Raw genomic sequence first — 72,089 nt, forward strand, 5'->3', positions numbered from 1 at the left:
CTAAAAAAACGCCAGTCACTATCTGAATGACTAAACAAATACCTGCTAACGAACCGAACCCCCACCAATAACTAAGATTGCTCGGGGTTGGATAATCTATCAAATGCTGGTTAAGTGTGGAGTATATAGGTTGTTTAAGAAGAGAGAATCGTTGGTTCCTTATAGTCATTTCTCTTTTCTATCGTTACAACTCCTCTTCCCCCTTATTTACCCCCTTGCCTTGATGGAAATTGGCTTCGCTGTGCCCTAGATAATCAAAAAGCTGCATGAGAAGATTCATCCCATTTTGGCGAGAGGGAGGCAGCGAATCACCTGGGCTACGGATTTGTCGGTTAGTTGATTCTCGAAATAAGGTCATTCGGAAAAAAAACTGCCGCTTTCTCTGCCGGTTTCTTAAGGCTTCAAACGAACGACTAGTCATTAAGAAACCCATGAAATCCAAGTCTATTTTTGACCTTTCATGAAGAAGTTTTTCCTGCGCGCAAACTACCTAGCCCTTTTCAAAAGAACGTCGATTTCCATCTCAACAAAGAAAGAACTCAAAATAAATGAAAGCAATATTGTTGTCATATTACTCTTTTTTCCTTGTGGAGCTTTGGAAAGGAGAGAATTTGAATAAAGTAACTCTCGGAAACTCTTATTGGACGAGAGAGAGTCAATATGATATTGGCGTGGGTTCTACCAACTAAACGAAGAAGTTTTTGATTGGATAAACAGCGTATAATGATAGACGCTTCTTCGGCACACATGGAGACATACCTCCCGTAGCTGACCCCTGAATTCAAGGATACTGCCGGCTTTGTTACTAACTGATAGAAACCCCTTAATACAACGTTCGTTTTTCATAAATGTCATAAGGTAGGTAGACCCGGTCTTGCGCTCGTCTGGTTAAGTGGCACATTGTGCTAAGTGCTCGAACCGTTGGCTGATCTCAGCTGTATCGCCTCATACAAATTAGTTAAGCGAGAAAACAAACGGCTACATAGGAGCTCTATGGTGGACCACCAGCAGGAAGATCGAATGGCTTAGCGCATCCTGCGCCTACTGGACCTGACTTCGTAGGATACTCTGATAGACTAGTCGAATGGCAATGGCCTAGTGGTTGTATCTGCTTGCCGATTCCTATTAAGAATACGAGAGTGACAAATGAGATGGAGATCTTGGCTATCATCAAACCATCCTCCCTCCGCTTATCTCTTTCCTTTCTATATGATAAGTCTACTCGCGCCTCAAGGGCCGGTCATTTACGCTCTCCACTGCATGAACAGCATTCCCAACTAGATCTGTACGGCTTCCGTTGTCTCCTTTTCGATTCCCGACTCTAGCTCACAGGTATCCATAAGAGCGACCAGCCCTGAATGCTTAAACCTATCAATCCTCTCCTAAATTTCTTTCTTTTTGTCGTTGGGCAAGGAGCAATCCATTCAGCACTTTCCGATGGGGACCAAAAGCCACTGGGCTACCAAGAAGTCGGATTCAGTTCATTCCCGTTTTCAAGATCCGGTTCAGTGTTTGGGGATGGCTTGGTCCAAGCCCACATCCATAGTAGATGGACTTGAGCAGGCAAGTATGCCACCTACTGATATGATTGATTATGACAATTATGATATGGACTGGACGGTTGTGCAACCGATTGTACTGACTCGCTTACCCCCGAGAACACCTAAGACATGGGGGTTATTTACGCGAATAAGCCTAGCAAGGACCAAGATCTCGATCTAGCCTAGTTGGGGCTTTAGAGTCACATGACACAGTACCAAGAACGGGAGAACCAGTAACAATTGATACGGATTTCCAACCAACGGATCTTCTTACCTTTGGACCGGACCCTTTAGCTGTTTCCTACTCGGTCTACAGCTTGGTTTGAAATGAGGGAGCCATACCATGTGGTTGAAGCAGAGTACCGTTTTGCAGTGGATAGGGCACTATCTCTATTCGTAGCAGCATTGCGTATTGCTCTCACTAGGAAAGGGGGACATAACCCCTACTATAGAGCAGGAATGGAAGGGAATGAGCTCGGCTGCTTCTCCCCCACACTTCTTTATTTCTCCGTGCCCCTATTTAGTTAGTACTTTCGAGTTAAGAGCGAGAAAACGAACTATTTCATTTAATAAAAAAAGTGCAACGGCTGTAGGGTGAAAAGGCCATGAGGATGGCTACGGCTTTGAAGCTCCTTTATCTACCATAGATAGAATGGAAGAGTTTTTTCTCACTGCACTGATCCACCAAGGCTAGGGATATCCAATGGGATGGAGCTATTTCCCTTGGCACCTTATAGTCCTCAGACGATGAACAGAGCACTAGATGCCCTAATCTACTCCTATGCTAAGTGTCTTTGTTTGGTTTGATTTCTTGTGAAAGCGGCTAGCCCCATCACTAAAGCATGCCTGTTCCATATGAAAGGTGATGTAGGTAGGGCTGGTAGGGGAAGTAAGAAATAGGTGAGACTCGTTAATGAAACTAGCCTTCAGCCTTAGATTTCTAAGTTCTGTTTCCACCATTACTAGTGTTTCCTTGCTTTTCATAATAGAAAAAGATCAACTAAACCAGTGATTGTCGTAGAGATTGGCAGGACTGGGTATTATTCTGGGCGATGAAATGGATGGAATTTCTTGAAACATAACTCACTTCACTTATAATCGAATTTGGAAAAGGGAGACTAGCTGCTGCAATAAATCAAGAAGAAAGCAGGCGCAAAAGAGAAGCTCAATGAGAGAGATTCTAGACCGGTCATGGTCAGGGCTGATCGATCGCTCCTTAAAAGGGAGTTAACCGCTTCGAACCATACATGAAACTTATCTCATAGAGTGAGCTAGCCCCAGATAGCGAAGGATAGCTATTGACTTATTGGGAAACCCGCCTCCAATACATGCTTATCCCAGACCCCCTATTCCTTCATTTTAGGTTTTCATGGCCGATTCAATAACATAGTTCGCACACCTCTTTTCAATTCTCTAGAGATAGTTGTCATTTATCTCTTCTTCCGGGTCCCTCCTATTTGGTTGGAAGTTTCCTGCTCCAGTTGGGAAAGCAAGTGATTGATTAGTTCCATTGGTCTATTGGCTTCAGCTTCCAGTCTACCTCATTTCTATCAAAATGATCTGGTGTCTATGTCCATGCCTGAGGTTGGTAAACCCTATATCTATTGCAAACGAGCTATTCGGAAGGGACAGCTTGTAATCCACGACTTACTACTACGAGGATTCTGGCGGAGTGCTTTTCACATATAGATAGGTCGGGACGAAGAAGCTCCGTAGTCAACTAATAGATAGAAAATCACAGTAACCTTTTTCCAACAGTTTCACCATGATAAGAACAACCTTGTCATACATGATAATTATGGGCTTTCTTCCTCCTTCTTTATAGTCTGCAGTTCAATCTGCCAAGTCCGATTCATCTTTTTCCAATACTGCGAGCCAAAGGCACGCTGCTATTTAGTCACAGTCACATGCTCACCCTTGACTCTATAAATAAAACCAGTAGCTTGGGCTAGCGAGTATAGTTCCCTGGCGCTGGGCCCTCAATAAAGTCCATCGTGGCCATATCCCATGGTTTCTCTTTCTTAATGCTGACCCCAATGTTGATCGACCGTGCTTATTATGATATTTTATTCAATTCATACCACTCAAAGCCCAGGCCATTGGCTGCGCCGCTTTCTGCAACTCGTAGTCACAAAACCTTATTAATCTAAGTGATTTCTTGTCAACGGATCGCTATCGCTTACAAGAACGGATGCAGAAATGGGACACCTGAAGGTGAAACAAGAGACTCATACCCATGGTCATCTGATTGATCTACTCGGCTTCGGTACTGAAATGAAAAGGCCAAAGGCCAAACAAAAGACGTTTCGTCTGCTCCAGACGAGGTAAGAGCGAATGATCTTTTTTGTGATTTCCATCATAAGAAGATCGACTTGTAGAAGTCTAAAAATGGGGAGCAAAGGAAGAGGTAGGCTGAGCTGACTCTTGTTCAATATCATTCTCATGATGTGTGGTGCAAAGAGAAGATTCTTGTGGAAATCCCTTCTTTCTAGCTTGATCAATTTCTGTAAGAATGAAGCTAGTGACATTAAACTTCTGGCTCTTCATTATGAAGTCAACTACATGCCAAGACCCTTTATTCCAAGTAGATTGCATCTGCATTCCCTTTTGAATCAATAAGGTATTGACTGGTTGTTTTCACCTTTCGAACGAAGGCCACTACTCTTTGGAAACGGTCCACGAGTCGAATCAGTAAGATTTCATCAAGAAGATTTATCACCACAGTGGCGTGCTATTTCATTGTTTTGTTATCTAGCCGGGCTAGAGAAGAGCTATCGCCATCATCAAACAAAGAAGCCAAGGACTGGTCAAAAGAGAGGAGGGACCACATTCTCGAATCCACTCATGGAAAATGCCCCACCTCTATCAAATTGGTATTCATCTCGAAGGAAAATAAGAGAGTTTTGTTTTGCCACAATGAGTAAACAACAAGTTTGATTTTGAAAAAGCCCATTCCTTTTTTGGGATAGTTTGCCAAGGAAAGTCGTACGAAGGCAAAGCGGACAACGGGAAAAGGTACCTTTAAACCTCGTTTCAGTACCAATATTCCCGCCTTCAAGGGCATATGAAGGAGCTCCTATTGCTTAAGAAAGTACAGTAGAAATAAAGTCTTTGGGTAGATGAGGTCACTGATTAGCCCGGTGAGCTGCTCTGTCCCCTCTACCGGGATGGGATGGTTTATGCGCTTGTCCCGATGAAGCTTAGGATCCGATAGAAACACGGGGTCAACTAAGGAAAAAAAATGGGAACCTTTGCATGACGCGCCTTCCTCAGGATGTGCGCTCTCTTTTCAGGATTGAGAATGACGACACAGCCTGGAGGTCTTTCGTCTACTTCTTCTGTCCAGGCCTGTTTGTATTCCCACCATACCTTTCCGCATCGTCCTTCTCTATTGGGGGCTCCCAACACCTCAGCCACACATCTTTTTCGTTCGCTCCCCATTTTATTCTCTAAGGAACCCTCTCCTTAATGAGTGTAGATTGATGGAGATGGCTTTTGTACCGGTCAATCTTTATATCCTTTCTGGCATAGTTTTGTAAAAGATCGGCAGGTGATCCGTCCTTTCTCCTCTGCCGTGGTTCATGCATTCTTCCTTTTTGGAAAGCGGATAGGGATCGGGTGAATTAGAGAATAGACAGACGTCCATTGGCATTTCAGCCTTTCTTCTCCTTTCAGGGCCTATCCGAAAGAGAATCCAGTACCTCTTGGTCCTAAATATCAGAATAGGACGCGCAACAACGGAACAACAAGAGCAAGACCGCTCCAAACTAAATCACAGTAGAAGTTATGGCCACTCAGGCTGGACCAAAACAGCAAGCGGAAGGTCTCTGAAAGTCCTACATTAGCACCAAGCCATCCCCCAAGGGAGGGTATAACGGAGTGTGGTAAAATCCAGTTGCTAACGCTCCCGGCTGTGGGTTCTTCACAATTAGCAGGCTTCTATTCTAGTACAGAGATCACCACTTGTTATGCCAGGGTCTCCTTTTTCGAGTTGGTTACTGTCTTGTTGAGCAACATTTTCCCGACAATCTCCGCTTATTAGGGTGGCCTCTAATAGGTCGGGAGAGTACTAAAAATCTGGCTCATACGCCTCGCAAGATTGAACATCTGCGAAAGTCGTCTCGAAGCTCTGACTCTCGAGAGAAAATCTGGCTCATACGCCTCGCAAGATTGAACATCTGCGAAAGTCGTCTCGAAGCTCTGACTCTCGAGAGAAAGTCTTGCCTACCAGTGACTTATTTTACGGAATAAGAATGCCTACTGTACTAGCTTCTTTCTTGACTCCATTAACTCAGTTTACAGAAAGGAATCCGTCCAGTCCAGTAAGAAGGAATAGAGAAGAAGAAAGTCACTCATCAACTCCTACTTTGGTTATTGAGACTTGCCCGCGTATCTGACCTATGTGTACCTATTCCCTAGCCTAAGTAGCTTACCCACTGTCCTAATAACTGTCTGTCAATCCGGCAGCTTGCCCTACTGCCTATCGACGCTACTGTCCTAAGTCTCCTACTCATATACCCAAGGTCAAAGACTTTGCAGGGCAACAAACTGATTTCGGAATTGCTTAACTGCTGAGAGCTAATATCGGGGAGTAGTAAGCCAGCCCACCACAAGATGAATGAGTGCTCCTCTCCTATGCCGACTTACTAGCCAGGTTGAGCCTTTGAGCCATAAGAGGAGGGAGAATCTGGTTGATTTTCCAGGGAATGATTATATGGATTTCAAGGAGGATATTGTTACCTTCATCAGATTGATTGATAACTGGTCGTCGATTGACAACTACTGCTTTTTCCAGTGAGAAAGGAAGGAGGAAGGGGATCTCAACAAGCCATGGATATATAGCCTACAGCCGAGTCCACAAAGAAGACGGTTTCAAAGCTCGAAGAGCATATTTGTGAGGCTGATCCCTAAGTGCAGAGTTTCATGTGACGAACAACGAAACTCCATTTCTTCAAACACAACCCTGTGCCACCGACAAACGTTTGACTTTGACTGTGTTTTTTTTGGGCTATGAAGATTCTACTTATACGCAATGATGGAACATTTTGAAAATATGTTCAACGGGGTCTTAAGAAAGGCAAATTTCAGGCCTGTAGTTTTTAAGATCATCTCGCTAATCGAAAGATGAAGGATAGCAAACACTAGATGGCTAGTGGCCTTATGCAAACAAAGAAGAGGGATGCCTAACCAATTGATCCTAAAAGATCTTATTTGAGATAGGTCAGATTGGACTTAGTGGCCAACGTTAGGGATGGTAGAGTCAATATGGGATGTGGAATTCCAGGAAACGTTCTTATCCGCGCTCACTGATAATGTGAACCTGGTCCTTAGTTTCCTCCAACTGATTCCTGTTTTTTTGAGCCTTTTTCAGTAAGTCCTTAATAGCGAAAAATGCTTTGACTCTAAGGGTTACCTTGGTACCTTTATTCGGATATGCTTCTTTTCGGACAGGAGGGGCAGATTGACATTCAGGCAATGGCACATGGATTCTATTGAGAAGGGCTGGCTGCTCTCGACGACGGGGTGGGGGAATGAGATGCTGGGAGATGGGAGTTATTGGTGGATTGAGAGGGGAGCAGATGCGTGGGCTAGTTCAATCTTTTTGCTCCTGCCTTCCTAGCCTTATGGATAGGAGTCCTCTGGCCTAGTCCTGAAACTCTTCCCGCAGCCTTCCTTGCCCTTATTGCCGGGCATACCTCGGAAGGCATACCCTGGAACCAATTCATTCATCTGCCCTCTTCGCGATAAAGCTTTGCCTTACTTTGCTTGCTGGCTCTAAGCCCACCTCCTTTACTACACTACACCCTCTCACCGCCCCTATTCAGCCCGAAAGGCTTCTAACTTCCCCGAAACCTTACTTATTCAGGGCAAGATTCGGAACTTAGGGTCACTGCCTTTCATCCGCCTTTCTCTCATATGCTTAGAACCTATCCATAGAAATGGAATTCAAAACTTCGGAATAGTTTCGAGGAGAGCCGAGAGGACACGTTCAAGGAGTAGTGTAAAGTAGCAGACAGAGGGGCGCTCCCGCTTAGGCATTAGGCATTAGGCACGAGAAAGGACATCGTTCTCAGCCGTCCCTTCCTTCCCGGAAAAAGGCTCTCTTGCATCTTTTGCTTCCCCACCCGGCCTCTATTCTAGATTCACCGTCTTCGGATGCATCAGTTTATTATGCTTATGCCTAATCTTAATACTGGCTAGTTACTTCAATTACCTTACCCCACCGCCCCTCCTTTTAAGGAGGTTTCAGAGCACCCAGTCACAGCTCGTCACAAGAAAGGATTGATGGTCGAGTCCCCGTGCATGAAGTCAGTGGATTCGAGTGAACTGACCGTACTACAAATCGACATACTTGAGGAAGCTTCTTACTAAACCAAAGAAAGGGCAGCTCCAGTTGTGTTGTCGATTCCCTTCTCCCGAGAGCTTTCACACTCTGGGATGGGAGTCCCTTCCAAGACTTGACCAAAAGCTCCCCACAATTTCTTGATTTGAAGCAGTTCGGAGGCCTTCTTCTAGTTACGATTCGCCCTCGTCTGTCACTATAGATGTTCTAGCTTTAGTCTTTAGTGTCATTTTGAGTTATGCATTTGGAATGCTCCCCTTCCAAGCAAACTAAACTAACCTTGCTAAGTGCTAGCCAGGTGAAAGTGCTTTTCGCTAGTAGTTTTGGTGTTCTCTTCCCTTTAATCCAATTGAATCAATCGATCAGAAGAACAAGAACAAGAAGGCACTGTACTTTTAATAGGCCCTACTTCCGAGACCTCTATCTCTATTTATTTTCATTCTTCCCTTTGGTCAGATACTAGAATATAGTATTTTTATTGGACATCCTCCTCACTATTGAAATTAGGGAAAACCGGATCAGTAAACTATTGCATCTAAGGGAACAGAGCAGCAGATCCCGGGATAAGAAAGATACAGAAATATGGAACTTCACTGCCTTACTTGGAAAGCTAAGCAGGTTATTGACCCACTAATCTTACCTTCCCTCAAACCTTCCACTGAAAAGAGCAGATCCCAGAAAAAAGGATAGCGAATGATCGATTCACCATTGATAGCATTAACCCTAAAAGGAGGGATGAAGCACATGCCACCACATCCACTAAAGAGAAGGAAAAGAGAAAAGAGAGGCGCCAGGTCCAAGAAGGTATGGAAAAGGCATTAGAGGTTTGATTCGCTCAAGGTTTTGAACAACAAGTCAGGTAAACCACCAGTTAATACCAACCACGGTTGACTTGATTTTCGATAGATTGAAATGCTTTCAAATTCAGCATGGTTGTGAGATTAATCGTACCCACCCGGCTAGGTCACCTGCGAGACTCGCTAATATACTACTTTCTTTCAGGCAATGAAAAAAATATGGTTTCTAGTACCTCACTAACCACTGCTCGCGAGAAGCATGGGGGGAGTCTAGAAGCACGGCGGGAGTCTAGATAGAAGGGTTTTCAATAATGGTGGTTCGTTGCCTCACCGTAATAAGTGCCTTAGTACTTTCGAGTCTAAGGGGCGTGAGTTAGAGGCACAATATTCTTTCTATACAGTCAACTAGCAGCCCTAGCTAATTGAGCATCAATCACTATTTCTCTAAGTCATAACTAGTACCTCCCTTGTGGCGAAACCAATGGTTCACTTGATTTCTAAAGAACAGCTTTCGTCGTACGGCAGGGCCCAGGATATATATGCCCTTCTCTTCATTGCTTTCCTGAAATGCGTAAGTAATCACCTTCGAAATGGTACCAAAAGGCCGGCTCAAATCGTCTATTACAGCCTGGTGGAACCTATTCTTCGACTACATCTTCCTTCGACTAGCGTGCTTAGAGAAAATACAACGGTACCTATATAGCTCGCTGTTGAAATTGTAGTTTAGGTGGACTGTATGTCTTTACATCTTCTCTGGCCGATCGGGGTCTCCAAAGTAAGCAAAAAAAGGAGTATTGACAGCCATCTTATGTTGTTTGTCGGGATTCATTCTAACCAGAGTGAGCTCACGGACCACCTTCGAACGAAAGTGAACTCTCTTCCTCCGATCTCTATAATGGGTCTAGTAACTGCTTTAGCTGCTCGTCTCACAATTAAGTTGGTGGGTGCTTGGTCCATCTTCTTATTCCAAAGCTCCGAGATGAATTCAATCTTATCTTACTGGGGCTCTCCCCTTCGGTTTGAAGAAGACCGCGCATGCTTATTCTCAAACTGGTACACACTTTGGTATTCTACCCTGCATCAAAGAATAGGCCTCAACACTTTGAGTGTGAAATCCAGCTACTCTGCTATCGCCTCCTGCACGAACAGCTTTCGAGTAAGAAAGTTCAAATGCATTTTTACACCTATTGAAGGAATTGAATGGAATAGAAAAAAAAGAGTGGTATGGAGACTTGATATTGTACCAATACTTTAAAGTAGTACAGAGGATACTTCATATTGTACCAATACACATTCAAATCACTATCACCAATTTCTTACAGGATTCAGACTTTAATCAATAAAAGCGCGTACTATTTATTACCACCAGGAATGGAAAATGAGTACTATGTGGATCTGGTGCGACTACGGAAAATGGAGCACCTAACAACGCATCTTCACAGACCAAGAACTACGAGATCACCCCTTTCATTCTGGGGTGACGGAGGGATCGTACCATTCGAGCCTTTTTTTCATGCTTTTCCCGGCGGTCTGGAGAAAGCAGCAATCAATAGGACTTTCCTAATCCTCCCTTCCTTTCAGGAAGAACGTGAAATTCTTTTTCCTTAAATGGGAGCAGAGCAGGTTTGAAAAAGGATCTTAGAGTGTCTAGGGTTGGGCCAGGAGGGTCTCTTAACGCCTTCCTTTTTCTGCCCATCGGAGTTATTTCCCAAGGACTTGCCATGGTAAGAGGGAGAAGGGGGAAGAAGCACACTTGAAGAGCGCAGTACAACGGGGAGTTGTATGCTGCGTTCGGGAAGGATGAATCGCTCCCGAAAAGGAGTCTATTGATTCTCTCCCAATTGGTTGGATCGTAGGGGCGATGATTTACTTCACGGGCGAGGTCTCTGGTTCAAGTCCAGGATGGCCCAGCTGCGCCAGGGAAAAGAATAGAAGAAGCATCTGACTCTTTCATGCATACTCCACTTGGCTCGGGGGGGATATAGCTCAGTTGGTAGAGCTCCGCTCTTGCAATTGGGTCATTGCGATTACGGGTTGGCTGTCTAATTGTCCAGGCGGTAATGATAGTATCTTGTACCTGAACCGGTGGCTCACTTTTTCTAAGTAATGGGGAAGAGGACTGAAACATGCCACTGAAAGACTCTACTGAGACAAAAAGATGGGCTGTCAAAAAGGTAGAGGAGAGATACTTGAGTTAGCTCACACCTTGCTTTTGCGCATAGGATCGAAGAGATCCTAGAATTTCATGGAAAGAGCAGCGGCTCTCTGAAAGACCTCATTGATCTGAAATTGGATTTGGAAGACGCCTCTAAAAGAGAGGAGATTCTACTTCCATATTTTTCCTCCAAAAAAGAGGCAAAGTCCTAGCGTGATACAAAAAGAAATAATGGGCAAGGGCGGGGAATGATAGGTTCATAGATGTGGAGTAATCGGTTCTTCATTTGAAGAGTTAGTTGGCTGGCCTACCGGCCCGCAGATGTAGAGAGGTTGCCCCCACCATCCTCTTGAACTGCGAAATCAAAGCGATTCCTGTTGATGGAAGAAAGGCTAATTTCGTTTGATCCGATCCGCCTATGCCAGTTCGAGTCTGGCGAGTCGCTATCATCTGTTGCCCTAACTTTTTCTATTAGCTCATCTTGTCCGTAGTGATATTTTGGAGAAGGAGCAATTACCGGAGTGAGAAAGGTAGAAAGAAGCAATCACGAAAGCTAGTGCTAGTTGTGGCTTTTTGTACTAATCTAGTTTGTTCGGTAGCTCGCATCAGCAGCTTTAAAAGGAATAGAAAACGAGGCTTTTTCCACCACACCAGGGGCGGGCATTACGCTCAAGCAGGGGAAGTCAATTTGACTGCTGCTCGAGAACCTGTTTGAACAAGAAGAAGTAGCATGGCTCCAGCGGGGCAGAGCCAATTGGCTACGACATGGTGACCGAAATACAAATTTTTTCCACCACTTTGCAATTGCAAGAAAAAAGAGGAATCTGATCAAGTACTTGATGAGCGATACTGGAGATCGAATAGAAGGTAATGACTTACTCGATGCACATATTTAGGGCTATTTCTCTCATCTGTTTAATACGCAATTCTCTTCGATAAGAAGGGTTCTCTTGTGTTCCAGGGTTGATTAAGCGTCTGGTGGAACAGGGATACATTGTGTGAGGCCAAATTGCCTGACGAATTGATGAATATGGCTCAATATAGACTGGTCCAGGTATACCGGTCAGTCTTGAGCCACCAGGATAGCCTTCCACATATCCTGTTCCTCCCTTGAGTGGTAACTCTTTTCTAACCTTAGAATCCTGAACCAATTTGCTCCAAAGACTCTGTCATTGAAAGGAGTCCATAGGTTGATAAAATAGGTTTTCATGAAAACCACACGTAGATAGAAAAGGTAAGAGTTACACGTGCCAGAAGCGAGGAATACCGCTCGGAAGCCCGATTGAACCTGTCCTCATTCACTGCTATGTCCATATATTGGATGCCAAGCTTGAAAGGGTAATGGTCCGAGAGGATGGGGCCGTAGTCTTCTATTACGCACGCTACACAGACGATATGGTCTTCGGCTTACCGAGAGGGGATAAGTCCACGCGAGTCACCCAGGGTCTCAAAAAGGTCTTAGCTAGAGTCCTTAGGGAGCTCCTACAGGGCTTCACTTCTACTGAAATTTCCAGAAAACAACCAGGGAGGCTACAAATTATCGGCTTGCCCCTGTCTCTGAAAAGTGAAGGTCAGCTCCACGTGGGTATTCCATCCAAACGATGGGAGAAGAGGATGACACTTGTTCGTATTGAAAACCGGAGACGAAGGGAAAGAGGTTTGATTGGAACATGTTCTACAAGAACTCCTGTGTAGAACACGCCCGTATCTATTCTATGGGCTGGCTTCAGGCCAACCCTACTGTTGAAGTAGAAAGCATCATATTCCGGTTTTTCCAACACTTGATCAGGAACCGGGCGCAGAAATTCCTTGAAGAGAAGGGGATGCCTACAACCAATGCCTAAATAAAGGCATATGTCGAAAAGTGCAACTACTAATAGATTCAGTAAAGGAAGGCCCGGAATGGGCTGAGCTACTGCCCGAAATAGAAGAGGACGACTAGAGTAGAGGAGCCTAATTCCAATCCAAACAATTGACGAGGGAGTCTAATTATTTTTCCGTTCTTGATTGTTTCAATTGCACTTTCTTCATTGGAGGGTTGCTTGGAAAGTGCGATAGTTACGGCGCTTGGAGTATACGGATTGAATTCTTCCTTCTTCTATAGGTCTTTCTGGGCGGCGAGGCGGAAAAAAGGTGTAGAGAGGGAGAAGGTACATAAAAAAACAATTTCTAAGGTAGAAAAGAGGCATCCACCAGTCATTGAGAACAGCTAATCCCGGAATTAGTAGGCCGGTATGCGAAGAGAATTCGGTATTGAATCCGCGAGGCCAGGTGAAGAAAAGTCCAATATGGGTGGATTACCTTTTTCTGAAGGATAAGTCTCTGGGACTGACTGAACTGAATGTATAGCGTCAAGATAAGAAGCACGGTAGTCGAAGATGTACCTTGTGGGGTGGGGTACGAGTAGACCAGACCAATGATGAAAAGCATAGATACGAGCATGGCCTCCCTGTCTCAAAAGCAGGCCGCCAAGGGTGCTCGCATGAAGCATTTCTCACTCATAAATAAGTAGTTATCACAAATTTAGAAACATGCTCTGATTTCTCTTATCGAATTTCATTCATATTTTCCAGTATTCGGAGTTGCTTGGGAAAAGGTCTAGTCAGGGTCGGTTCTGTTCGGAGTTTCGGGTTGATCAGAAAAAAACACCCTAATTAAGACTTTTGTATAGTTTGTGTCAACCTGAGTTTGGTTAAGTGCCCGCCCGCCTAGATAGATACATAAGTGTCAGTTTGAATGAAGTCAAGTGTAAACCGTGTCAACAACGAGAAATTGAAGTGTAAATCTGGATGGTTTGAAGTGGAAACCTTAACATACAAAAGTGTCTACCTCATTAGAAAAGAAAGTATCTACCGGCGATATATTCATTCGAGTATCAACCGGCGTCAACCAGTTGTCAAACTCCAAATATTTCGTTCGTAGGGGCATGAAGAAGTTGCTAAACCGGTTGTAAAGTGGCTCTGATAAAAACCATCATTGCTTTATTTTTTACTTTTCATCTAGTAACGTGCATGAATGGATATGGTGGGTAAGATTTGAAAACGTTTGACATCAACCGGGCTCTACTTTGCTTTTACTTTACTTCACTTGGCAGGTCATTGTTGTCGATATTGAGGTGAGGACTCTCTCTTTATTCTCGTTTTATTTATCACTAAATGATCTAACAAACGCATGATTTGATTACTAAATATTGAGTCATTGAACGAATATTCGAGTAAATTCACCTTTTTCTATGAAAGCAAGGATTGGGCTGGGTTGCTTATTCGTCATCACGGAGCAACCCGGTACCTTTTCTTATCGAGCGACTGAGACGAGAGCTTTCAATTATGCCGTTTTGGTCAAATCCCAGGGCTCTTTATGATTTGATTAAATACTTCTATGTTGTATGATAATAGAAAGTCAAGATCTCACTCGCTTTTTCTGCTTTTCTCGGCTGTTGCCTTTTTCCACATCGATTGCTATAGGAGTTCCATCCTCAACCTATGTATGCTCAAAGAACTGGATCACGGAAATCTCAGCCCTTCGCCCCAAGGCTACAAAAACGTTTCTACTCCCTTTCCCTTCCCAACGTCATATCTTTCTTCGACAAGAAGGAAAGATCACTCTCTATCTAAATGATAGAACCACTGGCACGGTACCTTTCACATTGGTAAGTCAAATCCTGGTGAAGACATCACGAGCAATGACACGACGACATCATCTCCACTTCGTAGCCCATCGGTCTTCATTCATTGAAGCCAGGGCATTGACTGACTTTCAGCGATCGCTATAAGAAAGACATAAAAAAAGTTCTCCTAAACCTGTTCCTTTCCGTTACTACTACTTGGAATTGGAAGTCTAGGAGCAGGACTAACCTTTTTCTTTCGTTTAAATAAAGTCGAGATGTAGCTTTCTCTATCTCAATAAATTATTCCACCTCCATTCATTGGAGAACAAAGCGTTATCTGATTAGATCCTTGCTTCAAACTCAACCGAATCAAGTTTCAAAAATAGATGTGGAAGAGGCAAAGGGAAGAGCGGGGTTGCCGAATTGTTTCTCAGAGCTGGACGAAACATCTATCTCTATTTACAATACCCCCAAGAAAACTTTGTCGAAAAAGGTTGTCATCGTAATAGGGATTGCACCTCAACATGGCAGCCCTCCATTCTGCCAATTGTGTGTGACTTGTACTCTTCTAGGCTTCCTCTTTGCCTCAAGTGATTAAACTCATCAACTACACCAACCACATTTCTTACCTCAAACCTCTCTACAATCTCTTGAATTCACTCTTGCCAAGATACTTGTCCCCTATTCACTAAGAAACTGTTGTACCAGCTTTCAGCTCTCCCCCTAAGGTGCATAGCCGAAAGTTCTACCTTGTACCAATCCGTAACTTGGTACACCAAAAAGTAATGTTCACACTTTTGTATCCAAGACCTGGCCCCTTCAAATATTGGAAAATAAACTCTAGGAGGTTGATGTATCTGCTGCCCATATTGATATTGATTTTGCGGCCTTTGTTCTTGCAGGTATTGGTACGGGTCATGCTGTTGAGTTGGAAGCGGTTGGTTAAGGTAAGTATATATTGGCACTTCTGGTTTCATGGAATTTCCAGCATAGGGCAAAAGTATTGGTTGGGAAAATTGGATATTTGGTATTGAATTGGGTCTTGGTTGTAGTGGTGGAGGTGCAGGATTAGGTCTAATATTATCATGTTTTGAGCTGTGAGGAAGGCCATAGGTGGCTGGAAACAAGTGTTCGTGCCAAGGTTTTGAGGGGGATAGAGAGGGTTATTTTTGTGATTGGGTCTTTTAGTTGCTTTGCTACTAGAGGTCTAGGTGGTCAGGGGTTTAAAGGTCTGGAATAGGTGTGAGTGGTGGTCGTATTCAGTACCAATGGTACGGTAATTGGAGGTTCAGGCGGTTCAGGCCTAGGATAAGAGCTAGAGGCTTGTTGAGGGGTAGCCATGGTTTCAGCTTCACTGGCAACAGCTGGTAGGGACATTTGTTGTGGTGTTCTAGGAAAATGAACCATATTGCCCCTAGTTGTGTTAATCGAGCTATGCTCTTCTTCAACGCTCCGCGCCTTCAAAAAAGTAGTTTTGTTGCTTGCGCTTTAATTTAGGAGTTTCAACTTAACTAGCATATGTGCATTTGGGTTGTTGGCATATGTCGGCTACATACTGGATGCTTTTCCATCATTGTTCGACTTGCACAGAAACAATGGGTCCCTTCTGGTTTCTTTTTCTCCCTCCAAGTTTGTTCTTCACTGTAATGTGTGTCAACTCAACAAGAGTGAGCACACCCTTCCTGCTGGTCTTCTTCAACCTTTGTCTGTTCCATTACAACCTGGGTCTTCTATTTCAATGGATTTTCTTGAGGCACTCCCCAAGTTTTATGGTTATAGCTCAATACTTGTGGTCGTGGACCGTTTCACTGGCTCATTTCATTCCTCTATCTCACCCTTTTAGCTGTATACCCTATCTTGTATCCAGTAGTAAGTCTACTCTTCTTACCCCCTCTCCTCTACCTTTTGTGGCCCATCTATTAGCTTTTTGACCATCTTTGAGTCATAGCGAGACGGCTCTATCTCTTTTCACAAGTACAGCCGTAAGTACAGTTGCGGGCGTCAACGATCAGCAGTACTGAGCTACGGAAAGTCTATCGAATTATAGCTACGGAAAGTCTATTGAAAGGACTTAATCAAAGGCTACTACAGCTATAACTGACCCGCCTATGGAATCTATTGGCTCGGCTGAACCGACATGAAATGAAAGAGAGGAAGGCGGAAGCTATTGGCAAATAGAGGGGGGATGTTCTCCGTGTCTTTTAGCCCTCACTAGATGACAACTTGCTTACTTTTCACTTCTTCTTAAGCTTGGCAGACTAGTTCCTGACTGACTTAATAGTGCGATGAGCTTACTTGCTCTAGTTCTATCCTCAGGATTTACTTACCTGAGTACCTAGCACCGAGGATCGATGTAATTTACTTTCAAAAAGATGCTGTTGATGCTAACACGCATATAAATAGATGTTCCCCACTGCTTGCTCCTCTTACCCGAATGGGGTTATATGCCTTAGTGAAACTCAGGGTAAAGTGGCAGAGGTATGACCTCGGGAAGAAAGAAAGATCGGGCGGGGAAAACGGGGTTCGAACCCGCGACTTCTGGCGTGACAGACCAGCACTCTAACCAACTGAGCTATTTCCCCCTTTCGTAACTACTGTCGATTCAACAGTCACCTACCGGTTACCTTTGTAACTATACCAAAGTAGCTGTACAACAGAATGCCCTTCGCCTTTAGTACTTTTCTTATATATATATTATGTTATATACTAAATGTGTCAAAGCAATAGAACTTACTGAAAAAAAACAAGCCCATCTTTCTCAAAAAGGAAGAGAGGGTGCGCCCCCCCAGAGAGAACCCCATTCTTTCAAGAAAGTTCTAATTAATTATGTAGAAAAAGAAATAAGGAAAATAGGAGTAAGCGAGTAGGGTCAACAAGATTCTAAACGAATACCACAAGTGACGGAACCGACGATGATGAAGAGATAAGGGGCGAAGGATATTTTTTCTATTATTCCAATTCTTATTTATTGATTATCTAATTTATTTAGATCCATATTCATTTGCATTTGCAAATACAAACTCTCTTTCATTTTCTTTTTACTTTTGCGCTAAGGATAAGGGATCTGAGAAAAAAAGAGCTGGCTTGGCTGGTACATCAAGCATATGACATATTGCTTGTTCGGTGTGGTACACATATCTGTCAATGTCAATCAAGTAAGAAAATGCATTCCCACTGTCTGAGGAAAAGGTGAAGAATTGCAATTTATTGAGCTTGTAAGGCCCGTTGAAGTCCCCGAGAAAGGGTATAAATAGGGCTATAAGTAGGCCGTTTGCTATTGCAATAAGGGCTGCTCGCCTTTCCTTTTGACGGCTTGGCTTCCTATCGCTCCTATGTAGTGGTCGGCCTTAAAAGGAGTCTTCCTACCATACCATCATGCATGCCTATGTTATAGTGTGTTAAGCTTCGCCAGAAGCAAGCAAGATGATGAAGCGAAGCTTCGTAGACAAGGCTCGTTCCGTGCTTGACTTACGAGCTCGTGTAGTAAGGCCTCACCCTACTTCAATAAGGGCTTATGCACTCCACTCGTAAACGAGCGTTAGAGCTTTTTGAGCGAGCGAGCGAAGCCTTCCTGGAGCTTCCCCCTTCCCTCACCCGAGAATTGCATTTCCGCTTCAGCTTCCCCGGTTTAGTTGGTTTGGAGGATTAATTGATTGGATACCCAATTCGCATAATCTTTCAAAGTCACTGCTTCTACGACGATAGGCGTAAAGGCATGATTAGTTCCACGAATCTCACTGCACTGACCATAGTAAACTCCTTCTCGTTGTACCGAGATGGAGGTAAGATTTGAACGACCAGGTACAACATCACATTTGACACCTGAGGAAGGTACAACCCAACTATGAGGTACATCAGCGGGTGTTACAATCATACGTAGATGAGTTTTGGCTGGTACAACCACTCTATTGTCAACTTCTAATAAACGTGATTGACCCAATTCTGGATCATCTTCTAGAATCGTATAACTGTCAAAAGTGAGTGACTGTTCATCGGAACTGTTATAGTCCGAATATTCATAAGGTTGGGTCGACGCCCGCCTCCCCCCAAACTTGACTTGCAAGTTTCCCCGCAAAAAGCTCTCCACGCCTAATCTTATTTATAAAGAGCACTATTCTTCTTTAGTTAGGTAGTTCTCCCCCCTCTATGAGACCGTAAGACCCCGGTGGAATCGAAGGCCCGCTTACTAATAGGTAAGAGGGGACCCTTTCTCGCCCAGCCCTACCTACATCAGTGAAGCTGGAACCGAGGAAGACAATGTTCAACACACATGAGACAAAATGAAGGTATGGGACGGCCAGTTCACCACGGAAAGGGATGCTAGTCGGCTTTGGCGAAGTTGTAGGCCCCAATAGATCAGATCTCAAGAGTGATTCCTCACCTATCCTGCCAGGGGCCAAGTCGAAGGCTCGAGTATAGATTCCCTATGCTCATGTGAACAGCCGGCCCGTATATCTAAAAGGATCCATAAAAAAGACCGGAAAGTATGTCGAAAAAAAACTCGTTCATGAGACCTCGAATTCCCACGTTCCAGCCTGCATTATGCCAGCAGGTCCCACCCCCAATTTCTTGAGTCACCCTTATCTAAAAAAAAGGACGGAGTCTATCTAGATCATAGGATCACTATATTCAGAGGTCAATTCTCTTTCTTTGACCGCCCACCGTTCACGACATCCCTTGCTTCTCGCAAGAACGGCTCCTCGGTGGAGGAGTAGAAGCGCTGGTCCCCTTCGGTCAAGTGCTTGTGCGTGCTCTTACCTACCGTAGGACCTCCGTCCCCGAAGCGAAGAAGGAGGAGCAGGAACAACAGGTTGTCCTCTCTTGGCCCAGTAGTTCTGCAACTACTACCGTGGTTGTTGCCAACGGGGATCCCCCATTCCGAAAGGTAACGGGACCAGCCCTTAGGTCCAAAGTTGTATGCCACTGCTGTGGTGCCGATAGATTCACTACTGAAGCCCCGTTATCGGACATTGCAGGCTTAGCATCTATTTTTCGTATATCGCTCCACCACACCGAGAAGAGGTATGTGTACCTCCAGCAATAACAAGAATGGAACCATAGGCTCCTATGCTGGGAGCATTTCGGGGTATAGGTCTAACCACCTCAACTCCCCGTTTCTGGCATGCTATAGTTCTTTTAGTCTCTCAACGACGGGAATGGGAGATGACCGGTAAGCCAGATGCTTCGCGAACCACCGGTACATTTCGTTGCACTTAAATCACCCTCGTTAAGAGGCGCACTCCGATACCATTGATGTCCAATAGCTTTGATAGTAATGGCTGGATCTACTAATACCCCGTCCATTGAGTATAACAGAGCAAACGATGGTATAGCAATGAACAAAAGAATGACACTTGGAAATATGGCGAATAATTTCGATAGTAGTTCCATGAACAATCCTTTGTGGGATTGGATTAGTTTGCTCGTTGAAATGCCATAAAGCACGAACCAACATCCGTGATACGAAAACCAAAATAAGAATGAGGAAGAAAAAGATATCGTGATGTAAGTCAATGATTCCTTGCATCATAGGTGTTGCTGTGTCTTGAGATCCTAATTGCCATGGTTCCGCAGCATCACAAAGAGCGATTGTGAGGAATCGACATGATAATGAACGAAGAATCATTGGAATTTCCCATCTTTTTCAGCTCTGCTCCCGAAAAGAGAAAGGAAAGGAGACTGATCTTGACGTCGGCGTTGGTTTTTCCAACGAAACATTCTTTCATGAACTTTAATGACAAAATGCTAGTTGCCTCGTAACGCATACACTGGAGGTCCCATCGACGAAGACTACTTACTATATGCGTTTTCTGAAGAGCAACAACGGAAAAAAATAGGTGAACTTGGATACCATACTATTAAAGAGAAAGATACAGACTAACAAGAAATCAAGGACCTCGTGAGTACTACTTAGTCGGCCTCATCAATTAGTCATGCCAATGAGATATCAAGCCCTCGATTCCAACGGGGCTACGGACAAGAAAGGTCCTTTCGAGATTCTATTTCCCCTTGGGTCTATCAAGCTGAACAGTTCGTGGGGATATAAGAAGATCACACTTAGACAACTGTCTACACTACCTCTTTAATGATCCGGATTCCATGACGCATAATTCATCTGTCCATATATATTCCTAATTTCATATTCATCACCATTTCAAATCGGGCAAGGAGAAGTCGTCGTGTTGGTTCTAGGATGGAATGATCTTTTGATCCAAAGATGCCGGTGCTAAAACCTCTTGTGTCTCTTTTAATAGGACCGCGAAGGCAAGAGCATTGAGGAAGCAAGGATTCTCCCATAACTAATTAATGCGGGAAAAAAACAAGATTTCACTGAAAAAAGGTGCCTAACCCCGGGATTTTTCGATACTTTTCTTGAAATTGACTGGATTTGGAAGAAAATGCACTCAACCTAACAAATCATGATCAATTCAAGTGGTTAGTTTAAGGGGGTACATGGGGCTGACGCCGAAGGAGATAGGAATGAAGTAGGGCGGGCAGCTACCCAGAGATTGGAATGCCCTATCGACAGGGAATGCTGGTACCACCTATGGTGCTTGATAGTCTTCAATCCAGACGGTCTCGAGAGTACCTTGACCCATAGCATAGGGCTTGATGTGGCTTTGGGGCTTCCCAAAAGGTAATAGAATAGGTAGTTCAGGCACCATCATCAATATGTTGCTGCTATTGAATCCGGTTTTGAATCAAGCAGCAAGAGTCCGACCTCAGGGTCCACCATAGAAAGGCATTCCTCAGTCCCAGAATAGCATGCATACGGGAGCCATATTCCAATCATGTGAGCAGACTTCTTCGATAAGCAAGCAGCTGTTCGCGTAGGCCCGGATACAGAGGAAAGGGAGGGGAAGGTATAGAAATCTATCAAAAGAGCACCTTAACGGCGATGCCTGGAAGGAGTCCCTCTTATTTCAGTATATAGGACTTCTTGTCTGCGGGACCTAACTAACTACCCGATCGATGGAAAATAAGGGCAAGTCAATACCAGATCGCACTCAACAAAGTAAAACGGGATGAATTCAATCGCCAAGACCTGCCACTGGCTGATTCCATAAGCACAGAAAGAAGGGTTTACGAATAAAAAAAAAGCTGCTCATTAGGGTCTCTTTTCATATCCGGCTATGTGAAAACCCACGTACTCTTCTCTGAAATAGCCTACCTACCTTTTGCTTTTTCAGATAAGTAAATAAGCGGACCTCCTTTCCGGAGATCAAGTTTCTACTGGACTAACCACGGGTCTTGATCACAAAGTTCTAAGGTCAATTCTCTAATGAGAACAGACTCTGTCCACAAGGGCCATCAAGCCAACTATATGGAAGGACCCAGTCCCACATTCCCGCTCGTGTTCCGTTTTCCTTGTGGTTCCCGTAGTCGAAACAGCTTAAAGAAGGTCAGGTTTGGAACTCGTGAGGGATGTTTCGTTGCATGTGGATCTTCCGCGCCTACTTTGTCCTAAATTTGGTCACCCATGCACTTTTCTAGTTAGGGCTCGACTGGGTCCTTTGATAATATAGGTAAGTCGGGCTTCTTTTTAAGCAATATCATGACTAGAATCTTGAGAGGATGACTACGTCCTTGAAGCTACAAAGTCCAACGAATGTTGAATCGACGCATGACGAAAACAAGGAAAAAGAAAAGGTGACTTCCGTTGACCAAGGAAATCGAAATGTATGTGCCGGTAGAACAAAGATACCATTAGGTGATAAATTGATGCTGTCTGCACGCACAGATTCAGGAGATGACAATTTTAGCTTCAATATGAGATGCCAATGATGCATTCAAAAAGGAATGAGTGCTGCCCGAGTCGACCAAGAAAAGAGGGTAACATCCAAATTATGGACTACTGAGCAAGCTAACTGAATGGAACGGAGTGCAGGAGATTTCTGATTAGCTTCAGCGGAGAGGACCCTTAGATCCGAAGCAGAGTCATCATGGTCCTGTAACATAGAATAGCCTGCAACAGTACTCCGCGATAATTCCGCCATTTCCTGAACAACATGGAGTTGAACAGTAGCTTTACACTGACAATCCTTCGCCCAGCGCTCACCACAACCAATCCAGAGAACCTTCGCGCGCCGATAAGCCTTCAGTCTATCATAAGAAGAATACTTGAAACTTACACTTAGACACTTGAGTAACCAATCAAATCGTACATCTTGTGGCATGCTCACCAATATTGACGTAAAGTGAGGTGATCAGGGTTGATGCTGTGATGCGAAGGGAAGGGGCCACTCAATTCAATTCAATGTCGTAATCCGACCTGGCTTCTCCTGTCCGCACTTGGGACAGATTGATACTCGTTTTTTGCTGGATTTGAACTTGCTTAAAAAGAAAGGACTCAGCTTCCGTAAAAGTGATCGATGGAGAAGCTCAAAAGTCTCAATCCACCACTAGCTATCATTCAAGTTTGCACTTTTCGAGCTCATCCTTACCTTTGCGCTTTAGCTGCTTGTTCCCACTAACCCATTTCATTTTCTTAGCTGGATCCTTCATAAAGTATCTCTTATCGCTTGTCCAGAGCCTGGATGTCAACCTTAGCCAGAGCCTGTATCTCATCAGTCTCCATCTGAGCCTCAATCGTGAACTGAAGATGATGCGCGGTCAGCGAGGAATGAATTCGAAAACCCGTACTTGGAGCATTATTGCACTTGGGATAAAGTAGATGTCGAAACAGCTTCTTCTTCAAGTTCGCTATCATGAGGGATGTCTATGATAATATGCTCACTTCATATGAGTTAGTTCATTCCATGAGGTCGAGGAAAGGTTGAAACCATTTTAGAGCTAGGCGGGGTCTCTCAGATGCAGACTAACCCATTTCGACGTGAAGCATCGCATCGGCTTGTGATCCTAAATCTAGTGATTGATTATTGACTTGTCAAGGGCAGGTTGGTGTCTTAATGTGGAGGAATTCCGTACCTAAGATAAGAAGTTTCATTTCATGCCTACCGTAGTCCCTATTTTATTGGGCATAGTCCCCCTTACCTACTCCCGAGAGTAGAAAATCAACATTTATGTCGTTCTTAATAAGAAAGAGATGCTCGGGTAGCAAAGTTGCCTACCATTAGGTATTGTTTGAGCCCGTAACTTCCATTAGGAGAGGCATCCTCGCTCAGTTTCAACTGGTGGTTACTTAAGTTTCTTTTCTCTGCCGGATTGCGTTTCAAATTCAGACTTGTCTTTGTTAAACAATGCTTTCGGGTTGCCTAGACCAGAGAATTCAAGAAATAGAGACGCGCATTGCCTAATTGGTAGTTTATTTCCCACCATAGCTTTACTCAAGTGGAAATCCTTTGAATCGAACAAAAAGTTCGTAACCGCTAGGTTGCATCGTCCCCTTCAACCAGAATCATCTAGATTACAGATTTCATAACTGCATTTTGCAAGAAGAGAGTGCCTCCCATTCTCTGGAGTAACGATAATAATAACACTCCACGTCGCCTTCAGGCTTGGATCCATGCCTTGCATCTTCTTCTTTCTCAGAAAAGAACTCAGATCGTTCAGATTCTTTGCCAGGAGAGTCCCCGGCTTTCGAGCCCTACTCGTGGGAGTTGCTTTATCCATCATTGCTATTGGCATCTTGGCGTTAAACAATTCATTTATATAAACACTTTTGACATAGCAGAATCCTTCTCAGGTTGATTTGTGTGCCACTCGTCATCAGACAGTGAAACGTCCGGTCTAGCCCTTAGCTGAGGGATCTTCACTCCAGTCCTGCCATCCATATCCGTGCCCACCCGAACCATGGGAAAGAAAGTTTGTCAGAAATTACTTGTACTTGAGGGCAATGATAAAGTGAAGAAAATTATAGAAACAATGAAATGAAGCTATGGCTCGAACTATTGGAGAAGCCACCATAGAATATATCCATGAGCTTCTCAAGCACTTCTTCTTCCAATTACTTTGTGACGATTTCAAGGAAAAGTGAATGATTTCAATCAAGAAAAGAATCATATGCTCGATCCGTCGTAACAAGAGGGATAAGAAAGTCTCAACTCCAACCGCGGGAGCATTTACTATTTGGAAGTGTGCGAACGTAGCTGGTGGATCGGGGAAACAGGAAATCCTTGTGGTAATGCCGTGGGAATAGGAGTTGTTAGAGCGAGGTATTGCAATGAAACAGATTGTTCAATAGATTTCTTCATTGCTAAGGGTAAATGGCATTTTCATGGTCAAAATTCCAGAGAGGAGTTCCGAGCTTCAAGGATGCCGGATCGCACCATTCATAAGAGAAACCCTTGGGTGCCCGATGAGGCACAAAACAGATAACCAGACTGTGCCCTGGGCAAGGAAATAACCATGGCAAGCCACGAAAGGAATGAATAAGCTCCCTCCGGGCTCTCCCTTCGGAGTTTCACGCCAGTGGAACTCACAAAAGCAGCGCAGCTAATGAATCAATGAATCCGTGGGCAAATCGTTGTGTCCATACATTTGATGTGCCTTTTGAAAGTCACATTTGTTTTCAACAATCGGAAATGGGAATATTCCATTCCATGGCATAGTTCTCAATGTTAGTAAACGGAGTGCGTTATCAACTCAATAATAAATCTCCCCTACACCGTAACCAGATTACATTCATTCAAGTTGGCAATCCCCTGATCTTTGCTTCCGGTGTGCGATCCGAATTGACATATAATGACCGTAGTTAGCAGGCAATGGCCAAGGTCAGTGCATCTCGAACTAGTGGGTCACTATATCTAAACTATCTAATACAACTATGGAATGCGCTTTGAATTGCACTTCTGCTCGTAACCACTACGAACCGGAAAGGAAGGAAGCAGCTTTAGAGGAGGGATGCCGTCAAACAAAGGATTTTTTATATGCTAAAGATACCGGTTCAATATGTCATTTCCGAAACCGAGGACCACACCGCTGGGAGGACAACTCAAGCACCAAAGACAAAGGTATCGCTCGTAAAAGTGATTTTCATCGTAGTACTCGCTCTAGCGTTAGGTTCAATGCAGCGTGTAAATACCTCTAGCCCTAGGGAAGGGGGCGTGCCGTTCCCAATGGTGGAATTGCTTCTTGTCTGCTTTGCCGAGGAGAGCGCTCGCTACCCGATCCCCCTAAGCTAATGTAGTTCCCAGGTTGCCTACTAGATACCGTTTACGGCTATATCTGTGTAGGAAGCCGAGGAAAGAGATAATTGATAGTTGCCAAAACCACGTAAAAGAAATGAGATTGAACATATTTCAATTCAACAAATTCTGATTGTTTCATTATCAAATGCAAGGGATGTGGGACCAGGTTCTATTATTGGAGTTAAGCGGTGTAGGAGCCGTGCCGTTCCTGTGTATTAGCTCGTTGTTAGCAGCCCCGAAGGGCGTAAAGGGGGTAAAAGATTTCTCGGAAGCAGCTCTTCGCCTGTGGGAACTTGCTCTTTTCTTTTGTTTTAAAATGCAACCTATGCTGAAACAACCGAATAAAAACCAAAAAGTAAAGAGGTGGATCCATTGATCCTTTTCTCGATTGAATGCGCTTTCTATCTATCTATACCGGTACCAGGAAAAGCAGAATAAGCAGTTGAGCACCAAGAAATTCCTGTTTCAAGTAAGTACGAAGGGGCAAGAGAGACTGTCATAATATTACTATGGGAGACGGATCCTGTTAAGTCAGTACGAATGTGATACGAAAAATCCTCTTCCATTCTTTCCGGCTGGGCAACATGACTGATGGGAATGTTCGCTACTGCTTCGGCGTCCATCTCATACATATGTTCTCTGACCACCTCCATATTCCACGGCCTGGTTGCAGCATGGATAAGATCCGACACAAACATAGGTGGATCATTGGACCGCGGGCACAGGGGCGTCATAACATCTTGTTTCTCAAGAGTACATAGCAATCGGTCCTTCTTGGAGTTCAACAAAATGAACAGTAGCTAAATTGGAACTAAGGTGACCGATCATCCACCGATGGGTAGAAATATGAATGTTGACTAGGGTCCCCTGTGCTCATTTGATTCCGAGTCGGCAGCATATCAAGCTCCTAGCCCCGCCTTAACAACCCTCATAGTGTTATGTCCCCCGATCGATAGCTTAATACATTTCAGTATTTGGCTTGCTTTCTTCATTTTCCTTGCGTAGGTAGAAACCTTTCTGGGTGTGTCAGCACACCAAATTATATGACTATATTCAATATGCCCTGATGTCCATAGTACCGTACTCAGACGACCCTACCCTTCCAGAATAGTAGGATTACATTCATCGTTCCAGCTGTAAACACAGTTTCTAGTTTGACTGAATGAGAGTCATGCAATAGGCATCAGTAGGGAGTGCGAAAGCAAAAGCTAAGTGATCGGACTAACACAGAGTGCATTTCTCCCAGGTAAGCTTATGTTCCTGATATCTGATACCTATGTTTGCTCCTTATTTTATTAATAATTGATCCAATTTATACGAAAAATACGTAGGTTGAAGAAGTTATCAAGAAAAATGATTGGGATCTTTCAATATGCTATTCTTGATATCATGTTTTTTATTCTTGATCCTATCAAGTATGGATTCTAGATTGTTAGTTGGAGCATCCTGACCATTCTAGTTTATTGTGATATGATCCCGAGGGACTCTTCAAATACATGTAGGGAGTCACACAGGTCTCCGGCATATCAAATTGTATCTGGATTTGAGTCAGAGCATTTCCTCTGATTCCTAGCTCAGAAATCTTTGCTTTATTTACTAAAGATTGGAGCACACAAGCGCACACGCAGTAATCTGATTGAGAAAATGGATAGTTGCTGCCATCGATATTAAAGAGTCTGTCTAGTGCCAAAAAGGTCCTTCCAAGGCTTGAGCTATCAAATTCATGTGATACACACTTTGCTCTCTGCGGATCACACTCAGCTTACTACAACTAAGGGTAGGATTGGTTGCACAACGCATGCTATCCATTTGTTATTGGTGATAGGAAGATGGCTCAATCATTGAACTAGCATTGAACAACCTACTTCAGAAAAAACTTAGAGTTAACCATCTAGTGCGAAAGTGCTAGTTTCCCCCTCCCAGAGGTGAGAAGGGAGATATGAGCGTGGCGGTATCTTTTCCTCTTTTGATAGAAGCCCACATGCCCACTCTTCTATCCCACCTATCCACATGGGGTATCAGTGGCCTCGTGATCTCCATGAACAGAGATCACTACACAAAAACAACTATATGAAAAACTTGCTTGCTTCTTCGAATCTCGAAATAACAGAACATATAGAAAGTGTTTCTGTGATTTTTCCATTCTCTTCGGGGAACCTATAGAAAGATTATCAGATGGCTTTCATTCCCTTCAGGGGGGGTGTTCCTTCAGAGCAGTCCATATCATTAGATGAACTCCCTGATGAATCAGTTGATGAATCATCAGTTAGCTCATCATAATCCGTGTCGAGATCCGATGAATCAGTTGATGAATCATCAGATGAACTCCCTGATGAATCAGTTGATGAATCATCAGATGAACTCCCTGATGAATCAGTTGATGAATCATCACTCTCCACCACATTTTCATGATCTGGAAAAGGGGGCTGCCCCTGCCATAATTCTGAAGCTCCCGGGGGGGAGAACGTTTAAATCAAATGGAAGAACAAGGGCGAGTAAATGATGGAGACTAAAAAAACGATTTAAGGTGGCATTGTCCACGGAGAAACCACCCCAAAGCCAAGTCACTATGGTATCTCCTACTACTGGTATGGTGCTAGCTAAGCTTGTAATTACTGTTGCTCCCCAAAAGCTCATCTGACCCCAAGGTGGTACGTATCCTATAAAAGCTGTCACAATCATTAATAGGAATATTCCTATTCTGCCGAGTATTCCATTCATTTTCATCATAATACTATGCTTCCTTGCCCGTGTGGAACATGTGTGAGCATTATGTTTTTCCAACAAGTGATCCGACTGGAAGAAGTGTTATATCGGGACTTCGAGATCAAATAGAGAATCTGTCTCTCCATTCCTCGTGAGCCACTTATTTCTCCGAAATCAGAGATCAGAGTGATTTTCCTCCTTTTTCCCAAATAGTCGACGGTCTTACACCATTGGGATACTTCGGATAAACTGGAGTACATATATGAGAGACCGGTGCTAAAACCTTTTCTCGAGATATCTTCCAGATTCTTAGGGTCCTTGCTCTGGATCTCGCCCCCCCAGCGCGAAAGCAGTTGGTTCCGTAGTTTGAGAATTCTACTAATTCCAAGTATTCCATTATTATTATTAAATAAGAGAATATAAAAAGTAAAGAGGAGAAGACATAACCAGAAAAATTGTGAGAAATAAGTTAATTTATCAAGTTGAGGCATTTCGATTTGGATTTCAAATAAGAAAGAAAAGACTCCGAACCGTACTTTTGCTATTTTATATCTATACAAAAAGAGATTGACTTTCCAAAATGGAATCTTTGCCATTTCTGATGTGAATGAGGGAGGTTGTCTGCCCGGGTAGGGGTGAACGGAACCCTCCCAAGTCATCACTCAAGAAAGCACCACAGTCACACGAGAAAGAGTTTGGACTATGACGAAGACGAGCAAGCCTTTGTTGGGGAGTGATCGGGGAAGAGTCGAGTACAAGAGGAAGGTGGAAGGAAGAAAGCGCCAGAAGCGCCAGGTGCGAAGATAGACCATCAAAGAACTCCACAGCAGAGCAAAAAAGAGAAAGGCAAGGCTCGCAAAGAACAAAGGCTCAACCATCAGATCCAACACAAAGCCCTCAAGATATTTAGAGGCTTGGACTACTCTCTCTAGTAAAAGAAAGGAAGCACAATGGGTGTTGCTCTATTTCTTATTAGTGAGGTATTCTTCTGCATTTCAGTATTATGGGCATTCTTCCATTCTAGTCTGGCACCAACAGTCAAACTAGGAGCTCAACGGCCACCTGTTACTACGAACTTGTTTTCATCTGGCAGATAAGCTTTTGAGAAGAGACCACTTTGATAACGAGCTTTCGGGTTGCCGTATTGATACCGCCCTTCGGGGGAACAGGAGAATAGCATGCACGGGAGAAGGATTTAGGGAAAGGTACCCACCTTTTAACGGGAGAAAGGTTGCTTATGTGAAAACTTCCCTTGTGGTTTAAAGTTCAAATAGATCAGGTGCCTATGTTGTTGATACACCGAAAGATACTAACGCTATGCTCCAATGCGGGATGAGGGCCAACGATTGTGATGAGTGGGGACCTTAGAGCTGAAAACCTACATACAGTGACCCTTATGGGCAGCGCCCTGGGCTGGCTATGTACGAGACATCAAACCGTCTCCCGGGTCCAAAGTTTCCATTTCCAGGCCTGATAGTCTTCAACTGAAAAAAGTAGGGCGGAGAACTAGTAAGAATTGTGCCTGCCATTCAATTCGTGACGTGGATGATCCGCCGACGGAATCGATTAGGTGAAACGGCTCTGCAAAGTTTGTTTGTTCATAAAGGCTGCATGCAGCCATGCAATTCGTACTGCATGGCGATATTACTCTACCACTCTATAAATGGTATATAGATATCTTCACTTCATCACAAAGAAATTGAGTACTAGCACGCATTGCTATGGATGCTGCAACCGCAAACAGGCTTTCTGCAATTGCTACCGAAACGGAGCAACTGCAAAATGAGATTGAAGGGCACCGTAGAGTGCTAAACAACCAGTTGAGAAGTGTTAGAACAATGGATCCTGCAAAGAAAGAAGCGCGCATTCGCGCTACCAGAGAGCGCATAGAGGGTTTGGAGGAGAGGCAGGAAGCGCTGCGGGTGGAGCAGCAAGTGCTCTTTATTCGTCTAGCATCTCGCTAGAATAGAAGAGTCCGTAGACTCTTTTTAGTTTTCTAAGGTTGGTTTAAATTCAATAAGTGTCTGGAGACATTTGTTTTCATGTCAGGTGTTCTTTGTCTTAGTTTGATTCCGATCTACTCCTATGCTAAGTGTCTTTGTTTGGTTTGATTTCTTGTGTTTGCATGTATGGGCTAGCCGTCAGTGTTCAATGCTTATGTTAATATAATAACGCCAAAATGTGCTGCAAATTCATGTTCAAGTTGAAATAAGGCCGAAGGGCTAAGTGTACTACTGGAGATTATATATTCCAGCTCTGAAGTTTCCTTTTGAGCCCCCGTTCTACTATGGTTTGGATTCTAGTTGAAGCGTGCGACCATCTATTCAGATGAGGAGACCGAGTAAGAAACCACTAAGCGGAGAGCAAACAGATCAATCTCTATCTATGAGTTTCTCAACCAAGATCCACTATTCAACCAAGACCCGCTAACTAATACTTTTACGCGAGCTTAGTTATTGGAAGTTGCAGCCGAGGAACTCTTATCCCTAGCCACAGTTGTTGCAGCACAAGGCTTTGTCGCGATTGGGTCATATGTCAGTACTCTCACATTCCCCGTGGTCTCCCTAGTATGCTAAGCTGAACTGAAGTGAAGTGAAGCTGCGGGCGATGATGGACTGATCCCATGCTATTCAGGCGCCTGACAATGCTGGCTCCGACGGTGATGAGTCTGACGGTGGCTCAGATGTTTCTCTTCCTAATCCTTCAAGGTCCCCCGTTCCTGACATCGTCCAAAGGCCGTTGGCGCTCTCCCATATGACAGTGCGGGCTCTGCGTGTCGCCTATGGCAACACTACCCGAGTGGTCTATTGCATAGTGGATCCACGGGTACCCCGTCGCTGCTTTGTTTTTATCAACATCCGGTAAGCAGAACGGACAGAGAACTGTCCCGATTTCTCGTAATGCCAGGCCCAAAAGTCCTCCATCCGCATAGCAGCAAAAGTAGGCATTTCTTTGATACTTACTCACCTGTGGCTAGATTTACCACCATTCGAGTACTACTATCACGGGCTGCCTCGCACGGTCTTCTCGTTCATCAGATGGGCAGACGGCTTTCCTTAATGGGGAGTTGGATGAGGAAATTTACATGGAGCAGCCAGATCAAGAGTACCCGCGCATTCGCCTAACCCCGGGTTTTTTCGATCAAAATGAAGATTTTTTAGAAAATAAGCCCAAAAAGCATCTGACCTTGAAAAGAATCACCAGTTACTTGATCCATCCTTGCGGTAAGTGGGAACGAATGTGACAGCCGATGGTAGTAGGATTTCCACAGGTTGAGCTCCTTATCTTTTGACTTTTCTAAGGATAGCCGAGTAGATATACTCGAATGGGATGAATCGAGCACGAGAAATCACTAGGCACAGGGGAGCCGTAAGGAAGAGGAGTAATATCGTTCTAAAGTTCACGAATTCGATTCATTTTGGAATCGATAAGTGAACACGGAATCTCGTCTTGTTCCCCTTGGTTCCGAGTCAATTTCGCTTGTCGAAATCATTCAATCCATAAGTTTTTGTTTTTTCGATCGGAATTTGGGTCAGCTGAACACTTATTTTCTCTTTCAAAAGTGGTGATGGTGTGGGTAAATTCCATCGATATCTTGTTTCCCCTTTCCGAGGCAAATATCGGGGAAATCAGTGATTCATTGTTAGAAAGAGGGCTGAGCTATAAAATCTATAAAATGGAGCTTGATCGGTAGCTTCGGCCTCCCAGACCCAAATTAAGTTACCAACACGGAATTACATTTGAAACCTGACTTCCTGTTTGTCATTGGAAAGAACGGAAGAGCATTGTATTCCTCCTAGGAAATAATACAACAGGTAAAAATAAGAACGGAGAAGATTCGTTGATACGGAGCTGGTCCATTTTACAAGCGATCCCCTATTCTGCATCCCGAAGATCATACGGCCCAGAGCCAGAGCGATCATTACAGATATATAGGGACAGCAAGAATCAGTAAATACCGGGGATACCTTACTAAGCATTTCCTAGATCTTGAGTTAGGCGTAGCTACTTCCTCCCCCCATGTTCTCCTGATTCCCCATCCTTTCGCTGAAGCTAAACCAGTATCAGTTGATGGCGAGCATAGTAGAGGCGGCTTTATCGTAAAAAAAGCAACCGGCTTTTGAGTAAAAAATAACTTATAGAAGCACTTGAGCGTGGTTTCGGCCTATAGCCGGAGGGAATGTTTTTCAAAATCGACCCGATTTTGGGCATTCGTAGAGGGGAAAGACAGCCATGCGATAAGCGAGGGAGAGGTCTGTCTTCCCAAAGTAGCCATTCAAGGAGACAAGTTCTACCATTGTACCTTGACCTGTGGAACTGGAGAAGCTCCTTTATTGCTATAGTTCTTGTTGAACCTTTTCTAAAGTCAACAATTTCTGCAATCAGGGAGGAGGCATCGCCTTACTTGCTATACCTTAAACCTCATCAAGAAAGTAAGCCCAGCGAAACCGCAATCCCAATCAAATAAAAGATCAGATGGGCTGATCCCTGAGATCGATCGCTGTTGATTTTCTAGTTTTTTAGCTGACTCGGGACCTTCCATAGAAAACCGAGTACGAGCAACGGTCGGGTCTGCTGCCCCTTCCTTCTCAGCGTACAGCTGCAGATTGGATAAATGATTTCTCTTCGAATGTATGCTACAAGAAATGGGCTGAACCGATCTACAGGGAATGCAATAGCGAAAAGAATTCCACTCTATCTCATATTTTTTTATCCTTTTCAAGGGCCAACCCTGGGCCAAGGTGAGCGCATCCGGGCCTATTGCTCTTGACCTCTTCAGTTGTGCAGGCACAAATATGAACTGGTCTAAGTTTGTTCTTGACGATCCCCACAAGCTTCTCTTATCTACTTGAATGCAAATCAGAAAAGAGGAAGTCGCAATGCATTTTATTTTTAGAAAGAATAAAAGACACGTGGATGGTATCGATCAAGAGACATGGCTAAAGGATGGAAGTGAATTAGAATCAGACGGTCGTCGAACGAATTCCCAATAAATGGAAGATCTACGTGCAACGAATTTCGTATAAAAAGTAAAGTAGGCAATTTCACCGAGAGGCCTATTGAACTAGCTCCCATGCATGGATCTGCATTGTGTGCTTTCGCCGGGGCGAGAGTGAAAAAGAAATGTACCAAGAGTTCCGTATGAATTAGGTTTGCCTTTCCAAAGAAATGAGATAAGGAGCAGTAAGGCCTCGCAGAGCGTCAACACCGAGACATTGTAGAGCAACGTCTTGCAACTATGTACAAAGCGTCCATTCCCCTGGGTGTCGTGTTTGAAAGCACAGTCTTTGTCATAAACCGATTACCCTCCGCTCCAAATGGCTCTACCAAGGATCCCACAAAGTTCCCGAAACCAAGTTTCTCAGAAAAGGCCCGGTATCCATCTACTCACAATAATTTGAATGTAGAACTGAAGAAGCACAATTTCCTTCTTCGAGAGGAATCCAACCGAAGAGAAGCGAGCATCATAATAGCTTGATAAAAAGATATTTAGTATAAGAGGACGTTCGCGTCAATTATCATGCCTCTGACTGCTGAGGACGAGGTTCGGGTTAATGATATTGTGAAAGGTGTCATTAAACCGGGTCTGCCTCTGTTAGTTACGAGATATATGCCATGGATCTCATCTATTCCCCTTAAACAAGGGATAACGTGGGTTCCGACCTGGAATCTGGACCCCCAATTAGAGTGTGTTTAAAGAGATTGGAGGAACTCTTCCTCGGTCTCCGTATCCAAAGATACTGGTAATTAGAGCTTCAAGTGTTCGGTTCTACTCTCCGTTTTATTCATAGTAAGGGAGAGCAGTTCAGTCCACTTGCTCTTTGGCCGCATCGGTTGAGGTTTGCTCTGTTCAGTTCAGTTAAAGAAGAGATGGTATCTTGCTTGTTTCAATTATCCGGGCTCGCCATCAATAGATACTGGTTTCTCTTCCGCTGATGTCGCGTCAATTGCCCGAGGGAGCATAACACTGCAGGCCGCAATGAACATGCCCGCCGCATCTCGGATAATTGCTCCAGTTGCGCCAATTCCAGTATCCGAGACAGAAAGCAGCATCCACGTGAACTTTGACTGTTCATAATATGGGAAATTCCGAGGTGAAGGATGCCTGCTCAGGTCATGATATCACTGATCCAAACTATGCTACACCAAATCTGAATCCTGACTAGTTAGCGAATCGTGTGCTCTGTGCGAATGTCTTTATTAGTCTATTTCATTTAAGCCCAAAGGATCTTCGAATACCGACTGGTCGTCCCAATCCAATCTCCCTTCTGCTTATTCCAATTTTTCCTATTCCTAGCGAATCAAATGAGATTTCTGTTCTTCCATCAAGAGGAGATAGTTATCGATAAAGCAAAAACGAACCTATTGACATAGAATGCAATCGAAATAGAGACAACTAGGAAAAGACCGAAATAAGAAACTTCTACTCCCTAGGTGGTTATTTGCCGCATAAGACAGCGGTGGAAGCTGAAGGAAAGAGTGGGCTTTGAATCTAGGTATGCTTTCTAAGGATTGCGCTGCGCCTAGCCTACCTTTACGAACATACCTCTGTCTTTCAAACAAAGCCCTGTGTGTGGAATTACTTAGATTTGTTTTCGAATTGCTTTTCTCGGGCCATCGAGAAGTCAGTCAGCGGTTGGCTTGAGTCCTCAAGTTGGTCTTTAAGACTTAGCAGGGCCCTACACACAGTACACCTCACCTTAGTAGAAGGTAGATTTCTCTCACCCTATGTGCAATCAAGCTCAGAGACTTGAGCCGCAGAATTCCTTGCCCACTGACTGAAGAAGCTCCCTATAGTGTCCAAATCGAGGGATCAATCCAACAATCTTCTCCTTTACTCAAAGGAGTAGGTTGAAGAGTTATGAGAGAAATCAAGCGATAGTGCTTGACTAGTGAGAAGTGCACCGGAAGTGTACTTCGAGCGATGGGAAGCTAGCCTGAAAAGGTAGAGTAGAGGTGCTAACAATAATAAGAATCTTTCATCCTGCAAGTTACTCATAATTGAGAACTGGTAATGTGGATTTTGTTCCATGCAGCTACACCTTTTCGAAAGCAAATTTGAGGAAATCGCTTCTTTCTTCCCATCCCGACCTGTATCACTTGACTTTTAGATTGGCAAACTAATACCAGGTTGGTGACTTCACTTCTCTTGGGAACTTGCTTCTTCCTTCACCGAAGTTAGTAGTTAGCTTTTATGGGCAAGGTGCCATGGGAATCCAGTCAAATGGGCCAAAGCAATCCAAGGCAGAAGGCCCGTTTTAAATAACTAATCTCGTGACTTTTTCTACCGGGGGTAGGAAGGAAGCAGTGAGATCCAGGGAGAACAAGCAAGACCAAGAACAAGAATGAATGCTAGAGCATATGCAAACCCTAGATTATTGTGATGGCAGCCCGGTCAACCGCACGCTGGAAGCGGATGGCATTCCCAATGCAAGCCTGCAGATCCCTGGACTCTATTTAAACATTGGGAAGTCCTTGACAAGAATGCTACGTTAAGCACTTGCCACACTGACATATTGATGAGCAAGCCCAGAGCCCGAATCCGGATGCATGCTTAAGTGCTCGGAGGGCAGAGCCTGGGCCCCAATCGAGCCAATATGTCGATCGATAACGTTTAAGCTCCTTGTCCCCAAGATCTTCCATATATTAAGACTAGTTCGATCTGCCTTAGATAAACATATTTCAATAAAAAGGTTAAATAACATATATAGGTATCTGCGGGCATTGTGAATCAACTAATCTATCTAGAAGTGAGTCAATATGTGTTCATGAGTGATTATGTTGTAGGTGCTTCCCCTCTGTCGAGGCTTGCATGTATAAATGGAGTATTGACCTTAACTTTGAGTGTGGGTTCCGGTTTTGAGTGAATGGACTGATTGCATTGTTGTTAAGAGTGGGCTGGCCTGCTTGAAACACCAATGTGCTATAGATACAAGTACCCTTCCCTTGGGGATCGATTAACGGATTACTCAGTATCGGATGGGTGAAAGCCTTATCCATCACCTTTAAGCTCCTTGTACGCCAACCTACTGACAAAACAGGATTTCTAGCTGCCTCCTCCGGTGAAAACGAACCAGTAAACATATTATTAGACCTAGGAAAATAAGAACTCGTCGAACAGAAGAACCGAGTACTATAGAATCTGAAACACACATATGCGAGCTATTAAACATACCATTCCTATTTATAAATAACAACATATTACCGCAGCGCTAAGAAAAGGGTTTGAAAGCTCTAAGTGGTACGATAAGCGGAATGAATCAAACGAAGTGCATCATGAGGGTTGGGGATTTAGCATACGCTCTACTATCAATTATAGGTTCACCTATGCCCCAAGAAAGAGGTGCAGAGGTGGAATTCAATAGATTTAAGCAACTTCAGTATGCGGGTAGCGATGCTTTTTGGAATCCAAGAGAACTTTGAATCGGAGGAACGACCAACACAGCTGGCATGGCTTTGTTGAATCAGGATCTGATGACAGGAACGTTGTTGAAATAACTTCTTTACCTCCCATAAAATCCTTTATGCCTGATTTCAGTACTAACAATAAATGGCTAAAAACATCCTATTTTTTATGGTAAAATATGGAAAATCATATGGGAAACGAATAACGAATAGAAGTAGCCTAGCCTTTTCTTTTAGTCTCGGTCTCTAGATTCCCTTGTTCTTACTGTAGCTAGCACTTGTTATTGCAGTCAAGGAGCCAGGAGCCTTCAATCACATTTGAGCTTTACGCTCTTCTCCTTCTTGGGGGTCGGCCTGTAGTAGCAGGCGTACAGGACGAGGCCGAACAGCGCACCGAGGCCGAAGGAGATGACATTGCCGACGACGTTGCGGGCCGCGTCCGGGGAAATCATCTTGCTTTGCTCGCCGCGAGCGGGTGGGGACTTGGGATTGGTTTGGATTGGACGGCGCACGCGGCGAAAGGGAGGGAGAGAGAGAGAGCCAAAGCAATTGAGATTTGGGAGTCAGTTGAGGTCGAGGGATTAGCTTATATAGATAGACGCGGCGGGGGCGCGGTGTTTATCCGGTCTCGTGTTAGATCCTATGATTTGGTTAGTTAGCCTACGAGAACAAGTCACAAGTTTTTTGTTTGACTATGCATCCAGTTCGTTGCTATCTCTATCTTTATCTACATGGATATTAACACGCACTATTCTTGAGAGTCAAGACACCGTTTTGCTTTAAAGAGCCAAATAAATCCCAGATAATTACTAATGCACCGTTGAGTACACAGATTCTTTTCCTGTTCGTACTGGAGTATAGTAAGGAAAAACTGCTTGACCGAATCAAGGTCAAGATAACTAGTGTGATTCCTACACTGGGAGAATCGTGGATATGTAGGGAATAGATAAATGCCACCCGCCTAAGTAAAGAACTGTTACAAATAAAGAGGAAACTAATAAGGATAAGTAAGAAACAAGAGAAAAGAAACCATATTTGATACCGGAATATTCGGTTTGATAACCCGCAACTAATTCCCCCTCTGGGTAATCTTTCACATTCGGCCAAAGAAGAAATTCTAAAAACTAGAAAGCCTATAGGCTGACGCTAAAGATTCCATAAAAAAACCATATTTTGGTTGTGCTTCAACTATATCAACTGTACTTGAACTGTTAGATAATCATAGTCGATAATAACATCACAGCTCCCACCGCTATTGCAAAACCGTACATTAAACCTTAGCTTCATATGGCTCCTCTATGATCAGAAAAAAAAAGGACTGTTTCGGTATTATCCCCCAGGTTTATCAGTTGCAGGTGAATCCTGTGAAACATCTCTCTCGAGGCTAGTAACAACACTTGGAAATGAAAAATGAGCTTAGCGGCTGTACCGGGTCAGGACCATAAACACCACGAGCCGGTTAAGCAACAAAAGCTGTGGGCGAAAGCACACTCGTCATTCTCAGACCTGCGGTCGAGGTACGTGCGAACAAGTTCCCATTCTCTATGTTTCATGGCCTATCAATGAAAGTCGGTATCAGGCTGGCTCGCTTGGCGGGTCGTCTCCTTATATACCTAAATCCTCGTTTCACTCATCTGTAAAGGTCTACCCTTCGAAAGGTAGGTTGAGTTCCCCCGTATGTAGCCAGCCACACTCTACTCGCAGGTAAAATATTGGCGTAGACAACAGAGAATGTGCTAGGTAGGAAACCGAAGGAACTCTTACTATACGAGAATTTGCAATTCAATATGACAACCGATCAGAAGGGATTGGACGATCCCAATGCGTTGCCCTCCTTCGCAATACCGGAACTATCTGACCGAGCTCCATCAACACAGAAAGCGGAAGGGACAGCAGATACGGATAGACTGGATCTGAAAGGGATTTCAGCCAGTCCTTGCCTATTGCTGGGCTGGTTGTTTTGTCACGGTCCGATTAATAGAAGGTGAGTGAGTAAGACGAGGCCCCCGAAGCGTAATGTAGAGCTATACTGCTCTTGTTTTTCCTTCCGCCCTGCTTAGGAGAACTTTGTCTAGAACCCACTTTAGCTAGCTTTCAAGGATACCATTACAGATGAGTGAAGCGAGTATACCGTTTCCGGAGCTCCCGAGGTAGCGCGGTAGCGGAAGCCCTTTCTAGTTCAAGCAGTTCCAATTCCTATTCTGCTTCACCGCTTACACCACACTCTATTGGTTCGCCTTGTGGTGCCTTTCGATCAAGGTCTACTTTGGTTGATCCACTTTCTTCTACAGCGCGTTATCCGCATCGAAGTTAGCCAGGTTCCTACCGCTTCTTGATATTATGGATTTTGCAATCCCTGAACGCCAGTGCTTCTACAACCAACGGATACTATTTAACATAAATAATAAGTAGAAATGGACAAACGAGTGTGGCTACACAGAGTGAGGAAAAAAACATGGTGGTACCAGCATTGCGTATCACTCACTATGCTTTATGTAATATGGCTTAAGCAATGGTAAAATGGGAGTCCTGAGCAAAGCACATCTGATCGATATGAATGAAAGATACATCCGTCTTTTCTTCTCCTTCGAAGGTTAGGTATCCGCTCGTTAGTTCAGCGCCGCATAAATACTAACTTTAAAAGGGGCGACTCCCGCCTGTGCTTAAGTTGTTTCAAGCTTGTAAAGACTCGCGATCGGAAGATTGACCTGGTTTTCTTTCAGCTGAAACTCTACCTAATGGTTCAGATTCCCCGGGTCCATGGGTCCATGGCCGCTTAGCTTAGACAGCCTTGTTAGAGACATGAATGCGGGGTTCGGTTTCCAATTGATTTGTATTCACCGGGACCTCCCCTTATTGGATTTTCTCCACTTTTCTAGTTGTTGTGGAAAGAATGTTGAGCAAATGAGTTTAAGGGGTGGTTTTCTGTTTACTTTTTTTCAGCCTACGTCGTCTCTCTTCTAGAACCTCACAATCATCAGTGTCTGAAGTTTCATGATGAATATTGATTTCACATTTTATTGCTTACGTGAGGAAATATCAATTTGGAACTCGAATTTGTATTTGAGTTATGATGAGGAGTGAGGTAGATTCGCATTGTTGAAGAAAGCGAAGAAAAAGGATGCTGCTATGGCTTGCTTGTGGCTCTTTCTTCTATTGGCTAGTCTCAGGCATGATAGTTTCCATTTCTTTTGGAAAGCAAGTGCGGCTCAGTCATAAGTGTTAGTAATAGCATGAAGTAAGTTGTCGGTAGCCGGCATTAGGTAAAAGGAAAAGCTTCTCAAAAGCATCCAGAAATATCATAGAATGGTGATCGAGATCACCTTCACGGGAATCATCCTTTGCAAATTGGGGGAAGGGAACCAATCAAGTCACCAAGAAGTTCCCGAAACTTGGTTTAGTATTAAGGTTCTTCTCTTCCAGCGTTTAGTATTCAAGTTCTTCTCTTCCAGCCCCCCGGCCCCTCTTTGATAAGGAAAGTTTGCATTTCTCAAATAAAAAATGACAAATATGGTTCGATGGCTCTTCTCTACTAACCACAAGGATATTGGGACTCTCTATTTCATCTTCGGTGCCATTGCAGGAGTCGTGATATCAAGCCCTTTGTGATTCACCTCATTCATCATTCAGTATGGCCCTACTAGTGGAAGAGCAAGAAGGGCCTTACAGGATTACTGAATGAAGGAGAGGGAGAGAGGGAGGGAAAGAGGGGGCGCCGCCCCCTTCCTTGTCCAATTCGGACTCCCAAGGGGGGCAGCCCTATGGCCCCTCCTCTCTCTCACACAAGGCCCATGTTGGCCCATTAGTTCCCCCGGGGTTTCCGATAACCCCAGGCACTCCGTAATTATCCGGTGACCCCCGGAACTCATCTGGTGTCCGAATATAGTCATCCAATATATCAATCTTTATGTCTCGACCATTTCGAGACTCCTCGTCATGTCCGTGATCACATCCGGGACTCCGAACTATCTTCGGTACATCAAAACACATAAACTCATAATACCGATCATCACCGAACGTTAAGCGTGCGGACCCTACGGGTTCGAGAACTATGTAGACATGTCCGAGACACGTCTCCGGTCAATAACCAATAGCGGAACCTAGATGTTCATATTGGCTCCCACATATTCTACAAAGATCTTTATCGGTCAAACCGCATAACAACATACGTTGTTCCCTTTGTCATCTGTATGTTACTTGCCCGAGATTCGATCGTCGATATCTCAATACCTAGTTCAATCTCGTTACCGGCAAGTCTCTTTACTCGTGTCGTAATGCATCATCCCGCAACTAACTCATTAGTCACATTGCTTCCAAGGCTTATAGTGATGTGCATTACCGAGAGGGCCCAGAGATACCTCTCCGACAATCGGAGCGACAAATCATAATCTCGATCTATGCCAACTCAACAAGTACCATCGGAGACACCCGTAGAGCACCTTTATAATCACCCAGTTACGTTGTGACGTTTGGTAGCACACAAAGTATTCCTCCGGTATTCGGGAGTTGCATAATCTCATAGTCATAGGAACATGTATAAGTCATGAAGAAAGCAATAGCAACATACTAAACGATCAAATGCTAAAATTGGAGTTATGGTTTAAAATATATGGATATTAAAAAAAACATTTGTTCTACATAGACGGCGGGTTAATTAGCATAAAAGACATGGTGTTTTATATAAAAATGCAAAAAAAAACGATTCAATTTGTCAGTTAAAGTGAACCACGTGTTGATTACCTGAAAGTAGGGGGTTTTGTGTAAAATCTGAAAAACGTTTTGTTTTGCCACTTAAAATAGGACCGCGGGTTGAATATAAAAAATATAGAGACTTTTGTGCAAAAATGCCGACAACATATAGATAGAAGCTGTAGGCGCTTTATTATTAGGTAGAGATAATTTTTTTAAAACGAACAGACAGAAGCAGTAATCTCTTTATTAGTAAGGTATGCATAGATAATAAGACGCACCATCGTCAACCTAGTGTTTGCTCCCAAGTGAATTGAGGTGATATAGAGCCATCTTCCTAAGAGCAACTCTAGCCAACTCAAGCTGATGTAAAAACCGGTTAGAGAAGAAAAAAAATCTGTTTTTTCTCCTCTAATCAGCATCTAGCCTAAGCACAAAAATATTTAGGCCTTGTTAGTTTGGGCTTTTTGCTTCTGCTTTTGCAGGTTTTACACTTTGGCTAAAAAAGCCACAAAAGCTCCTAAAGAGGTGCTTTTCTGATTAGGCTTTTGACTTATGAATCAATATTGTTATATGATAGTATAAGCCCGAAGCAAAAAAATACCTATTTAGGAGCTCTTTTGGCTTTTTTGTCAAAATGAAAAAACTGTGAAAGCAGAAGCAAAAGCCCAAACAAACAGTGTCCTGGTGGCAGCGGAGTAAACATGATTTTTGACTCCTGTAAGCACAAAAATGCGTCTTTGTGATTCACCACACCACACGTACATGCGTGATCAACACGATCAACATGAAAGTACTATGTACTCCTTCTAGAACACATATTTACTTCACAGAGTCTAGGATCCTCTTGTACTCTTTAGCAGACTCGGTCCATTGGTAGACGAGGAAGATTCCCCAGCACACGCCTACGGCCTGGCCGGCATACCCGACGACGCGCGAGGCGAGGTACACCTTGGGTCCGGCGGTGGACGGCTCGATGCACGCCATGACCGCCGCGACGCCGAAGACGAAGACGACTTCGAGCAGAGTCAGCCACCATAGGAATCTCTTCCTGCTGCACAGCTCGGCGTACGCACTCCTGAGGTCGTTGGTGGCGGCGGCGTCCTCTGATCCCTTCTCAATATCAGCCATCATCGATCGATCGATCGATCTGTGGTTTGTTGTCTCTGATTATTGTATGTTGTTGAGTATATAATGTTGGCAACTCGACCGATGGCTTATTTGAGTTGAAGTTGAGTAACCCTTTTTCGTGTCGGTGTCGGTCTCTGAAACCGAGTAACCTAATGCCATGAACGTACACGTCCCGGCCTGGCCTGTGTTGGATTTCTCATGGACATTGATAATACGCACCTAAGAACAACTTTAATCCATGTTTAATCACAGCGTTGCGTCACCGTCGGATTTTGTCTTAGTTGTATCCACACCACATGTGTGCACCAGTTCGGACAACCATGAGCGCGTCACCGTCGGATTGGAATTGATGGCTTACGCTGCGTTTGGATGTCTCCATTGGTGAGCTCTGTATTGAATTGGTCTAGAATTCCAAATCAGTGAGGAAACTGAAATGGCATGAATACGAATTCGCCTGTTTGGTTGTTCACTAAATTGCCCCTTGAAATGCCTCTGAGGTTTCAATACCACATCCTGTTTGGATGACAAACTTTGGAATTGCAAAGCTATATTACCATGAAAATTATATCTTGTGCTACATGACTCAAAAATGAAATCCGTCACATGTGACTATAATTAAATGAGTATATAGCAGTAAAATAATAAATATTCTAGCAATGCATCTCCTTCGGCCATGGAGCAGAAGAGGAGCAGCAGCTCCTTTGTCCATGGAGCAGAAGAGGGCGGAGGACGGCAGGCAGGGAGGACGGCGGGGCGTGGCCGAGGAGGGCGGGGCACGGTGGCCGGGGAGGACGGCAGGGCATGCCACAAGGGAGCGGGGAGCGCCAGTCCTGCACCGCCGCCGACCACCACGGCGGGGTGTGGCTCAGTGGGGCAGAGAAGAGGAGTTGGGGAAGAGGGGAAGGACCGGGGAGGAGGGCACCTGAGCCGCCGCCGGACTCCATGGTGGTTACCGCCGCCGCCACCTACCCGCTAGGTCGCTGCCGCCGCCCGCCTGCTGACTGCTAGGTCGTCGCGAGGTCGCCATCCCCTCCTTTCTTCTATTTTCTGGTTGCGGGCTCGAACGGGTATGTTTTGCGGGAGGTTGGCCATTTCAGTCCAATTCAAAAGGGTAGCCCTCCGAAACGTGCGAGGGACATTTACGTGGTAGCCAAAACAGGCCTGAATTGGTTTTTCATTTCCAATACGAATTCAGTGTCCAGCCAAACAGCTGTATTGATGTCAGATGATTACCAAATCCATTTCCTGGGCTCCAATGGAGACATCCAAACACAGTGTTAGTTGTATCCACACCACATGTGTGCACCAGTTCGGACAACCATCAAACTCCAACGCGGCGGCCCAAATGGACACGGATTTTGTCGGATTTTGTTCGATTGGCTCGAATAGATGGACGCTGATGTCTTTTTATGCTCCGGGCACATAGGTGCCGACCAACACATTTTAGAATTGACCTTTTTAAAAAAACTTAATCCAAATGAAACAATAAAAATATACACTTAATATTTAAACCGTCGGCCAAAGACCACTTAGATTGACTAGTAGAATGCCTCTGCGTTGCAACATGCTACATTGGCAACTTTTTTTCTACCGCTATAAAGCGCTCTACACTTTTTTCCCTTTCTTTCTTCTCCCAACTAAAAATGTTTCTCGGAATGATATGTGAATGGATAAATATACAACCATACTAAAATATCAAGAGCTAAAGACACATTTATCGAAGAACATTTTTACAACAAGTTCGGCATGAAAGTCATGGCGTCTGATAGATTGAGAACAAACGCAATGGTGACTTACCACTACGTCCCATTTATTTTTCAGAACGTGGTTGTCCTACCGATGCATACCCGCAAGATCTCTCTCCCCCTCCCTCCCTCCCTCGATCTAACCCCCTCTGATGAGGACTCGACTAGATGGTGAGTCGTTCGTCGGTCGATCTTTCACCCGGCCCGTATCTTGGCATGTGCAACTGGAGCGGTTGCACAGGGCCTCCAAATTCCAGGGGCCCCAAAATCAGACATACTAATGAGCTTTTAAGATGGAATTATATGAAAAGGACTCACCCTAAAATTCAGGCCAACCTCACGTCCGTGTGTGTGTTTGTGTGTGTATTTTTGTCTCTCATTCACTACATGGTTCTTAGTAGAGTGATCCGATCCCATGTGCTGCCATTCATGGTCTCCAACATTTCACCCCTCTAATTAGTTTCTACTCCCATCATTTTTGTTCGTTCTACTACTTCATTAATATTTTCTTTTTGGGTAGATTTACATTTTAATATAAGATGTGAATTCGCTGAAAAAATCTGTAGCATCGCAATAACTTATCCAAAATATTTTAATATATATTTTTAAAATAGGGCCTAATTTTAATTTTGCACCGGGCACCGAAAGGTACGGCCCTGTCTTTCACTCTACTAGCAGAACAAAAAAAACCTCCGATCAAGCAAAGATGCAAGAATGTAAGCCTGGAAAACTTGTGTCGAGTAGATTGAATCAATTCCCTGCGCAGTAGCGACAAGATCCTCCACGGATCAACTCTTTTTTATGTTTTTTTCTCAGTGTTCTTTGTTTCCTCAATTGATTTTATCGGGTTTCTTCCTTTCTTTGTTATACTTTGGTTTTCTTTTGTTTCTTTTTAGGTTTGGTTTGATGTTTTTTGCTTTTCTTCTTGTTTATTTGTCGGTTTATATTAGTTTCTTTTCTTAATACATGTCTACTTTTGCTAAGTACACATTGTACATTTTTAGAGTAAACGCAAAACATTTTTTTTGCTACATATTGGACATTTCTCAAATATATGATATACACTTTAAAAGAAATACATGTCTTGAACATTTTTTCGAATACGCAATAATACTTTCCAAATACATGCTGTATATTTTTAATGGAAATAGTTTTTATTAAAAGAATAATAATATTTTTTAACATTGTATCATATTTTTGAAAATGTCACGGAATGTTTATGGAAACACATGATTTTTTAAATGCAATGTACATTTTTTAACCTATGTGAACATATATTTACATTGACTATAACATATGAAGAAATGACATTATTTTTTTCAGACACGGGAATATTTTCCTAAATGTCACGTACATTTTCCCAATGGTACGGAGGATTTTTTTTTTTACGTAACTCAAACATTGTTTTACATTCTATACCCATTTTTAAAAGTTTGCATACATATTTTTGAAACACATGAACATTTGTTTATTGTCCCAAACATTCTTTGAAACTTATCGACATTATCCAAAAACTAGGCTAAAAATATTACGTTTCACTATACTAATAATTTTCAAATTGATGTTCTCAAAATTTCTCACTCCCTCCGATCCAAATTAATTGACGCTGCTTTAGTATGACTTTAGTACGAAATTGTACTAAAGCAGCTTCAATTGATATGAATTGAAGGGAGCAAGTTAATTTAAGTTTTTGTAATACATGCATTTACTTATAAAGAAATGTACAAAAAGGAAAATCAAAAGAGTGATGTTAGCAACATCAATCTATGGAGCCACGTCTTACAGGGCCGGCCCACCACCGGCACTCTATAGGTGTGGCAGCCATATGCCTCACAGTAAGTGGCACATAGCCCCTTCTGGTCAACCATGCGCGCTATCTACAGGGCTGGCCCATTCAAGGAAGCGATAAATTGTAGTAAAACAACATACTGTTGTGAACCAAAACTTGTTGCAAGACGATCACTGTAGCCATGATTTCCATCAGATATTTCAAAGTTTATTATTTAAAATACATTTTTTTTATAAAGTGATTATTTTTTAAAAACATGAACTTTTATTGAAAATTCCAAAAGTTTTTAAGACCACAAACATTTGTTTTGTAATAAAATGACTTACTTTTAAAAAATTCCCAATTATTTTAGAATTCCGAATATTTTTTGAATTCACAAACTTTTTGGAATTTGTGAACAAATTTTGAAAGCAAATTTTTACTTAAATCCGGTAAAAATTTAGAAACACTAGTATTTTTGTACATTTCAGAATATATTAAAAAATAGGAACATTTACTGAACTTCTGAACAAATTAAAAAAATATTTTTTTTGAAATTGTGAAAAACAATATATGGAAAAACTATATTTTCGTAATTTGATGATTTTTTTGAATATACGAATATTTTTTGAGATTCTTATCTTTTTTGAATATTCCAAGACACTTTTTGTAAAGGAAACTTTTGAAAAAGAAGAAAGTAAAAAGAAACCGATGAAAACAAGTAAAACTGGGCTTGAAGCGGTCAGGAACTCAAACCAACATGAGTGCTAAACGGGCCAGCCCAATGTGAGGTGGTTCGCTCGCTCAGTTGTGCATTTTTCTGACTAAATATTTTATTTCTTGTTTATTTAGCATGAGTTTAGGACCTGGAATTCCGAGGCCCACAATCTCGCTAAGCAAACACTTGAATTAGGGGCTATTTTCAAAAAAAGAAATTTTTTTCAGGGGCTAACTGCCATGTTTGGTTAGGCCTGCACGGTGACCTTTTATTAGTCTCTGTAAATATGGTGACACATTAATAAAGCTTGCGAGTTAGCCTAAAAATAAATTCGCCAGTAATTGTGGCAACATGAGGCTAATTAGAATTATGCTGCATGTGCCCTAGCCGTCTTGGATTGATCTAAAACTGGCATCCATTGAATGTGTTGCAGACGTAACGCTCGCGTGCGCTCCCGAATGGCACCGTCGATCGAGTCCAGTCCTAGACCGCGCACAAGCCCGCTCCTTCATGATTGCTCTTTTCTGATCTCTTTGAGAATCACGCCGCAACCAACGACAGTTTCTTCTTGACCTCGAATATTCCACCAGATCAACTGAAACAAAAAATTTGAACATCAAACTTTGCTCATGATACCACTTAGCCCAGTGGTTGGAGCGGCGCTGTGCATTCCAGCCGGCCATCATGTGGCTATCTTGGTCAATGTCGCGGGTTTGAACGTGTGTCTCACATCTTCTATCTTAATTAAAAAAGCCATAGAGTTCCTCCCCTACTGGTCTATTTTTATACCACTTTTAGAATCATTCATAAATCTGTTGAAGATAAGCAATCACACAAACACGAGCACGATACCAAGATTTGTTGACCAGGTTCACCAATATGGCTACATCATTGAGGCATGATGATGCTTCGTTCACTGCGCCACAGCCGCTTCGGCCACACCTGCCACGGGCGCCCGGATCGCCCCTCTCGTGATCTCTATCTAGCCTATTAGTTTATGTGTAGTCTATTTGACTACTGCACGTCGTCCACGATAGAGCCTCGTTCTTAGACCAGGCAAGCACCTCCTTCTTTCTTCAATAAAGGAAGTATATTAATATGAAGAAGATACTACATTTGTCCAGCCTCCGCAGCAACAAAATGTCTAGAGCTAGTCTAGACATCAAGGAAGTACACGGCCGAAAAGGAAAAAAAAGAAAGAAACCTTGCTGGAGCGATCAGAGGCTCGCAGCAACACGAACAGACCATCGCCGTTGACGACACATGTACTGTATGTAAGGGTTCTCCAAAGCGATGCATTCAAGAAGGTAACGATGCACACACGTACCTCGGAGAGGTCCGACCTCCAGACAATGCCTTCAATAAGGAAATAGCTAGAGAGCCGCCATTGCCATCTACGATCAAAGAAGGCTAGACCTACGGTTTTCACTCCGGAATCCAAGATGCGGAGCTCAAAGAGCACCATCAAGAACAAAGTCATCTTGTGTCGTCCCACCCACTTGCCGAGCTGTTGCGATTCGTCGATTGTCCGGCTCATAGTCATCACGTGCACGGTTCCGCAAACCGTATGCACACAACGAACAGTGGATTGTCATCTCCTTCCCATCCACTACGAGTACTCCCTGCGACAACCACCAATAGTAGGCGATGTAGATTTAACACAAGCGTGCGAGGTAATACCTTTAGAGCCTAACGATCTTCAAGCACGACCGCCTTGAATCCCCATGCCCACACGTTGGTATCGGGGCTGTGGAGGTGCCGATGCCGATGTTTCCAAGATGGCGACAACTTGTGGTTGACAAACACCAAACATCCGAGCACGCGGCCTTCTACGACGTCGGTGATGCATCGGCATCATAGGCACGCGCCGTGGCGGATCAGGAGGTGAGAGGTGGTGTCCTTGGGTAGCTCGAGACCTTGTGATGGCGCCACTTGGCCCGGTGGAGATGACGCAGCCGCGCCGGGAACCGCCGAGGTTCAGCGGCGACATGGCCGTGTGATCTTAGAGGGGATCGCCGATGCAATGTAGGCCTCTATGGTTCATGGGGGTCTACTGTTCCTTTCTTTCGATCGACTTTGACGCAACCATCGTTATTGATTAATTAAAGCCTTTTGGTATAAAAAATGCTACACTTACAGGCTGCTTATACGGAAACAACTTACGGACCCCTCCCATTAAACCTACCAGATATCATATCATTAAATAGAACGACCTTTGCTACCATCAACACCACACATACATGATACATGGACGATCAACCTAACCGAGCACGAAAGTAGCTAGAATAGATTTACATCAACGAGTCTATGATCCTCCGGTCCTTTCTGTCGTCCAAACGAACCGCCTGCCACAGATGAAGGAGGAGGAGCACACGCCGATGCGCGAGGCAAGGTACACCGCCGGTCCGGCGGTGGACGGCTCGATGCACGCCATGAGTAATGCGGTGCTGAGGACGACGACGATTTCGAGCAGAGTCATCCACCATAGGAATCTGCGCCTACTGCGCTGGTCGGCGTCGGCACTCCCGACGCCGTTGGCGTCATCGTCGTCGTCGTGAGGATTGTAGAGGGTGAGGTGGTTGAGAACGAACCTCTCCTTCCACGCCCAGAAGCCGTGCCGGCTCCGCTCCGCCGTCGCCGCAGCCGGGAGCGAGTTCTCAATATCACCCATTGATCGATCCGTCTCACGATCGTACGTTTTTGTGGTGGGGTTTTATCTTCTTTTTTGTGGGATCGTACATAGAGGTTTATCTTCTTTTTTGTGGGATCGTACGTGGTCAGGTCAATTACGCGGAGAATGTTGGTATACATGGACATCATAGCATTGGTCTGCTAATGTTATTTTTTTTAAACGGAGGCAAAAGATTTGCCTCATCAATTAATTAAGAAGAAGAGAATTGCCCAGTTAATTTTTGGAAAACCGGGCAAAAACCGATACAAACAACCCAAGGTCGTACTACTCACAGAACAGGAAACACCGTGACCGCACATGTGGCCCTCCCAATGCACCACAACCGAAACCCTTGACACTTGTACAACACAGCGGAGCTTCACACAAGAACATCGACCACGATAAAAACGGAGCACCCTCCATCATGAAATCGTGGGCGTCTTCCGAATAACACCGCCCTTCTTGCTTTTGTTTCTCTTTGCTTTCTCCCTATTGGGTTTCTTCTTGGGGAGGCAACCACTTGTGATGCCGGGTCCAGACTGATCCGCCACCCATTTGTCAAGAAAATCATAGAACTCATTGTACTTCTTGATGTAGTTGTCATCAACCAAGGGGCTCCTACTAGGGGCAGGCACCAACAAACCGGCCGCATCGACATCATCGGCCCGAGGAACCCCCAACACATCATCCTCCACCACAGGAACCATCGACACAATGGATTTCGGCGCCTCCAGTTGCTCACACGACAGAGGCAAAACATGCCCCTCACAGAAGGTTGTCGACGAGTCCACTTCCAACCGCTCCAAGGACAGAGGCGAAGCAGGGCTCGAACATATATCCCGAAGCTCGGGCATGAGCTGTAGCACCGGAGTCGCAAGCACAGCGATGGACTCGCCCACATCGACATGCACAACAGACGAAGCAGACATCAATGATGAATTGTCCCGAACACGAGGGGAGAAACAACCATAAGGATCTGCCCCTTCGTCCTCCGTGGAGCCAACATGAGGGAGTGGTGTCTGCGTGGCCAGAAACGTAGCCGGCAAAAAGGAGAGCCTGCTCAAAGCAGCCTCAGCCCGTTCCAGAAAGCTCTCAATACGTGTCTGCCAACCCTGAAGCAACTCGGTCTGATCAGCCAGAGCGGTCTGAAGCACATCAATGGATGGGGATGCCGGGCTAGCGGAAGCAGAAACCACAGACGCCCAAGATCCACGGTGAGGCGCAACGGAAGGGAGTGTGGATTTTAATTGGGCCTCTCTTGGAGTAGGAGGCATCAACCCATGGCGTTCTCTCAGCTCTCTGGCATATCTTGTTGTCCCGCCCGTCTCTCGCCTTGGCATCCAACATTGTCTGCTAATGTTATTATTTGTGGGGGAAATGATCCTGATCGCCCGACCGATTTAGCGCTTGGCGTCCGCCGCCTCTAGCGCGCGACGCGTGTCCCGTATGGACTCATGCACCGCACTACTTTCTCCTTTATCTCAGACTAGTCACTTATTTCTCTTGTAAATATTTTTCGTCCCTTTTATAGAGCTATGGTACGACTTTGGTGTACCCTCGAAAAAAAAGATCTCCTTTTCTCTCCAATCTCTCTCTATCGTCTGTCGTTTCAGTCATGGGTGGCCAACAACTCATGCATAGTGAGGTTGCCTGCACCACGCGAGGTGGCGTAGTTCGTCCGGCCGTTGTACGCCTCCACCACTGCCGGCGGCCGTCGCAGGCCGTTGACTGCAGCGGAGCGCCCAAGCATGGCATGGCCCCGCTGACCTCCTCCATGTAGTCCCGGTCAACACCGGACACCTCCCGGTTGCAGTTGCGATTAGGGAGTTGCAAATGGCGATGACGAACGACGACAATGCTGCTGCGACATCGGCAACGGCTGGTGGCGTTTCTACAGCATGATGTCCATTGCAAAATCTGTGCAACATTATCTATGTTGCAAAAGTTTCTTCCGCAACATCATCTAAGTTGCAAAAAGATGAACACGGTAAAAAAAACAACAACACAACCTATGTTTCAAAAGTTTTTTGCAACATGACCTTTGTTGCAAAGATTTCTGTAACATAGCATCTGTTGCAAAGGTTTCTAAAACATTACCTCTATTGCGAAAGTGAAGAACGCCTCTCGGCCGCTCGATGGCATACGATCCAATGGCTCGCGACCCGGCTAATCTTTTAAAAAGGTCGGCCGACGGACGCGTAGCATGGCCCATATTTAAGGGCTTTCCCTGCAAAAAGAATATTAAGGGCTACCCGATGGGCCGCACTTCTCATGAACATACATAGACAGGTAGGTACCAATGCATGCACCTATGGTCTGTACGATATTTTCTAAAAACTGCTACTCCGTCCCGTGTCAAAAAAGCTTACCTTGTCGGACGAAGGGCGTACTTATTTTTGAATGAGAAATTTTAAAAATGTAAGTCTCAGATGGATTTTTTTTGACTAAGCAAAGTAACTCTAGTCTCACATGTAACACTTCGTGGGAGAGGGCTATGGCGATCGCAAAACCCTAGCCGCCTCCAGCCACCTCCCCCTCTCGCCGCTGATAGGGCGCGTCACCGGGGAGGTCAGGTCCAGGTGCGGCTTCTTGGCGAGGTCTTGGAGGGCTTGTACGATCGAAGAAGGAGATGACAAATTGAGTGGTTTTTGTTAGGCAGGATCGGCGGCGCCATTGGTGAAACTGGCGATGATCGAAGGGTTCCAGCGTGGTGAGCTTCTATGGCGGACTGACTTGTCTAGTCTGCCAAAGAAGATGACTTTTTCGCATGGCCCTAGACGACAGTGAGTTCAATATTAGATCCGGACTTGGTACAACAACGTGGGAAGTTTGTCTCAAGTTTTTAGGTATTTTTTGAGTTTTAGTAGGTTTGTGTCATGCTTAGGAAGGCAAAGCGGCATCGGCTTTCTGAAGATGGAATAAGGTCCCCCCGCCTAGCCCCCATCCCAGTGGTGCTTCTAGCATCGTCGAAGGGCGTGTGTAGGTTTGTATTCAACGGATCTCACGGGATTCGGTCGGTGTTTGTCGTTGGCGGATCTCGTGGGATCCAGTCGGCGTTTGTCTTCGGTGGATCCGCTTGAATCCAGTTTTTGTTCCTCTATATTTGTGTGTCTACAAGTTGGATCATTTCGATCTATGCTTCTTTTCATCAGCGGTGGTTGTTGTTCTGGTGCGCTGGTCCTCCTGGGCCTTAGCAGGATGACTTTCCGACTGTCTACTACAACAATATTTGCCCGGCTCCGATGATAGAAGGGTGATGGCGGTGGCGCGCCTTTGACTCACTGCAGTGCTTGTAGTCGTTATCAGGTGGTCTATGGATCTGGATGTAATTTTTTCTTCTGATGTTCTTTAACTATCTTGACAATGATGAATAAATGGAGATTTTTTCCATCGAAGAAAAGTAAGTGCCAGACTAATGAAGAAGAACAAAAAGTTTGGGCCATACTCTTATTTAGGGATCAAACTTGAATGATGTCTACTACTAGTCTACTAGCATGCAAACCAGGAGCTAGCTCGGTAGAGGATGAGATACACATATCTGAAAAACAAAAAACACCAAATGTACACTTGACTCGATTGTCCTGATCTATAGGTAGCAAGCTAGACTTGACTATATTCTTTCTTCCACGGAAAGCAAGAGGGCCCTTCGGCTAGGGTTTCTCGTGGCTCCTCCCGGTGCTGCTGCCGGTCTACCATGTCCACTACCCCGGCGCGCAGACTTCCATGCCGATCGGCACTCCCTCCTCTTGGCCGGAAAGCGCATCCAAGAGGCGTAAAGAGTGCGTGCCGTCCAGCGTGCAGGCACCGCCGTAGCTATAGACCGTAGACATGCATGCAAATCCATGTGCTCCTTTCTTTCTTTATTACCCCGATCGACCTTGGCCAGCCATCGCGACCATACATGCACATGTGTTCATGCATATCGCGATGTGCAACTTGGGCGCGCCCGGCCATCCGTCGGAGTTAGTTTCGCTACGTCGATCGACACTTGTCGCCGGCGGCGACACACGGCGGCCGCTGCCGCGAACGCATGGCGGCAGCGCCATGCAGGACCCACGAAGGCACCCGTACGTGCATGTGCCGCCGCCTCCCATCAATTTGTTCGTTTCCATCAATCGATCGCGATCGATCGACTTACCTAGTTATACTGGAGCTGTTCCATGAGTAATGCTGGAGCTACAGGCAGTTTCTATGTAATTAATCATGTGCAGATGTGGAGCAAATTAATTAGTTGGTTTAGGATTAGAGGCTAGGGCACCCACAAGTTAAATTTAGGAGTTTGTCTAATTCACATCTAGATGTTTTTTAAGAATGTCACATCTAATCTCCCACAAATAACGTAGCAACAAGGAACGAAAAAAAAAGCTGGGATAAAAAAAAAAAACCACAAACATAGTGGACATCAGGTTAGATGTGACATAACTATGTCACATCTAGATGTGCCCTACACATACCCTAAATTTAGAGGAGAGAATGGAAGGTCACGTAAAGGTAACGTAGGTCACCGGTAGGGGTAGGATGTTTGGCCGATAATGCTCCAAACATCCTACCCCTACGTTACCTTCTACGAAGGAAACTACGTATAGTAATGAGTCGAGTCGAGCCAATCTTGAATTTGAACTCGTTATAGTAATGAGTCGAGTCGAGCTAGCTCGTTAACAAAACGAGTTTTAGCGAGTCGAGTCGAGCTGGCTCGACTCGACTCAAATTCCAGCCCTATAAATAAGTTAGCTTGCACCATCCAGTTACTAATTAGCTAGTGTTATGCACACCTTCCGCCAAATCGTAAATCTAGCTACCATAGCTTTCGCCAAATCCTAATCAAATGCCATATTAATTAGCAGCACACCCTTCTGCCGTGTTAGTGGCTTTCGTTAAATAGGAAAAAAAATAAAATAAAATAAAAATAGTAGCAGCCTGGACAAAGAGAGGATACATGGTGGTTATTGATTCGTCTCGTGGATGTCTGGATTTCCGCAAAGCTCTCCCAATTTTGGTTTCAATTTGCGAGAAAACATACGCCCGGACGTATCGGTGAACCGATGTGGTACCGTGTTGGATGACAAACTGTGTCCGGACATGTCGGTTTGGATGGATGCGGCGGTTTCAAGGTTCGCTTTAGAGATGCCGACGTAGTAAAAGTTACATAGATGTTTTACGGGCTTGCTGATTTAAAGGAGTGTGATTGAAAGTGGAGTGATGAAGGGGCCCACCCACTGAAATTCAGGGAAAGGAGGGGAGAACATTTAGTTAGAAAGGTCACGTAACATGTTGGTAAAATCTTCACAGTCGCAAGCGTAGGATTATCGTCATAGTTTTATGATCCAGTAATCCTAGACCTACAGGCAACTACGAAAGATCTCTACGTAAGTTTCCTAACAATTTGCTCTCCTCCTGATTTTCAGGTGGGTGGACCCTTTCCTCCCCGTATCACCAGTCTTCACTGTTCATGTTGCCTGCAATGTTAATCCTGTCACAACTTTCACGTAGATGTAGCATTACTCTTTACGGTATGTGGATGGGAGGAAGTAGCTGAGAATCTCTTCAGGCATCCAACATATGCCATGTGTCAGTTCGAGAGCATCATCTCCTGCATGCATGCATGCATGGTGCAGCGCTTTATAATGGACATGGACTACTCAGCGGTAGGGCAGCAACAATAGCTCGCATATCTTCACACAAACTCATGGCGCATTGCTCTCCTCTTCGCTCGCCGGCGCCGGCGACACTACCGCCGCCACCGTCATCCACCATGAACGCTCTCCAGCTCCCCTTTCAACCACTCAAACCGCCGTCAACCTTAAACACCACCACCTTAAAGGGCCTTTTTGCCACAGCTCTGAACCTCCTTGAGGACCGCGTGATCGTCCCGCTCGAGGCGAGGAGGCAACTACCCAGCTGCGTCGACCCGGCTGTGCAGCTCGCCGGCAACTTCGCGCCCGTGCAGGAGATGCCGTCCCCGCTGCGGAACCTGGGCGTCACCGGCGAGATCCCGCCAGCTCTGCTCGGCGGTGTGTACGTACGTAACGGCGCGAACCCACTACTCCCGCCGACGGCAGGGCACCACCTCTTCGACGGCGACGGGATGCTCCACGCGGTGTCACTGCCGTCATCTTCGTCTTTGGCGCCGTCGGGGGCATCTTACACGTGTCGGTTCACACGCACCAGCCGGCTCGCTCAGGAGGAGGCGCTGGGGCGATGCGCGTTCCCAAAGGCCATTGGCGAGCTCCATGGAGGTGCGGGTATCGCTCTGCTCGCTCTTTTCGGCCTCCGCGCGGTCACCGGCATCGTCGACTCCAGCAAAGGCGCCGGCTCCGCAAACGCCGGGCTTGTCTACTTTGGCGGCCGCCTCCTCGCGCTCTCAGAAGACGACCTGCCGTACCAGGTGCATGTCGGTGACGGTGGCGACCTACACACCGTCGGCCGGTTCGACTTCGCTGGGCAGCTGTGCTCATCAATGATCGCCCACCCGAAGGTCGACCAGGCCACGGGCGAGCTCTTCGCGCTGAGCTACGACCCCGTGAGGAGGCCGTACCTGCGGTACTTCCGCGTGGACCCGGCCACCGGCGAGAAGTCCCGCGACGTGGACGTGGCACTCCGGCAGCCGACGATGGTGCACGACTTCGCCATCACCGAGAGCTTCGCCGTGATCCCAGACCAGCAGGTGGTGTTCGACATGGGCCAGATGCTACGTGGCCGCTCGCCGCTCGTGCACGACGGCAGCAAGATCTCACGCTTCGGCCTCCTCCTGCGGTACGTAGGCAAAGTGAACGAGACTTGCCTGCTCCCCCCGCGTGCTCCTATCCGTGCTCCCGCATACGTGGCTTGATTTGATTGGAATAAAATAAGGCCTGATCCCATTCCCTTAAAATCAGGGGAGATGATTAGATTAGAAAGAAAAAGAAAAACAACCGTAGGATGAAATGAGAGCACGGATGAAAGCATGGAGAGGGAGCAGACAAAGTAGCTGGCTGACACCTGCATGCAGAGCAAAGCATGCTGACAGGTATCAAAATTTATTTTTCCATTCGTCCACGTGTCACCTGCCACTTCACACGTGTCAACCATATATTTTTTTAATTCTGTAGGTATGACTCGAACGACTCTAGGATGCGATGGTTCGACGTGCCGGATTGCTTCTGCTTCCACGTCTGGAATGCATGGGAGGAGACCGACCATGCGGGCGACGGCCCGGCCACCGTAGTCATTATCTGCTCCTGCATGACGCCGCCGGACGCGCTCTTTTGTGAAGCCGCCGCCGATGCCCCGACGAACTTGCGCGCCACCCTGACAGAGATCCGGCTGGACCTCCGTACGGGGATGTCTCGACGGCGTGAGCTCGCCTCGGGGCTGAGCTTGGAGGCCGGCACTGTGAACCGGACCCTGCTGGGGCGGCGGACGCGGTATGCGTACCTCGCCATCGCGGAGCCGTGGCCGCGGTGCCGGGGCGTGGCCAAGGTGGACCTGGCGACCGGTGAGGCTCTTGCTGTGCATCAGTATGGCACCGGGTGGTTCGGCGGCAAGGCGTCGTTCGTGCCGGCGGCCGGCTGTAAGGAGAGGGAAGACGAGGGGCATGTCGTGGTGATGGTGCACGATGAGGCGGCGAGCACGTCAGAGCTGGCCGTGCTAGACGCGGTCACCATGGAGGCGGTTACAACGGTGGCGCTGCCGTGCCGCGTGCCCTACGGCTTCCATGGCGCGTTCCTCACTAGAGACCAGCTCGCCACTCAGAGGACTTGTATCTCCTAGCTAGCATAATTTCATTCTGTTTAGCTACCGGTAAGTCGCCTAAAAATCATATTTTCGCATGAAGGAAGCAGCCGGTGGGTAAAATCTAAGAAAGCGATCAAGCCATTCATTTCGCATTCGGGGGCTTAAAACGAATCGAGTAACCTAAAAAATATTCTCAGTCAACTCACAACTAGTCAATCCCAATTTGTGTTCTTGAATTATTAGCTTGATTTTTCATTAAGAAATCAAATCTGAACTTCTTAGCCTATGCAATATTAAAATAGGCAGTAGCTTGCTCATTAAGAAAAAAAATGATACTAAAGCATAGATCCGGAGATTCCCAAATAGGTCAACCTTTTAAACTGCCTGCTGAATCCATGAGCAGGCAAGAGACAACCTGGCGAATTGAAACATCTTAGTAGCCAGAGGAAAAGAAAGCAAAAGCGATTCCCGTAGTAGCGGCGAGCGAAATGGGAGCAGCCTAAACCGTGAAAACGGGGTTGTGGGGGAGCAATACAAGCGTTGTGCTGCTAGGCGAAGCGGTTGAGTGCCACACCCTAGATGGCTAAAGTCCAGTAGCCGAAAGCATCACTAGCTTACGCTCTAGGATCTCTTGCAAGAAGAAAATAATCTTCAAATTCGACTTGTCAATTTTATTTCTCATGAAAATAGCAAGTTAACTCAAAGAATTTATCACACAAATAGTTAATTTGTTAGAACTTGCTTAGTAGTGAATTGGGAACAAGAAGAAAAAGAAAAGGCTGGTGCTTCCTTGTTGAGGTAAGAACAAATGATCTTATTCGTGATTTCCTAAGAATTGAGTTAGTCAAGTCCACTATTTCATATACACGAAAAAGGTATGATCCGTAAACTAATATAAGTGCATTTAGATCACTATTTTAGTTATCTAAACGCTTTTATATTAGTTTACAGAGGAAGTACTTCAACAAGAAACTTTGGTCCAAAACCAATACATTTGCGACACATACATTAGTTTTAGGCTGCGCACGGGATGAGTCAACAATTCTGCCACTCAAGTGGACAGTGACGACATCATACAACGCAACGATGGTTTTCGATGGAGCCGCTCCGGCGTCTACACTAGCCTCAAGGACGCACACCAGTCGAGCCTACAACTCCGCCGCCCAGGCGACCATAGTAGGCGCCAAGAAAGACAACAACCTATCCAAAACCACCGCTAACGGTCATGCAGCGGAGGTACACCAACAGATCGGAAATCCGCCGACTATAGGTGACATCTACTTGTGCTCCAAAATATGTATTTTACTTGGGCTATAAGCCATGTAAACCGACTCGGACCCGTATAACCCTACCTCTCGACGATGTGTATAACAGGAGCTAGGGGCCTCTCAAGTCGGTAGCCAACAGACGCATCTCTCATGCGAGAGACAATCAATACTGTATAGACATGCATGAGTACGGTATTACCTCATCTTCTGGATAAATCCTCGTCTCACGTGCACCCAATGCAATCATCTATGTCTGTCGCCCTGTGATTATAGTATCTACCGGTATAGGAACCAACGGATCTGAGACGATTTTACACCAATGGCTGCTCAAACATACGAAACTAAGGTGGTGTTTGTTTCTCTAGTCTTACGACTTTTTCTAGTCTTAACTAAAAAGTCCTTAATCCTTAAAAAGTCCCTCCCTGTTTGTTTTCAGAGACTAAAAAGTCCCTAGTCCCTTCCTAGAGGTTATTAAATGATCATGTTGCCCATAGTATATAGAAAAATAACAATCAAACAACACCATGTCGTGGCGGGCCAATGGGTGTATGGAGGGGCATTGTTGAAAAAGTTTCAAAAAGACTCTTCTTGAGAGTCTTCTTCATTTAGTCCCAAATGCCTAGTTTAGTCCCTAAAAAGTCCCTCCCGTTTGGTAAAAAAAGTCTTTAAGAGAGACTTTTTCTAGTCCCTACACAAAAAAGTCCCCGGAAACAAACCCCCCCTAAGTAACTACGTCACCCAAGCAACAAGAGTCGACATCCTCCACTCAAGACTGACATTATGGAGTCTCCACTCCGACCTCCACATCGCCCCCGAGGTCGTGCACCAGTTTAGTTGATAACTCTGCCACCCAAGCGATCAAATCCAACACCTTCGATGATGTCGACATCCAGAGCCGTTGCTCCGATTTCCACTCTAGCCCCGAGGTTGCACACCACCCGGGTCATTGGTAGTGAACATGCGCCAATAGGACAACTCTATGCAGCAGAAGCTCCTCAGGCTAGGACGTGACCTCCATAGACTATGCCTTCAAGGAGGAAGTGATGAGGAAACAACCACTAGCAGAAAGAGGCCCATTTGTCCCGGTTCAGAAACCGGGACTAAATGGTCGTTACTAAAGCACCATATCTTTAGTCCCGGTTCTTATACCAACCGGGATAGATGGGCCTCCACGTGGCCGCTGCGGCGAGCCTAGTCAGGAGGGCCTACCAACCGGGACCAAAAGGCATCCACGCGTCAGCAGCTGGCAAGAGCTAAGGTTTTTTTTAAAGGGGATGGGTTTTGGGGGTTTTGGGGGGTTAATTTAGGGTGTTAGCTAGCTAATAAAGACAAGTGCCCTCTCTTATCTCCGTGCTTGGTTTACCAACGCTACTGCTATGCCTAAACATGTCTTAGATTGAAGTGAATGCAACATGTGGTGCATGTAGAAAGTAATACTAATCCTAACTTGACCAAGTTTGGATTAGTACTACTTTCGACATGCACCACATGTTGCCTTCACTTCAATTCAATCCATGTTCATTTCACCCACTGATATATAATAACTCTTCTTGCTCGTATCATGCATCATCATAATAACAAGTCCTACTAATCATCATCATACAACTTCTACTCGTTATTAATAACAAGTCATACGATCATCATCCTCATAGTCATCGAACCAACCCTACTTAATTGTTCTTAGCACATGATCATCAGTATTAGGTAGGACCTAAATACTCTTTTTAAGGTAAAATAGCATAAAACAGTATAGCCCATGACTCTCCATTATGGAGAATGGAGATCATCCTGCCTCCAATTCTTGCGATTCGCTTCCTTTTGCGTCCAAGAACCTCCTTACGGCTGTCCATACATTTTTTCCATTCTTTGATTACCATGTGTTCACCGGTTTTAGAAATCCGGTATGGACAGGTGATGAGATTTGTACGATGACCTGGTTGTATGTTCAAAGCATCAAGGCGACCATTCTGATACATCAAATGAGGCACACAATACATCGGGATTTTCTGTTGAAAAACATAGTAATAACTTCATAGTTAGCAATGATGCACGGATGTCGTAATAGTAAAAAATCTTACCAGGGTATCTCCATGGAAATTACCGTGGTTCAACACGTGCACTAGTAGCACGTATTGACCATAATTTGGAGGAGTATGATAATAGGTATTGTAATTCTCAAGGTCAGTACAAAATGCGATCAGATGATTTTTCTCCTGATAAGTTAATTCGGAGCCATCGGTGTAGTGGGTTTTGTCTACCATCTTCCGCACATTGTTTGAAGAATGAAAATAAGTTGTCAATGGAAATAATCTGTCAACTATTTTGAAATAAACAATATAAATTAGTTAATAACTATGTTTGAGAAACTCATATAGCGCTAGAATTGGAAGCGTACCGAAATGTCCATATTGTCTTGCTCGATGTCAGGATCACCAAGATCCATGGTGACAGGCATATCCCCATAAAAACCATACATCTTGCAAAGTGCTTCCCAATTTGGGCAACCAAAATGGGTTACGCTTTGAGAATTGTACAGATTTATTTCAAAATCCATACCATGATGGGTCCTTAGGTGAATTTTCTTTGTTTCGAAAATTTCATGGTCTTCAAAATCCATCCTCTCCAAGACATAGCGTCTTGCATGGCATGGGATAAGCTAGTCAAATTATAAAAGATGAAAATTACACGTTGAAATAGTTGAAGTCGTGATTAATTAATTAAGAAAAAAAACACTTGTCGTCGTTGTGTACTGTTTCAACACTGAAGGTCTCCTGGAGCTTAATGCTAAAGCACCGATCTTCGTTCAGGTGAGGCCTGTCGCACAGACCTCGGTCGTCGTTGCACCAGTCGCACACCCCCGGGGGACTTTCGTCGTTCGAATACGACATTTCCTATGTTCATAATTCAAAAATTAAACTTGTATAATTAAATATATGTACTACAGAAACTAAATTAGATCATTATTATTCATCACGGGTTGATTATCGGTCTGTCGAGTCCTTTCTTGAAAACTCTCAGCTCACGTGCTGTGTATATTCGACCGTTGGTGATGGTAGCTCCTCCTTTTGTTCTCGAATGCATTACACCAAATTGTCTAGCACACGGGAACGAAGGAGAAGCTATCCCACAACAACAGTCGGGATTTTTCGTCCTCTCATATATGATGGAGACTCTCTCTCACTGATTTCTCTCTGAGATTTGCGACTGTCGGTGATGGTAGCTCCTCCTTTCGTTCCCGAGTGCATTACACCAAATTGTCTAGCACACGGGAACGAAGGAGAAGCTATCCCCACGACAACAGTCAGGATTCTTCGTCCTCTCATATATGGTGGAGCCTCGACAGACTTAAAGTCAACCCGAAATATCGTTTAATTATCTTTCTAAAAAAGACATATCGTTTAACTAAAAAAACTAGTTATATTAATTTTCTTACTAAAAATAAACTACTTCTATAGTAAAATAAACTAGCTTTATTAAAACAACTAGTTCAACTAAGCACTTACTATAAATAAAATAAAGTAGTACTTACTAAAAATAAACCACTTCTATAGTAAAATAAACTAGTTTTATTAAATCAACTAGTTCAACTAAGCACTTACTATAAATAAAATAAAGTAGTACCTACAAAAAATAAACTAGTTTAACTACCTCTATTATTTTTCTAACTAATTCTATTAAACACTTACTAAAAAAACATCTAATTCAACTAACCTAATGCACACTAACCTAACATCTAATGCACTAACCTGAATCAGAGAATGTTCAAATAAAGTAGTATTGCTTGGTTTTTTTAAACAAATGTTCAAATAGAAAATTTACAAAAAAAATTTAAAGGTTTTGCCTAATGCGTTCTTCATATAGAAAATTGTTATTCTGTAATTTAAAGTGAAGATACTACAGAAATATCCATTTCAAGATTACACGAAAAAATTACATAATTTAATGATTTAGTACTGTGACTATACATAATAATCTATACAAATTACTAGTATATATACATGGGGAAAATACGAACATGAAAAAAATGAAAAAAAGTGAGCCGCGGCGGCGGCGGCTCACAGCGGGGCCGGCCGGCGAGGGCGACAGCGGGGGCGGCGAGGGCATCAACGACAGCGTGGGCGGCGGACGGCAACGTCGTGGGCGGCGGACAGCGACGGCATGGGTGGCGGACGGCGTCGGCGTGGGGTCCGGGGCGGGGGCGACGGCGACGGCGTCCGGCAGCCTGGTGGCGTCGAGGCGGTTCGCGCGCGTCGTCGGTGGCAAACTACAAGATGAAAACCAAAATTTTCACAAGTGTTCCTTATATACATGAAGCTTTAGTCCCGGTTCTTGGCACGAACCGGGACCAAAGCACCCTTTTGGTCCCAGTTCGTACCACCAACCGGGACCAAAGACCTCTTTTCAGCAGCCCGAAGGGCGGGAAAGAGAGACCTTTGGTCCCAGTTGATGGCACCAACCGGGAAAAGGGGGGCATTAGTCCCAGTTGGTACCACCAACAGGAACCAAAGGTGGGTTTTGGTTCCGGTTGGTGGCACCAACCAAGACGAAAGGGGTGTGCTGCTGCCGCCGCTAAAACTTTAGTCTCACCTCGCTAGTTGAGAGGGGCTCGGAGTGGTTTATAAGCCCCACTCCCGCTGCTCTCTCAAGCTCCTATAAATGCAGGCTTACGGGCCTAAACACACTATATCTGCCTATGGGCCTACTAGGCCTTCTGCGGGCCTGAATCCTGTCCCATGGATGAGATTCTAGTCGTATTCAGGTCGTGGTGGCTCAGTGGGTGGCATTTTTTCCATTTTTCGTTTTGTTTTTGCATTATTTATTTTATTTTATTTTTTGATTTATTTTTAAAATTTATTTTTACTTTTAGGTCAGAAAAATATGAACTTTTTGTTAGTGCCATAAGTTTTCAAATTTGAATTATTTAAAATTTGTGTGAATCACTACTTTGTGATTAACTTTACTATAAAAATAGATTTTGGAGTGATTCTTTTTCCTGCTATTTAATATTACTGTGTTTTATCATTATATTCAAAAACAGTTTTTGTTATTTTAGTTTCTAACAAAAAATCTTTATGATAATTCTTTTTGCTATTAAAGTTTCTAACAAAAAAAGTTCTTTATGAAAATACTTTTGGCTTTTAATGTTTTGAATATAAAATACTTTGATAATTTTAGTTGCATAAATTTAGTTTATTATTTTTGCTATTAGAGTTTCATAAAAGTTTTCTAGTTCATTCTTTTTTATATTTTTTCAATCTTTGAGCTATATGACTCTGAAATTTAAAAGCACTTCAAATGAACTCTGAAAAGGTTGAAAGTTGGCATGGTATCATCATTTCACTCACATAGCATGTGCTAAAAAGTTGTGAGGGTTACGGGAAAAACCGGATGCACTTCATGTACAAAACGGACAATCTCTTTCGAAGTATCAGGGTTTCGGACGAAAACTCATCTGTTACAAAGGGATTTCATTATTTTGAACTTATTTAAACTCCAGGCTATTTGTGTGTTCAAAATGCACCATTCAAAGCCACATAAGCAATTTTCAACCTTTTCTGACTTCATTTGTTCTTTTTCATGCATTCACTCATATTTTTGAGTTAAATGACCATGAAATTGAAAAGAACTACAAATGAACTCTGAAAAGGTTGAAAGTTGGCATGCTATCATCATTTAGCCCACATAGCATGTGCTAAAAAGTTGAAAGGGTTACTGGAAAAACTGGATGCACTTCATGTACAAAATGGACAATCTCATTCGAAGTATCACGGTTTCGGACGAAAACTCATCTGTTACAAAGGGATTTCATTTTTTGAACTTATTTGAACTCCAGACTCTTTGTGTGTTCAAAATGCACCATTCAAAGCCACATCAGCAATTTTCAACCCTTTCTGACTTCATTTGTTTTTTTCATGCATTCACTCATATTTTTGAGCTAAATGACCATGAAATTGAAAAGCACTACAAATGATCTCTGAAAAGGTTGAAAGTTGGCACGGTGTCATCATTTCACCCACATAGCATGTGCTAAAAATTTGAGAGGGTTACGGCAAAAACTGTATGCATTTCATGTACAAAACGGACAATCTCTTTCGAAGTATCAGGGTTTCGGACGAAAACTCATCTGTTACAAAGGGATTTCATTTTTTTGAACTTATTTGAACTCCAGACTCTTTTTGTGTTCAAAATGCACCATTAAAAGCCACATCAGCAATTTTCAACCCTTTCTGACTTCATTTGTTCCTTTTCGTGCATTCACTCATATTTTTGAGCTAAATGACCATGAAATTGAGAAGCACTACAAATGAACTCTGAAAAAGTTGAAAGTTGGCATGCTATCATCATTTCACCCACATAGCATGTGCTAAAAAGTTGTGAGGGTTACGGGAAAAACTGGATGCACTTCATGTACAAAACGGACAATCTCTTTCGAAGTATCAGGGTTTCGGACGAAAACTCATCTGTTACAAAGGGATTTCATTATTTTGAACTTATTTGAACTCCAGGCTCTTTGTGTGTTCAAAATGCAACATTCAAAGCCATATCAGCAATTTTTAACCCTTTCTCACTTCATTTGTTCTTTTTCATGCATTCACTCATATTTTTGAGCTAAATGACTATGAAATTGAAAAACACTACAAATGATCTCTGAAAATGTTGAAAGTTGGCATGCTATCATCATTTCACCCACATAGCATGTGCTAAAAAGTTGAGAGGGTTACGGCAAAAACTAGATGGACTTCGTGTACAAAATGGACAATCTCTTTTGAAGTATGAGGGTTTCAGACGAAAACTCATCTGTTACAAAGGGATTTCATTTTTTTGAACTTATTTGAACTCCAGACTCTTTGTGTGTTCAAAATGCACCATTCAAAGCCACATCAGCAATTTTCAACCCTTTCTGACTTCATTTGTTCTTTTTCATGCATTCACTCATATTTTTGAGCTAAATTATCATGAAATTGGAAAACACTACAAATAAACTCTGAAAAGGTTGAAAATTGGCATGCTATCATCATTTCACCCACATAGTATGTGCTAAAAAGTTGAGAGGGTTACGGGAAAAACTGGACGCACTTCGTGTACAAAACGGACAATCTCTTTTGAAGTATAAGGATTTCGAACAAAAACTCATCTGTTACAAAGGGATTTCATTTTTTTAACTTATTTGAACTCCAGACTCTTTCTGTGTTCAAAATGCACCATTCAAAGGCACATCAGCAATTTTCAACCTTTTCGGACTTCATTTGTTCTTTTTCATGCATTCACTCATATTTTGGAGCTAAATGACCATGAAATTGAATAGCACTACAAATGATTCTTTTTAGTTGCATAAATTGTATTTTTTATTGATTCTTTTTAGTTGATTCCTTTTCCTATCAGAGTTTTATTAAAGCTTTTTAGTTGATTCTTTTTGCTATTGTAGAATATTAGTGGGTAAAAAAACACACATTTTGTCCCGGTTCCAGACACCAACCGGGACTAAAGGTTATGGACCCAGGAGCAAGGCCCATTGGTCCCGGTTTGTGTCTGGAACCAAGACCAATGGTCTCAGACGAACCGGGACCAATGGCCCCTGAGGCCCGCCCCGCGCCCTGGCCTCATGAACCGGGACCTATGCCCCCATTGGTCTCGGTTCATGAGTGAACCGGGATTAATGGGCTTGCCCTGCCTAGACCAAATCCTTATTTTCTACTAGTGAACTATCGCCCACTCCGGTAGAAATAGGGAGCTCGAGCTTTCGCCCAGAGGAACCAACATCTTTGATGGTTGGAGAAGTGCCGGGGCAACCTCAACGACATCTCCAAGGCGGGGAATGATACCCACGTGACCCATCATTATCAGCGCGAACCAAAGGTAGAGTTGGGATTCACCCAAGGCTCTGACACATCCACATCGCCGCCATCTGAAACACACCCTGCCACTGTTAGCTGGGCCAACAACTGACACCACCCTCTCATCGCTGCACAATAGCAAGGCTTCCTAAATAGAAAGCGGAGCCAGCCAAGCACTGTGCAACACCACCACGACCCTCCAGCTCTCTATCACGTTTGGTATTTCGATGTTTCCTGGATTTGTTTTATCTGTAAGTAAATTTTGATGGGCAAAAGATGAGAGTAGAGACACACGCGTACCAGAGTAGATACGTAGACGGGATCGAGTGTTCTTGTTAGGTGAGTTGAGGTTTCAGTTTGACTGCCACTTGGATTACATAGCTATCTCTATGAAGACGGAGACGGGGTGGAAGGCGGCGGTGAGCTGTTACTGTCACAGCCGAGACGGGGCAAGGACGGGAGAAAACTAGGATCATGGAAACAGGAAGCAGAAGAGAAACATTGTGGCGTAAGCTGGTTGTAGTGCACCTACTATGAACTTTAGAATAAAAAAATAGCATAATAATATATTGAACATTATTGAACACTAGGGATACTCAACCCTCATTTGGGATGAACAGCTGGGTCACACCATTCATTTGCAGCGCTTTTTTTTTTTTGCTAAAGGGAACTATATTAATATCAAGTCGATAGCAAACACATCTCACCTTTGAAATAATCTAATGTCAAGAGCTAGTCAAGAAATGCCAAATTATTACCGAAAAAGGAAAATAAAAATTACTCCAAAAGTAACGTCAAAGTGATCAATGGCGCACAGCAAGCATCAACATCACCAGTGGTAACACTCGAGCTATGATCAGAAAGGTTCTCCGAAATGAACACCTTCATGAAGGGAACAACCATTATTTATGTTAAATCCTAAATTTTCACCCGGCAGAACAAGTCCAAGGAGTGTCTTCGACGGGGAAACACCATGTATGCACCATCATTGCCAACTGCAACCAATAAAGATTGGACCTACAGTACTCATGGTGCACGGCCAGATATAAGTCATCCTATGCCTCCGCCTCTACTTGCTAAGGCAAAAATGTCATACGTCCCATTCTTGACAACGCCGAACACGAACCAAACGTCGATATGCATTTTACATGCGCCCACGACCACATGTACAAGAACAATGTCTTATGTAACAAGCACATGGGGGACACCAGGGCCTGGTAAAAGTATGTCCTGCAAGAACGATTTGTGACTTGTAAATTGATACCAAAAATTGTGGGGCAATGATTTATCCAACCAATGAGAATAACACTAGTATGCTGACTTGTAAACTGATACTGCAAATTGTGGAGGCAATTTGTCCCCAGTCACTAGTATTACTAATATGTTTGGTAACTGATTGAGGGGTGTTGAGGCCAAAACTAAAGCACAGATCTGTGTGAGTGTTTGTGCTTTGCTTTGGACTATTTGGAATTGTCATAGCAACTGTATTTGTAACAAAGTCAAAGTTCATAGTTTTTTGCAGGTTATTTTCTCTACTGCAAGATGGATCTATATGTGGTCTTTACTGCAACATGTAGAAGTGTGCAAGCTTATGGCCTCTGGGTGCAAGCATTGGAAGATGGTAGCATGCGATACGTACAACCCGTTTGGATGGCGGTCTAATAATAGGCTATGTGTGTAGGCATATTTTCTATTTGTGTCGACTATGGCTTTGTCTTTATTTTTTGACTAGTACATTGATGTTAAACATTGATACTCTTGAACTTTAATAAAATATGACTCTGTGCATGGTAATGATGCAGAGGCCGGAGTTGATCCTCTTTTCCCCAAAAAAAATGTTCAATATCACTTTAACAATCTCCCTGAATGCAAAAAAGGAACTTTGTAGTAGCAAGATTGTTAATTCTTGTTTTCCTTTTTGACACATCAGTTACCACACTTTTTTTATTTTAGGTATATCTTCAGTATAAAATCAAATTTAAATTTTTGCAAAATTTTGTGGTTTATTAAAACTTAATTTTGACTTTATTAAATCTTAATCATTTCACAGACTAAACCTACAATAGGGCAGAACGCGTACCTTCGCCGCATCCCAGTAGACAAGAGTGATTTCGCGTGATATTCCCTCCAGACGTGGTCGCAATTAGCAGAATGATCTCTAGTACAACAAGTAGAAGAACCATGTCCATGTGGTACCTCCTACTCGAAGCCATGATATGGCAAAATGAAAGCTCCTGCGCTAGCCGGTCTCTTCTGTTGTATCCTCACCATGCTACTTGTTGGTCTATATATAAAGGATTTGTACAGAAGTTTAGAATGACCATATACGTTACCAGTTATGAGCGCACACTCTTCTTGACTTTTGAATAGTCTGTAGTTGGCATAGGCACTGACACGTACGCTTCAGCGTCGACTCAAAAGTCAAGTAAAGTGTGCGGCTATTCAGAATCGACTTATGCGTGGAGCTTACCGCATAGTGTTTGTTTTTTTGTAGTTAGAGCAGTAACCATTCACCCGAGCTCAAGTGGCGCATTCGATCCTTTGTGATAATGATCTATGGGGTGAAGACCTTGACCATGACGAAGGATGTGACGGGGGAAGAAACGAATTAAGCATACAAGTGGATGGATAAAAGAGGGCACAGCAGGGAAAATAGCAGCCTTTTTCTATAAAGAACCTTTTTTAACTACTCATAATGCCATATCATAAAAATTCAAATGCCATGAGTAGGCACCCGATCTTTGCACAATTAGAATGCACAGAGTCAACACGAGCACACATACACAAAAGAAAGAAAACGCAACCTCCCAAGGTCCTATCGAAGCCAACTACAACATGCACGACAACATTCAATATCAGCCAGTAGAATGACAGCACCTAGCACTATTGCAGGCACTCCATATAAGATTTGGCTGTTAGTAGTGAACCCTTGATGTGAGCCACCACAGCCACCATGCGTCGTCACCTTCCCCCAAATTCATTTTTTTTAACCATTACACAAACAAATTCCTTAACTAGGAGAGAGGCAACAATGCAGCAGGAGGGACAAACCCACCGACCAGAGCAGGGGAGAGTGATCTGGAGAAGAATTGCTTCACTTAGATACATTACAGGTTCCTCTACAACAAGATCCTCCATTCTACGATCGATAACGCCACCATTAGAGAGAGATTCCAAATTTTAAGGCTAGAGTTTGTAAGCTCTATCCGTACTCTGATATAGAGATTGTGCGTTTTTTTAATCATTCGTCTTATTGTGACAAACTATGGAAATATTGATATGATTTCCTTTCATTTGATCTCTGTGTTTGGTTGTTATTCTTCTCTCATGCAAGAGTAATTCCCCTGGGCGTGGGAGATATAAGGGATTGGTCAGATTCATCTGTGTCTAATACTTCTGATGATATTTTTGCAATATTACTTTGATGATTGGTTATTAGGTTGATTATATGTGGTGTGTTTCATGCGTGTTGTCCAATTTAAGTGCTCAGACAACATCATCCAATGACCTACAGCTCATCCCCGCCAGATATATCACTAAGGCAGGATTTGATCGGCCCACTTCATATGTGATGGCAACATCTTATATCATGATTAGATTAAATTTACTTGACCCAAGGACGGGAGGTGTTTCGGTGAAATCTAACTGCATCTGGGTCCTTAACACTCGACTCTATATACTATGCAGTCACGCTCTTTGAGATTCCAACAGACGATAGTAAACAAATTTGGAAATTGAAGACACCACTTAAGTTTATGCTTTCATGTGGTATCTCACTCGTTGCAACCGGCAAGCAAGCAAGAAGTGTAGCTTTTGTACTCTTGCTGAGACAATCAAACACCTCTTCTTTCAATGCAAGGGTGTGCATTCTACGTGGTCATCCATCCAAGTAGTCCAATTTTTATACGCCCACAAGCGCTGACAATATATCTGATCACTCGCTTGATGGAGTACCAAATAAGTTTAGCATGCTAATTAGGGTGAGGGTGTGTGTCTTACAATGATTGTTTTGGCTATGTAGAATTGATATTATTTTTAATGGAAAAAAATAACTTCTCCTATGCAGTATTTACTGTTTCACTCACTAGCTTCAAACAGAGTACCATACGATGTTCAAATCCGTGTTTATGTGGTTGGAGCGGATGGTCGTGGAGGTTTTACCCAACATGGATAACAGCATAATCTTTAGATTGGTCCACCTCCTTCTTCGGCATAGGCATACTGTTAGTCCCATATGATTTTAGTGTTGCCAATATGCCATTCTTTCACTAATGATAGACTGGGTAATTTTTGTTAGTGTGCATCTTAGCTATGCTGTGGTGGGTGCCGTTTATCATTTTTTGTATCCGCTTGATGCTACATTTTAAATCAATAAAATGCGCCGTTTATCTATAGAAAAAAATGCAAGCTATGTTCAGTGGTGGAGCATCTTTTCCACACGCCTGTGGTCACCATTTTCCACAGGACACTGTCGGCCGTTTCCTCGTGGACTGTCCTGTGGTGCAAAATTAAGACGTGGATAGTGGTGTAAGATGTCCAGAAGGCTAGAGGAGGACCTTTCAGGCCCCAACTGGCAGCGCACGTCAGTTGATTTCTTCCTGACAGTGAAGCTCGTTCATGGGAGGAAGACGTTGCCCATGTAGTGTCGTGACTCGTGACTCGTCGATCAGCCCGGCCTGAGACTGAGACAGCTTTCGTTACCACGATGACTGCACTTCTGTGAAAACGTATATGGACCTCCATGCAAGCGTAGACGAATCTTCTGTCCACAATCGTATAACATGCCGAAACATGTCAATTCTCTAATCACCTTGTAGCACGCATTAATTGACTCATTGCGACAGTGAAGGTCTATGTCGTGATCGAAGACATCGAGCATACCAACGCTTGGAGGATGTTGCTAGATGTTTTTTTGTAGAAGGAATAACTTGCGGATGTAAACCAAAACTTGGAGGAGTGAAGTGAATGGACAAAGAGGATGGCATGTGGGTTCACTAATAGAAAAAATAAATGCTTGGAACAAGAAGTCACGGGTTCAATGGAGATAGAAAATTAGGGAGGAGAAGAGTGACTGAGTTGGAAATTAGTAACGCCTCAATTTGTGGAGATGCCAGAAGAGATGAGCATTCTCGTTGTCGACCGTCGCATGTGTATGTTTATCGATGGAGAAACAACGACGGCGAGGATAATACAAGGTAAGAAAAAGAAAGTATAAAAACAAAGAGAGGGTGATATAGTCATTTAAAAAAAGGAAGATTACACCGGCCTCTGCATCAAAACGATGCATACAACCATCTTATTAAACAAAGAATCTAACAAGTATGTAGTACGATAAAGAAAACTCAAAATGAGCTAAGAAAATTGCCGAATCAATGCCATGACCGGCAAAAATAGGACGAGATAACTATACACCTATCCTATTGTTAGACCGCCATCCAAACTAATTTTAAGTATCCCGTGCTATCGTCTCTCAATGATTGCACCCATAAGTCATATGCTTCTTGACTTCCACACGACCACATACGGATCCGGCCAGTTGCTCTGTATATTACCTGCAAAAAATTTGTGATGATTTGTCACGTGGTTTCGACAGATCCATATGGCCCAAAAGTAATGCACGCACTTCGACTCGAATATGTGCCATTAACTTAGGGTCTATCCCATTTAGTCAAGTCCCAAATAGAATGATTATGGTATCAAGAGGACCAACATTAAAGGCCACACGCACTGTGTGCCGTAGTAGCTTTGCGAGTGGGCATTTCAGAAACACATGTCGGATCGATTCATCTTGATCACAAAAGCAACATTGTTTACTACTCTCCCAATTACGTGTTACCAAGTTATTCTTTGTCAAGATCACTTTCTTATGGATAAACAACATAAACACTCTAGACGATAAAATAAAT

The 72,089-nt window shown here is 44.0% G+C and overlaps 2 protein-coding genes, 1 long non-coding RNA gene, 1 other non-coding gene and 1 pseudogene across 4 annotated transcripts in view; 1 reads left to right on the forward strand and 4 right to left on the reverse strand.

Moving 5' to 3' along the window:
• Positions 1-16,951: 16,951 nt before the first annotated feature.
• TRNAD-GUC lies at positions 16,952-17,025 on the reverse strand. Its single transcript has one exon. It is a non-coding gene; the product is annotated as a tRNA-Asp (tRNA).
• An 899-nt stretch (positions 17,026-17,924) lies between these two features.
• LOC119352690 lies at positions 17,925-20,231 on the reverse strand (annotated as a pseudogene).
• Positions 20,232-28,031: 7,800 nt separating this feature from the next.
• On the reverse strand, positions 28,032-28,853 carry LOC119358568 (putative ATP synthase protein YMF19). The gene has a single exon (XM_037625052.1). It carries the CDS (start codon positions 28,833-28,835, stop codon positions 28,260-28,262), a length of 576 nt encoding a protein of 191 aa, XP_037480949.1. The 5' UTR covers positions 28,836-28,853; the 3' UTR covers positions 28,032-28,259.
• Positions 28,854-55,053: 26,200 nt separating this feature from the next.
• On the forward strand, positions 55,054-57,116 carry LOC119357367 (9-cis-epoxycarotenoid dioxygenase NCED3, chloroplastic-like). Its single transcript, XM_037624355.1, has 2 exons — positions 55,054-56,120; positions 56,456-57,116. Exons 1-2 carry the CDS (start codon positions 55,054-55,056, stop codon positions 57,114-57,116), a joined length of 1,728 nt encoding a protein of 575 aa, XP_037480252.1.
• A 14,321-nt stretch (positions 57,117-71,437) lies between these two features.
• Positions 71,438-72,089, reverse strand: part of LOC119358569 — a 7,691-nt gene continuing 7,039 nt past the window's right edge. The window contains exon 3 of the long non-coding RNA XR_005172254.1: positions 71,438-71,735. This is a non-coding gene — a long non-coding RNA (uncharacterized LOC119358569). The remainder of the gene's footprint in view (positions 71,736-72,089) is intronic.

The sequence above is a fragment of the Triticum dicoccoides genome, chromosome 2A (assembly GCF_002162155.2).
Source record: "Triticum dicoccoides isolate Atlit2015 ecotype Zavitan chromosome 2A, WEW_v2.0, whole genome shotgun sequence".
NCBI lineage: Eukaryota > Viridiplantae > Streptophyta > Magnoliopsida > Poales > Poaceae > Triticum > Triticum dicoccoides.

Bases quoted from the DNA above. Each gene is read 5' to 3' on its own strand.
- LOC119358568 (XM_037625052.1), bottom strand. From the start codon at position 28,835: ATGGCAAAGATTCCATTTTGGAAAGTCAATCTCTTTTTGTATAGATAT.
- LOC119357367 (XM_037624355.1), top strand. From the start codon at position 55,054: ATGGCGCATTGCTCTCCTCTTCGCTCGCCGGCGCCGGCGACACTACCG. The intron at 56,121-56,455 runs GTACGTAGGCAA...TTAATTCTGTAG, and splicing joins CGCTTCGGCCTCCTCCTGCG to GTATGACTCGAACGACTCTA.